Below are 72,089 nucleotides of genomic sequence, written 5' to 3' on the forward strand. Positions count from 1 at the left end.
TCTAACGTGAGCACACCATGTTCAGCATTACTAGTATCCGGGTAGTGAATATTTTAGACGATCGGACCTTCTGTCATCTAGTGAAGTACAATGCAGTCCAATCCAAGCAGTCGCATGGTCATAGCAGTCGAGGGGCAGTAGCTAGCTAGAGATGGCTACATGGTTTCATAGGTTCTGATCTTCTGCACTCCCTCGGCTGTGTTTGAAGCTGCCGCTTCAAGAATCCAACTACTCCTACCGTACTACTCATGCAAGCCACAAATGGTGCAGCTCCTATTTGTAGCACAGCTGATTAGGCAAAAGTTTTACTCATAGCTGAGTATAAGAGTTACATGTCTGGCCCATTCAAATTTATGTTGCTCGGACTATTAGGTGAACATACAGTTTACAAGAAATAGGTAAACATCATTTTGTCTAATATCATAGAGGGACATGGTCGGGGGGAAAGTTGTGATCGTTTGTTGTAGAGTAAACATCCATGGTATGGTAAATAGTTGCCATCTATACGCATGATTTCATTTAGAATAAATGTCAATCGAGATCATCAAACCAGCATGGAACGCAATAATAAGTTCATACAAATAATATGGTTTGATATGAAGCACATTACCTTTATTCAGATCCTCAAACCAGCATCAAACATAGTTGGGAAAATGCAAATGGGTGAGGGGGGAGCTAGAAGGTAGGTGATTGATGCAAATGCTATCAGATGAGGGAAGGGGGGGACACTCCTTTCATATAGACCTTGCACGGCTGATGAGAGTGAAGCGAATGCGGCAGGAAAGCTGGACACAAGAAGTGAATCCAAAGAAAGAGCTTTTGACCACCATGACACGCTTGACACCTGAATGCCTGGTGCTGTTGTGATCAATCTTTTATATACTTATTTCACTCCAAACAAAGCAGTCATGGCAGTCGAAGGGCAGACTGATTACTACTCCATATGACACTTTATTCTGTCCTATAAGATCAAATACTCAGCGGGTGGATTTTCTTGCATTCGTAGTAAAAGTCAACAGCTATGGCTCCTCCATTCTGCATTAGATCGAGGCGAGACTTGTTCAGATGAACTCCTCACTGCATGGTTCTTTCAAGGTCAACAAAATTTATCAAAGACAAGAGTTGGCTTCAACAGTGATTGAAGGCACTCATTAATGCTTAGCATATTATTGATCAGATCAAAGACAACTAGAAAGAAATCTGTAGCAAAAAGCAACCAATAGGGGCTAGAAACTAGCTACAAAATGACCAAAGGACCTGAGCTACACCACTCTCAATAGAATTTAACCCACCTAATACAAAGTTCAACAAAAGTTAACACCAACATGCAAATAAGAGTTCACATATTAGCAAGGGCGTCCCACAGATCAAACCTATTCATGACTACTAATACTACTAATATGTCCCACAAATCAAGGGTCGAGGTTAGCATGTAGGATCAGCTCCACGTCCACCTTTGATAAGATGGCGTTGGCGGCCGACATGAAACTCTCGATCAGATCGGTGATGTCATCATCCGTCGAACCTAGCCAAAAACCATGCTCCGCCACCCGAACGTTCATCGCTACGCCAATCTAAAGCTGGGCAGCAGCCAGCGCTGTGGCAACCCCCTGATGAATGGATTCAGTCACCTTGGCTCAAAGGCAGGCCGACAGAGCTCAGAGGCACTCCTCTATGGTGACCGGATTGTTCGCTATTTCCACAAGGAAGGCCGTGTCATAGGTGGCTTGCACGCACAACTATAGGGCATGGACCCACGTCCTCAGTTCCACAACCAGGGATGGCGCCATCATGCAGTGATAGGATGACTCTCCAACAACATTGGGTGGAAGCCCCACGACAAGGGATGGCGCCATCATGGAGAAAGCGCTGCACAATGCAAGCCAAGTTCAAGCCCATATAGGACAAGGGGAAGAGTGATCAGATTGAGAATGTAAATGACTTACTGAACTGACTGACACAAAATGGCATGGAATCGCAGATGGCTGTCCCCATCAGGTGGCTGTCCCCATTGGGCCAACGAGGCTCAGGACACCATCACACCCATGTTCACCTATTGAGAAAGTAGGAAAATTCCAAATACTAGTTAAATTAAACATCATGAACACATACTAGCTAGTGTGAGCATTGCTCGCATATTCAGTTAAATGAAGATAAACAACATGAATAGTGGTACGGTGATGATCCACCTTCGAAGGGGGAACTAGTGGTGGGTGAGAGATCACACCGATGAGAGGTCCATCTGTTAGAGGAGGATTGCCGGCGTGGAAGGCATCCGGGGCCTCCCCATTGCCATGATCTGGCATGGACACTCCAATAGCTATCATCATCATATCGTCTACTACATCCACACGGATGGGGACGCTTGACTCGATTATAGCATCCCTCGTTCCCTAGATCTCCCACCAGGGTAGCCCCTCATCTTCAAGGGGAGTACCCAATGGCTGAAGAAGGTACAGATCACCCTTGGCAATGTTAGTCCCTGGTCCTTCAGTTCCTTGATCGCATCAAGCAATAAGCACAAATGTTGTGGTTCCGACACGGTTGGCATCCTTAACCATGATTTCGGCATGTCAGGACGTAGCCGGTCATGAGAAAAAGTTGGTAGCGGCTGCCACTCATTGTTGGGCACATAGAACCACTTATGCTCCCAATCTAGGTCTATGGCATAGTGGCGGTCAAGGCTTAGGTAGTGCTCCTCCAATCTGGGACGAACTTCGATCAAGGCGCCCCCAGCGAACAACGACGGTGCCAAGAGCACACTGACAGAACCACACATAAATGAATCCTCCATAGATCATAATGGGCAGGTATTCCCAAGAAGCCCTCGCACAGCATGATGAAGACCAAGAGGTGGAGGATCCCCTCTAAGGCTAAGTCATGGAGGCAGAGCCTATAGTAGTAGAGCAACCACCTAAGTAAGGGGTGCGCTAGCAGCCCGAACTCAGGAAGGTGGAAAGGGATGAAAGAGATGACCTCATTTTCCTTTGGCCTTGGCTCCACTTCGCTTCTTGCCAGGACTCTCCACCCAAGCTCCTCGATGACCTTCGGCATCACCCCCTCTCTTGCAACTGGTTGAACTCAGCCCGATCGACAGACGACATCATCCACTCCTCCATGGTCCTAGCAGGAGGCATCGATGGCATAGTAGGGTGGAAGGCAAAAGCTTTGGGATGGAATCAGGAGCTCTGGAGAGAGAAGGCAGCAGGTATAACCTTCCCTCTCACCCCTTGTCTTTGCTGCTATAGTTTGGGGACCGTCGACCACCCCACGACCTAGACATTTGCATGGGTGGGTGGTGGGGCTTTGCCCCATCACGTTAATGCAACATGCCTAGAGGTGATGTCCCCTGCTAGAACAGGCTGCTGACACCACCCACGCACGCGCACCTACGCAGGAATGCAGGAGCATGTCGTTCATCAATTACACTATCCGGGTAGTCAAGATTTTAGACTACCAAACCTTGTGTGATCCTATGAAGTATAGACAGTACGGTCTAATCCAAGCAGTCATGATAGTCGAGGGGTAGACTGAGGACTTGTTTCAATTTCTCTTGGTTTGTAGAAGCACACATCAGATTATAAAAACCGAATTCTGAATAAAATTATCTTTGATGCATGGTTCTTGCAAGTTCAACAAATCTTATCAAATACATGAAAATAAGATGAGTTGGGTTCAACACAGATCAAAACCACTCATGATTACTACTACTATTGATACAAATGTTGTGACCGAGTGCACTCCGTTGGAAATAGTTTTACTCACAGCTCTGTACTGTATAGTGTCCGCCGAGATCAAATGTGCCGCATCCGGACTTTCTTGCAAGGGCAGTAAAATATGGATAGCTATCTGGCTGTTCCATTTTGGTGTCTCGTTTCTCGACGCGTATTTCTTAGAAGCTGTGCTCCTTAGAGATAGTGGAGATGTGGCCTTGCCTTACCTCCCGCTATAGCCCAGCATCTGCTGGAACTCCATTAGCTGTGCGCGTCCCCTACTATAAAAATAGAGGAAAAATAGGGGAGTCAGTATAGTTGCCTTGTAACCATGTGAACTCACCTTTCTTGCTCAGCGCCTCCTCCCTAGGACCTCATTCTTCAAGCTTGAACCATGGCGGCGGAGAAGCGTCCAAGGGAGGAGATGATGGTGCGCATCCTAGACGTGACTAGGTAGGCTCTCCGCATGGAGAACCAAGAGGCGGAGTGACTGCAGTCGTGCCTCTCCGCTGTGGAGATGGCACTCGCCATAGTCAATAGGGAGACGGCTGAGACTGAAGCCGCAGCGGGTTAAGCACAGGCATAGCTCGCTAGTAAGGCATTGTCATTACCGTATCTTCTTGTTTTGTGTGGTACCACATCTTATTAATTGGTAGGGTTTTCTTTGTTCTTGCTCTTTCAGCCATCATAGAGCAGCTAAACATCGTGTTCGTGCAGCCGACGGGGCCAAACTTCCTTGAGCATGTCCGTGCTCTGCCTTTGTGGATCTGGGAGGTAGTGATGCATGGTGTTCGCCATGGGACTTGCGTGCGGTGGAGCCGGGGTTCCCACCAAAGCTGCCAGTCCAAAGAGCTTCATAGGATTCTTTCCTATAGGATTTGGATCCATCAAAATTCTAGTTTCTCCTCCATTCCAAAGGAGCTAGCTTTTGAGTTTCTTTTGTCCATTTCTCAGGATTCCATTTTGTAGTGTTGGTGGGCCCTAAACAGATGGGGAGATCTGCCCGCACAAAAATTTGATTTTCGGTGAAACTTTCGCACCGCGTCGAGCAGTGCCGCCAACACGCACCGAAAATTAGATGTCTCTCTTTTTGCCCTCTGCTTAGAAATTAGGTTTACCATGCCATCGATTTTAGACAAGGGCATTTGTGATACTATGATGGCCACTTAAAAGCGCAAGGAGTCACCGCCTCCACCTCCATCTCCATCCTCTAGCCGCCACCATCTCTCCTCTCGCTCCAAATCCTAGCCCCATGGCCTTCCTCTCTACTCTCTAGCTGCCCCCTCTGCCACCCCTCTCTGCACCCTAGGCACCATCGGCATAGCAGCTCGACTCATCAATCTCCACTCTCTAGCTGCATCCTATCTCATAGTTTTTCGAACCCTAGCTGGGGCTAGATCCCCTTCAATTCATCAATAGCAAGTCAGTTGACGGTGGAAGGACCGCCTCGATGATGGTATAGGCCAAATCTAGATCCCCCTACTTCAGCACCTATTATGACCAGCCGGATCCAAACCCTAGCTAGAGCCAGATCTGGTACCCCTTCAACAACACCGGCCGCACTAGTTCTATGACCACGATGATAAGACGGTTGTGCCGACGATGAAACATAGCCAGGGTACGCGGAGGAATAGGTACCCAAATTCCTTTTATGATGTGTGCTATATTGTAGTGGTTCAACCTGGGATATGTAGATAGTGATGGGGTTGCATATTTCCTATTGTTGAGTGTAGCTGACATGTGCTTTATTGGATTAATGACATCCGTATAAGTTGTAGTTACTAATTAGGTGCTTATTTGCATACTCTTGCTCTCTGTTATGTTGACATTTGCTAGAAGCTTTAGTTAATAAATACCTTTGTAATCTAGATGAACAACCACTAACTGCTTTTAAACGAGAGCGGGAGACACAAGTCACAAAGAATCATAGGAAGATGGAAGAACTAGGGGTGGTTGTTGAGGGATTTGGTGATACAGATGAAACATATTTAGATTTACAAGATGAGCCAGTGGGCCTTGCAGTTGAGGTGCTTGTTTTACCTTGTATTGAGTTTGGGCGAGAGGGCCACAGGGGGAGGGGGTGGGTGCAGATAGCAATGCAATGCTTTGCTGTCTAGATAGCAATGCAATTTGTACATGCTTCCTGCTTAAATTTGTTTCTCTAATTTTAGCGTTCGATTCGAAGAAGTCATAGAGGAGGCTCCATCAGTAGGACAAAAGGCAGCGCTAATATCAGTCCTAGAGGAAGGCAATCCAAGAGAGTGAAGTCAACATGACCTAAAGAGTTGACTCATGGATCTGAGAAGAACAAGCAAAATCGTGCAAAAGTGAAGTACCACCAGGCTACAGGATCTCGCTCCTATGCTATACAGCTACAATCATTTGTAAGTGATGGTTGTGTTTTATTGTCACTCTAGCCTTTGTATAAATAGAAACTCATGTGCACTGTTAATAGAAGCAATAGTGGCAGGAGCCTAAGGCCCCCTTTGGAACGTAGGATCAGAAAAAAAAATATAGGAATATGATTGGAATGCATGTGAAAAATAGAGGAATGAAAAATAGAGGAATTTTGTTAGAAGGGGTGTTTGGTTGTGTAGGAAAAACATAGGAAACCAATATAATGAGGTTTCACTGGATGTTTTTTTTCTTTGTTTTTCCTATGAAAGTTGAAGGATAGGAAACCTTCCTATGGTTTTTCTTCCCCCATTTCTTCCTGTGAACCCAAGGCCTCTACGGTGCTGATTCCTTAGGATTACTGATTCCTATAGTTTTTATTTGGAAATCCTATGAACCAAAGGGGCCCTAAATTTGGCATCATCATTTAATTTTAAAGTTACAATACCTATGCATTGTGCTCATGTAATCCATATCTGTAACCTATTGTTTACTACTTGAATTTTGTAGTATGTACTCCATATTAGTACATGTGCGTTGTACTTATGTAATCCATATCAATATGAAACCTGCGTTACTTGTTATGAACTAATCTCTTTCAATTAAAGTCGTCTTCCACTATCTGTAACCTAATGTTTACTGCTTGAATTTCACAGGAAGCTATGGAAAGTATGCGAGCAGAACCTGTTGCTGATGGACACGAACCAATGACAAGTGTTGATGTTGTTCCCACGGTCCTTTGTCTCTCCCATGGCTAGGTCCACTCCTAGGTCAGTGGTAACACCCTTTTTTTGAAGAGTGCTGGTATACCGACAAGCTTCGCCAGAACAGAGACATCGGTGGAGAGAATGCTTCGGGAATAGCTTGTTGCTGAATAGGAAAGTTCTGCTAACCTCGTCGAACAAGTGGATGAACTAAAGAGGAAGATAGAAAAGATTGAAAGGAAGTTTGAAGAGTTCAAGATATAGCAATAGGAGTACAATAAGCTATGTGAGGATATGATGCGCTTTAGCTCTTCTTCTAGTAACTCTCAATCATCAACTCTGTTGGCTTGATGTAGTGAACATTTGTGGTTTGATATATATACTCGTGTGCTGGTTTGATGTGGTGAAAGTGAAACTGTCAGCAGGTTGCTACTGATGTGTAAACAGTAATTTGTTGTCTTTGATTATCATGCTGAATAATTATGTAGACATCGTAGAATAATTATGTAGTCAAATTGTGCAGTAGTGATGATCTTGAATTTACTTTTATGATGAATTGATTGTTAGGCACGTGATAGAACCTAGGTAGGCCACGTGATCAAATAAAAATGTGACACATGAATGAACCAGTGCATGACACGTAAATAGCCATGGCATGATACGTGGGCTAATAAAAATCCAACACGTGGAAGGAAGTCGTCAAGCCACATGGCCGAATAAAAAAACAAAACATGGACGGATAGCACCGTGACATATGGTCGCATGAGAAACGACCACGTGGACCAATAAAAATGTGACACATGGTCCAATGAAGGAATGACACGTGACCCAACTGCAACACAACACGTGTACCAATAGAAAACTAACATGTGGAACAATAAGGGCCCGACATGTGGTCCATTAAGAACCTGCAACGTGCAAGAACCAAGGATGGCCGCGTTGTCCAATAAAAAGGTAACACATACCCAAACCATCTCCAATGCAACCGGCTATAGCAGGTACACATGGAAAGCATCTCCAATGGAAGCAACTGCCAGTGTGGATGCCCCCTTGCCACGCATGCCATAGCAGTTCTATGACAGTCAGTTTTCGTCATAGATCTATCCACATCTATGATGAATTTCTAGAATCATCATAGAAGTTAAGGAATGACGCGACTTCTATGACGAACCGTTTTTCATCATAAACTCATCATAAAACTAAAATTATGACGAATTTGGCTCCTTCAGTGACGAAAGCTATTCGTCATAGAAGTGGATATTTCTAATAGTGTTTTTTCATCATAAATAGGGAGGGTTGAGGATCGTCACCACTAATCTATGACGAAACTAAAATTTTCATCATAAAAAGCGATCTTCTATGACGATTTGGGATTCGTCATTAAGATTTTTGTCATAGAAGTGGATATTTCTAGTAGTGCCCATGCACACTTGTTGATGATGGTTTAGGGTATGCTTCATGCTCGGTCTATGAGAGTGATGCTTCTTCAAGCTCTCCATCACCACATTGCTTCATGTCACAAGGTGACACAAAGGTATAAAATGATAATGTGGTTGATCATGTTGATTCATATGATGAGCTTATTAGTAGACTTGCTAGCATGACCATGTCTTTAGAAAATGAGAAACCTAAAACATTGAAATTAGAAAAATAAAACTCATTTCTAAAGAATTCATGTGAAGAACATAAGCACTTACTTGATGTTCTTAAAGCTTCACATGATGAGCTAAAATTGACTCATGAGGGACTTCTTGTGCCTCAAGAAGATTTACTTGAACAATATGCTTCTCTCATTAAAGTGTTTTCTAAGAAACTTAAAAATAATGAGAGCTCATCACATGAGTCAAATGATCAAACACAACATGTGACTAACTCTTGTGATATAGGAAAGAAGCATATATCCACCTCTTGTGATGATTTATTAGATATGCCATGTTCTTCATAAATAGATGCTTGTTCTACTTCTATGTCTTGTGATACTAACATTTTGAAGGAGAACAATGAGTTCAAAAGAGAAGTGAAGAAATTAAGAAACAAGTTAGAGAGGTGCAACAACTCAAAAGTCACCTTTGAGCACATGTTGAAGAATTAAAGAAGCTATGGTGACAAGTGTGACCTTGGTTTTAACAAGAGCATGACTAAAAGGGAAAGGAAAAGAGATAGAAAGATGAAGAAGCAAGAACAAAAGAGGCTATCTCATTTCATGTGCTTCAAATGCCATGAAGTGGGACATCTTGCAAATGGTTGCCCCAACGAAGAAAAGCTCAAGTTGAAGAAGGAAGAAGAGAGGCTAAAGTATGTGAAGTGCTTCAACTGCCGCACATGGGGTCATCTCACCTCTATGTGCCCAACCAAGCAAGTGGTGAAGTAGCAAGAAGAGCCTCAACCAAAGCAACAAGTTGAGCAAGAAGTGAAGCCCCAACTTCAAGACAAGATCAACCATGAAGATGGTGATGACTTGATCATGAAAAAGAAGAAGACAAGAAGGGGTGGAATAGCATGGCATCCAATACTTATCCAAGATGCCAAGATGATGAGCAAGAATGAAGAAGAGAAGAAAGTTTATGCTCACATCAAGTGCTTCAAGTGTGGAGATATAGGACACTTTGCCTCGAGGTGTCCTGCCAAGCTTGAGAAGAAGGCTTAAAGCAACTCATGAGAGGCAAGGCAATGAGAAGCAATACAAGAGCAAGGAAGAGAAGGTTCTAACCAAAAGAAATTGCTACTCATGCCGGGAAAGAGGACACATGGCTAATTCATGTCCCCTAGGTAACAATTCTAAGCCGATTTCAATTAATGATAATATTGCGCTTAGAAAAGATGGTAATGGTACCTCTATAGTAGCTATTGCAAAACATCCCGCTACTCATACTAAGGCTATGCCAAAGTATGTTGCTCCTAACTTGAGAGGACCCAAACTAGTTTGAGTACCATCAAAAAGTGGATGATTAATTGTAGGTACCATTAGCATTGGAGGCTTGATTCAATTGATTTCTTATTGATCATCATATGTTGAGTAAAGTATTGAAGCTTAATGCAATTCCAACCCAATGCTAAGTCAAAATGAGTGAAGTCCAAGTGCTACAATATACAAGTGTCATATTCAAGTTGTGGGTGATTCATTGGATTATTTGGTGGCTTACAAATGATTGAGTTGAAGGTTGCTAATAGGATGATCATGAGCTAACCAAGGTATATTCTTTGTTGATCTAATTCATTTGGGTGCATATGAGTTGATTGAATTGAATATATATGCATATGTTGCTTGCTAAGAGATGATTGAATGGATTAATTGATTAGTAATCAAGTTTGTATTGATTTGAGTTGGATAAATTCATAAGATAACTTTTAGTAAGTGGATTGAATGGATTTATGTCTTGTGAAAGTATTCAAACAAGTTGATTTCAAGTTTGATTCACTTTTGACAAAGAATAGCTCAAGTATTGAAATCTGTCCTTTATTGAAAATCTGAGTGAGTTGGATTCAAGTCTGAGTTTGAGTGATCAAATTATATTGAATTAGCTTGAAATTTGGTATGCATGCTCTACACTTATGGTACTAGTTTCTGTACAAATTTTATGAGAAATTGGATAAGAAATGCTTAGGTTTGGGAGTAGATCTTATCAACTATAGTGCAGCAGTTTTCAGCATGTAGCAGTATGGAAAGATGTGAAATCTAGTAGCAATCTAGAAGTCAAATGAAACCTAAATTTTTACAGCTGCTAGTTAACTTAGTGAAGCACATCTTCACCAAATTTCGTGGTATTTGGATCTATTCGTTGGGAGTTGTGGATTTATCTTTGAAGGGTACAGAATTTGCCAGAAAAGTGACAACTATTGGATTGATCAAGAGTCACTTTAATTGAAAGGTCCTCAAGTTGGAACCATGTTTATAAGTGATTGAGGAACATAAGTTTGGTTTTAAATTGATCTAGAGGCATGACAAGTGATGTGTACAAGGCCATTTGATTATGGAGTGTACTTGGCACATATTTGGTACTCAAATTTAAAGATCAAGATTAAACTCAAGATGATGATGAAGTTTAAGTTCTAGTGACAATTGAAGATCATTTGGTAGAAAGAAAAGAACTTAAACAAGTAGAAAAAAAAGGACTTAAAGAAGGATTCAAGGTTACTTATCAAATTAAGTCCATCGCTTGGGTCAATCAATCAAGTTATTTCAAGTGAGTGTCAAGAATGGCTCTTTGAAGAGAGGTCACTTCTACCTAGTGTAGGGACTTGCCGCTTTTTGTAGGTAAACTGAGCGTGGGGCTTGGAAGGCTAAAATGGAAGTGGTGATCTAAGGAACATTTGAGATGCTTAGTTGAAGCAATTAAAAAGATTGATCTAGAGAGCAAGCAACACCCAAAAGAAAGCTAGTCATGGAATTTCAAGTGGTATTCTCACATTTGGTTCTCTCAAGCAAGCCATGAAAAATAATGAAGCAAGCTAACCACAATAAGAAAGTGCACTTGATCATATTAGTGGTTCTCAATTCATATGGGTGAAGAATGGATTTCAATATTGATGATTGGTCTTCACCAAGCTACAATTAGACTTCACATTGCTATTGGAGAAATGTATTGGAATCTATATAACTATCCTCTTCTTCAACATAACAAAGGTATCATTGTAATGTGCATGATCAGTTCATCCCTTACTAGTTTGTGGTTAGTGCATATAGTACATACCTATTAGGATCATGCATTATAAATGAAATTTAGAATTCATAGGCTACCACTATTGCTTAAATGGTTATTTGATCAAGTGGTAGTACATGAGTTTGTTTATGAGCTAGTGAACCCAAGTACTTAATTTATTTTAGATTGCCAATAAGTGACAAGTACAACCTTGATAAGATAACCTCAAAATGAGTGTGAAGAAGCTTAGAAAGGGTTCAAACTAGACTTGGAAGCTTAGGCAAATCAATTTAGTTCAAGTCACATTAGAAGCTCATGACAAAGATAAGAGTACAAGAAAAAGACAACAATACAAATGGATATCCAGTTTGTTTATTTCAAGTGTATCTAGACTCAATTGATCTCTTCAAGTGGTATTTACAAGTGGTGTCTAGATCAACTTACAAGCGATATCCTACAAGTGGTACACATCAAGATAGCAAGTGTTCAAGAAATGGTTATAATTGACAAATCCTACAAGTGGTTCCATGCTAGTTCTTACATGTGGTATATCTAGATTATCACATTGTTACAAGTGGTATCTAGTACATCAAATGTTGGTTCCACAAGTGATCCTCAACTTTAAGTGATCATCAAGTGAAGAAAGTTCCCTCACTGATAAAAGCTCAAGTTTATCCAATGGATGACCCATGCTGACATAAGGGGAGGTGCCCCACCGATTGGTATCAAGGTCAAAGATCCTACATAAGGTATCTCAAGGGCTACAAGTGGTATCATTCCAACATATTTGGTAGTGTCCATAAAAAATACAAGATTCAAGTGTCAACCATCTACCCCGATGTAATCCTTTGTATCAATAAGAAGCACACCTTTTATGGAAATTGATGACAAAAGGGGAGAAGTTGGAACAAAGATATGCAAATGCATCATGGGAAGAAGTAGAAGATGGACATGGACAAAGAGGGAGCAACATTGAAGAATGGAGAAGGATCAAAATTCTTGGACAAAGAGAAGCACACAAGTAGGGGGAGCAAGCTCATGAATTTGGTTGTTTGCATTTGTTTTGTGCATATTCATGTGCTTGCTTGCATTGCATAAGTTTTAAATTTGATATGCATGCTTGTGTGGTGTATGTTAGTTGTAGAATTTGATTGATGAAATAAAAACTAGCATGCATAGGATGATAGCTAGACACTTGGTATGTTTTCAAGTAATATTAGTACCTTGCATCTAATGTTGACCTCACGGGGTATCTAGTGTTTTTGTTTCCAAGTGATAACTAGTTAACCATGGTGCTAAGGATGAACTTAAAGGTGCAACTCTGATTGGTATCACACTTCAAAGGTTCATTCTATACACCTTAGCATCATTTGGTAGTAATTACTCTCCCACAATTCCAATCTATGCATATGTGCAAGCTTTAAACCAAACACGCCAGCACATATGTAGGGGGAGCTAATACTACCAATTCAGGTTTGTGGTACTTGTCCAAAATTATTTACACATGATAAAATTGCTTGGGCAAGCAACATGAATCCATTTGAGCTTAATTTCCATATATTTATAGAATTGTCATCAATTACTAAAAATGGAGAGATTGAAAGGTCCCTAGTTTGGTTTTGGTAATTGAGTGACAATCTAGATGGACCAATGTGTTTAATTGTGAGACACATAGGTGATTAGTCCACAGGTATACTTGTGTGAGAAACTCATGTCATGACGGTGAAGATGGCTTGGATTTGTTGCAAAGCTCACAATGTGATGAAGGAGCTCATTGCATATGAGACATGACATGGAGTCATGTGACTAAGGTGGAGAAGATCAAGACAAGACTTAGCTTGATGGATCGATTACAAGTGTGAAGGGCAAGTTGAGTGATGACTTGGCGCTGATGGACCGAAGCAACGGTGAAGAGCAAGTGAGGTCAAGATTGATGAACCAATATGATCACGTGATGATATGAAGTGGATCATATCATTTGTGATATGGTTGGTGCATGTGTTGCATCAATACCGGAGGAGATGAAATGGATTGAGCAAGGCAAAGGTATATTTGTAGGGTATTTCATTTCACCGGTCATAGGTGTGTAGAGAAGTTTATGACCGGGTTTAAAATAGATGGTCGTACTATCAAAAGGGGCAAACTTGTTTGCATATCGGTCATTAGTGCCACTTGAGCGATCTAACTTTGCATACGTGTTAGGATCGAGTGACATGGTGAATTGAGTGACTAATTCTTTGAAAAAAATGTTTGTGAAATGCTAATACACAAGCACATGGTGAACACTTGGTGGTGTTAGCATATTTGCAAAGGTGATGATAATAGAGAAGAAAACTGTGCTAAAGTGAATGAAGGAGAACACACTTGCATTGCAAAAGAGAGAGGGAGCCTTGTGTGCACTCGGCTTCTCTTTCATTGCATGCACTTTGAGAAGGGTAAAAATAGACGAGCATTGCATGCACTCTAAGCCAAAGAGAGAGAGTGTGTGTGGTTGCATGCTTGCTTTGTTGACCAAGTGAAAGGACGCACCGCGTGAAGTGAAAGAAATGAGTGGTCGTGGTGACCGGACGCTGGGTCCGGGGTGACCAGACACGTCCGGTCAAGTGACCTGAGGCGAAGGCAACTAGCTGGGTGCTACCAGACGCGTGCCTAACACTGTTCATGGGACGACACAGAGGTGGCGTTGTGATCGGATGCAGGGGTGAGTCCTGTCACCAAGGACCAGATGTGTCTGATCGTGAAAAAGAGGCTCTGGGAGCTCTCTGGACTCGACTGGACGCTGTGGCATCGTGAGTCCAATCATGACTTGTATACGTGTTCAATCATGTGTGTGAGCGTGCCAACGGCTACATTCAAACGGTCGTGACACATGGCAGCGTCGGAGCGACCAGACACGTCTGGTCTCTACGCATGTGCGTCCGGTTGATGCGCAGAAAAAGTATAACGGCTATTTTTGGCCTTTGGGCTATAAATAAAAGGGGGTCTCGGCCTTGGCTGAGGTTAAGCACCTTGGGGACTTAGTGTCCATGCTTGAGAGTGCTTGGGAGCCTTCTAACTCACTTGTGCTTGGAAGAGTATGGATCGGTTGCGAGTGAGTGATTCTAGTGAGATTGCATTGAGTGGCACTAGGTGTTCGAATTGCAAGCCGGTGGTGCTCGTTACTCTTGGAGGTTGCCGCCTCCTAGACGGCTTGGTGGCAAGTTCTCTATCGTGAAGCACACAAAAAGATTGTGCGGTACTCCGAAGAAGGATTTGTGGGGGGGGGGGTACAATGCTCACCCCACGGGAGCCGCGAAGAGAAACACTAGTAGAGCATGTCATTGAGCTACTCTCACTATGTGTAGGTTCTTGCGGCGCCCAACGTGTGGGCTAGGCTTGTGAACGCCTATTAGCCGTCGAACCACCAAGTGTGCAGTCGACACAATGGGGACAAGCTTGGTGGCAACCAAGTGAACCTCAAGATAAAAACCACCGTGTCATCATCTTCCCGTTGGTTTGCAATCTCCATACACAAACTTGTATTTACTTTCATATATATTGTGTTTGTATAGTTGCTCTTGTAATTCGTCAGCTTGTGTAGCTTGCTAGTTACCTTCTTGCTTGTGTAGCATAGAAGTAGCTCCTTGTATGACCAATTGGCTTGAGTAGCCTTGTTAGTCGTATTGCTTAGTTTGTGTAGCTAAGTAATTTGAGCTCTATAATTTGGCTTTGTGTAACATTGTTATTGAGAATTACTAGTGAGCTTATGAGCTTTGTACTTTTGCTTATTAGTTTGTGTAGGAACTCCTCCGATGCTTGAAATACTAGTTGCATAGGTTTGTGTGACTGTACTCCTAGAATTATTTAAGTGAGCTCTAGCTAGCCCGACACCTTAGTTGCTTAATTAAGATCCTTTTAAGGTACTTGAGAACTTAGATAGAGGGGTGTAGTCTTCGCTAGACTGATAGATTAAATTCCCCATTTGTTTCGGTTAACCAGCACGATTAATTTTAGAAATGACTATTCACCCCCTCTAGTCCGCTATCTCGACCCTACAGCAGTCACAATATGAAAATATTGACTCCGAGAGGTAATAATCTAGTTAATGGTGGATGAACTTATTAACCTAGTTGACGGTCATTTGGGATCAATAACTAATTAGATCACTGTTCTGGTCTGTGGATGGGAACCGAATCCTCCAAATACCGCTTGCTCCTGGGCGGGAGGATCTGATCGCATGATAGTTTGTTTTCAGTAAAATCTGCCAATCACTGTCAGTGGAGTCATAGCTTTGGGAATTATATCCAGCAACCGGGGGCAAGTGGAATGGGGGCGGCGTCAGTATGGAGACAGCTTTGGAGTCTATCGCTACCGAGCAAAATCAAAATCTTTGGATGGCGTGTGCTTCACCGTTGCATTCCGTGCTTTGTTACTTTGGTTAACAAGCATATTATGACTTCAGGAACTTGCCCGATGTGCCAATCAGAAGTTGAGGACGTGAGACATGCGATGTTTGCCTGTTCTCATGCTAAACAGGTTTGGAGGGCACTTGGGATTGAGCAGGAGATCGAATCGCTCCTGGCAGTAGACAGATCGGGCTCTGTCGTGATTCAAGAAGCCATCGGTCGGGGTCGACGAGCTATGCGTTGGAACAATATTGGTCTAGCGGAACTTATTTTGACAGGGTAACGAAGACAAACTGTCCATGGAGAGGACATCCAGTCACCACCACGGTCATCTGTGTCCATTGCCGCGATCACAGCGAATTATAAACTGACTTCAAAGAAAACCACTGAGATAAACAAGGGGTGGAGGCAACCCTCTGAAGGTATATTGATGATTAATGTCGACGCAGGTTTTGATGAAACTAAAGGAGCGGGTAGCAGGAGCTGTCGTTAGAGACTCCACGGGTGGATTTATTGCTGCTTCACATATTTATATCCCGCATGTGGTGGACGCAGCCATGGCTGAAGCAGCATCTCTAAAAGATGGATTATTAGTGGCACAACAAATTGGTTGTAACCGTGTGGAATTTCAATCAGATTATATGGAAGTCGTCATAACAATGGAAGGTGAAGGTTTTTCGGCCACGGCAGCTGGAGCAATCTATGATGAATGCTATCAATATTGGAAAGCTTTTCATTCTATTTCCATTGCCATTGTAGTAGGGATTGTAATGTCGTGCCTTATGAGCTAGCTAGGCAAGCTTTGATGATAGACAAAAATTCTTTTGTTTGGATAGATGAACCCCTACGTCTATTCGGCAACTGCTTGTATATGACGTAACTATTTTGAATGAATAAAGCTTGCTCCGAGAATTAAAAAAAAAAAGCATTCCCAGGGGGCACCGTGTTGCTCGCAAATGAGATAATTAACTTTTTACCGTTATAACGGATGGTGCATCCTCAAATAGCAGCTTTAGATTTGGTGCTACGCTTTTAACAGTAGAGAGAGAAACACGATACATATTTACCACTTGTGCTTGCGTGGCACGCCAGCTCCGCTGTCCAGCTCGGATCTGAGTCAGCAGGCTCAGGTAAAATGACCTCCCCCTGCCCCTGGCTTCTCCCTCCCCCATTACAAACACATGGGCCCCACAAAGTCATATTCTTCATCAACCTCTAGCTATCACCACACAACGAGGAAGGGGAGGAGCTCGTGCAGTCCATGGGCAGCTAGCCAGTCAGGCACGAAATCGAAGCGATCCAATTCAAATCCCCTTCTTGGCTAGCTGGTCTTCGAAATCGTTTTCGCTGCAAAATCAAAAGGATTTATTTACTACGCCTTTCTAGATTTCCTGAGCTGAGTTCTTGATGACGAGGTCAGAGGCATGGTGGCGGAGCCGCTGGTGCACAAGGTGCTCTTCATGGCGACAACGTTGCCAAGGGCGGCGCCGAGGCGGCGGCCGCGGGCGACGGCAAGGTGGGCATACTGTCCTTCGAGGTGGCCAATGCCATGTCGCGTGCGGCGAACCTCTACCGCTCCCTCTCCGACGAGAAGGCGGCGTGCCTTCTCGGCTCCCACGCCGTGCGCGCGCTCGTGCCCGGCGACGATGCGCGTCTCCTCGCGCTCGCGCTCGCGCTCGCCGAGAAGCTCGACGCGCTCAACCGCGTCATGGCCGTGGCCTCATGCCTCGGCCGCCGGTGTGCTGCCCCGGCACTCATGGGCTTTGACCACGTCTACGCCGACCTCCTTGCCGGCTGCTCCGACGCGGGTGCGTTCGCCTTCGCCTCTGACGTCGCGTAGCTCGTGCGCAGGCTCGACCGCCTGCTGCCGCCACCGCTGCGCTCTACGCCGAGCTCGAGGCGCTCACATGCGCCAGCTGCGCGCCAACTGGAACCCCGCCATGGCCGCGCTCTCCTGGGTCGCCGACGTGGCGCGCTGGATGGAGGACACCTGCTAGCGGGCGGTGGTCAGGGAGCAGAGCACGTGAAGCTGCGCAGGCACAGCATGCAGAAAGCCAGCTCTTGAGCCATGACATCATGATGATGTCATATACGTTCTTTTTTCCTTTGCAAAATAAAAAATAAATATCTTAAAAATAAAAGTATACGTATCTCTGTTTGCGGCTATCTAAGCCGTCCATCCTTTAATCTATGACAACGAGGAGAGGGCATGACTGACTTTTCGCATGGGGCTGCTAACTCGGATCCGAGCTGGACAGCGGAGCTAGTGTGCCATGCGAGCACAAGTGATAAATATGTATCGTTTTTCTCTCTCTATTGCTAAAAGCGTACACCAAACCTAAAGCTGCTATTTGAGGAGGCGTCATCTTTGTAATGGTAGAAAGTTAGTTGTCCCCTCGCAAATGGAGCTAGAAGGAGGAAGTTCTCATCTCTTTCCTTGAATGGTGGCTGAAATAGTGAAATGGTACCCGAAATAGAGAAACGAGTGGAGGAAGCGGGCAACGCCAATCTCCCGTGCATGCAGCGAACGGTTCGTCGTCATCATTCATCAGTTTCAATTCGAGGAAAAGAAAAAAAAAATTAATGGCAAACCAAGAGATTTGGAATGTGTCCGCCTAATCCCGATCTCATTCTCTCCATTGCAACTTGACGGCCTTATCATCCGATGACAGCGACGACCCATCCCAGTTGGATCGATTGAATCCAGTTGAAGCTAAGCCTCCATTCACACGTTGATCTGAGGCCAGCCGAGCAGCGGGCGGCGGCGGCGACATGGCGCGGTCGAGCGCGGACGACATGGAGCTGAAGCGCGGGTGCGAGGCCGGGATCCTCGCCAAGGGGGACCGGGACAAGGTGGTGATGTGCATGCGCGTCGCCAAGAGCCGCGGCGGCGGCGGCGGCTGGGCCAAGGGCAAGCTCACCTCCCGCCACAATATGGCCAAGCCCCGCGTCCTCGCCGTCACCGGTCAGTATGCATCCCCCCTCCCCGCTTCTAATACATGTATGCACGTTCCGAACCATGATGATGATGACATGCTCATCCACTCGTGCGTGGCGCAGCCAAGGTCAAAGGGCACAAGACCAAGTCGTTCCTGCGGGTGCTCAAGTACTCCAATGGCGGCGTCCTTGAGGTGCGTGTGATCTTCCTCCAGCTGTCTCTTTTTTTGTTTGTTTGTTGTTCTTCCCCAGATTGATTGTTTCGCCAGAATGGAAAATTATTGTAAAGATGGATGATTGATCACATTCTGATTGCCCATGCATGTATCAGCCGGCAAAAGTGTACAAGATCAAGCATCTGCACAAGATAGAGGTCGCCCAAAACGATCCCAGCGGCTGTACCTTCGTCTTGGTATGCATGCCACTTCCCCGTTCTCCGATCCAGAATAAATACCAGAAGATCAATGGATCCAGAGAATTTGACGGTGGCCCAGATTTCAACCAACTGGTTAAAATTAAATTGCATTTGGTTTCTAAGGGAAGCAGCGCGCGCATACACACATATATATAACTATCATGTAGCCACTTTGAGTTACGATAATTACTATGTTAATTTATGAGATTATAGTAACTCCTTACTAAGTTGTTTACTATAACGTTATGGTAAATATCCCCATATGTTATTAGTAACACAACTATCGTAAATATGTATTGACATTATCGTAAATTAGTATATAAATTTATCGTAAATGAAGGTGGCTACAGAATAACTTATTTTGTAGCTGACTACTGAATATTCCATTACATATATTCTTTCCTTGTCATGACAAATCGACTGTTGTGCTTTCTCGAAATTAACTGTTGTTCAGGGGTTTGACAACCTGAGAAGCCAGAGTGTCGCACCTCCACAATGGACCATGCGCAACAAAGAGGACAGGTGACCGACGCATCAGCATCACGATTCCTAGCCCATCCTACTCCTGCATGTGACCTCAGTTCAAGGTTGTACGCCTTGTTTATCTGTTGCAGGAACCGCCTGCTGATGTGCATCCTCAACATGTGCAAAGAGCACTTGGGAAGCATCCCCAAAGTCGTCGGCATGGACGTCGTCGAGATGGCTATCTGGGCAAAGGTATCATGTCTCTTGCTTAATTAGGCGTTGCCGATACATGTCTTTCTTTTGGTTTACAATGACCAAGCTGGTTCTGAATGTGTGCAATGGTTCGTAGTCTATATTTGGTCACTGTCTCACTGATAAGGTATCATATACTTCAATGACGGTAAAAGCTTGGCAAGGTGATTGCATAATAATCAATTATTCCCAAAGCAATATAATGGCAAAAATGTATCAAATATTATTCTCACATGATATTATGGTTGTCGCACTCACACTCTCATTCTCCTGTGTGGAACACGAGTGATGATGGAAAACCATACACCATTGCTCAACCTATCTTCTGTGGTTATGCTCTGCCCGTAATTTTAATTATAGCTTAGATGAGATAACACTAATTCATTCCCACATGTGAAAATTAGTTTAAGTTTTACTCTAATCCATAGATGCTCGAGCACCCCCACATCACCTTTGGCTGAAGGTAAAAGAAGAGATTGGGCACGGAGCCATTTGCCAAACGCCACCAAAGTCCTCCCCGTAGCTCCGCTATAGAATGCCATGGCACCCTCCACCACGCACCCTCGCGCGTCCGTGAGTGCCGGGTTACGGCACATCTTCCTGGCCGCCAGCACCCTCCCCTCCGACGCGAACAGTGTGGCGGCGATGGTGGAGTGGCACCTAAGTGGGACCGCGCGGTGGCGGTCGTGATTGTTCTGGGAGTGAGCGCGCCGTAGCCATGGTGGAGCAGGGAAAGGGAAACGTAGACGGTGGCGTCAGTCGTGTTGTGCGTGTGCCAGCGGAGCTTCAGCTGCCTGGGGCTGTCATTGTGGCCGCGGCTTGGGTCGCGGGGCCGCCAGTGACCTCGATATTGGAGGCAGCATTCCTGTAGTGCAATGCCATGGCGGCTGGAGCCCTTGCTGAGAGATGAATGGGCGCTTTGTTGCATAATGAGGTTGAGGATACGTTTTCTCTAAAAAAAAGGAGATGAATGAGCCTTGCTGCATCATTGCTCACCAGCAATCGACACAGGTTTCTGCCTAGAAGGTGTTTGATGAAATGCTTCATACAAAGAATTTTTGTATTGGGCCAGTCAAAGTCTGTCGTCCTTGTCATAGTGGCACTTTCAACTGTGGTGTGCAAAACATTGCCAGCAGATTTGCAATTAGTCGTCCTTTTTCCTTGTCACATTTTCTGCAGCTGTAATGCATAAAGACATGTACTAGATTGTCCACTTGAGGTTAAAATTACTAGACTGTGATCTACATGTTTGAGTACCTTATGTGTGTCTCTGTATATATGTACTTTTGCTTTTGACTGTTGATTCTACAAGCACTGACAAAAGGATTGTTAGCATTCTATAATTTAGGAGAACACTCCAGCAAAGGGTTGTAGCATTTGTATATAAGATTGTACTATGTTTTGCTGTAACAATGAATTGAATTTCAGAACACTCAAGCAAAGGTTACACAAGTGAGCAGTAAAGATGGGCCTGTGGAATCACTAGTATTAGAGGCTGAATCGCATGTTATCGTTGAGAAGGACCTGGTTTCTCAGGCAGAAGAGGAGGAGATTGAGACTCTTCTTGGCAAGTAAGTTACCTGAATCCGATCTAAACAACTTCAGATATCTCCTTGGCAGTTGGCATGCCACCTTCTGTGCTTGCAGATCCTGATTATTCAGTTTATCTATCTTGTGCCAAACTGCCAATTGATTGGATATGCTGGACTCCTGGACTAATACCTTAACATGCTCCACGTCTCATACCAGAAATTGCAGTGAAAATGTCATAATTGCCATTGTGTGCCTCTAACGTTTTGGCATGAGTGCAAATGGATTCTTTATGTGTCTATGGTATACCTTTGCTTGACAATATAACTGATGCAGCTAACTCTTTTTTTCCAGTTATGTTATGGCCATTGGTGAAGCAGAGGCTTTTTCAGAAAGGATGAAGCGCGAACTTGTAGCTCTAGAATCTGCAAATGTTTATGCCCTGATGGAAACTGAATCTGTTGTCGAAGAGGTATGCGCTCTTCTTAACATTTTTAGACTAAGGAATATAAAATTTCGGCCTTCAACATCCACGAATGAATGTGTCCAATCATTCAATACAGACACATAGTACTTAGACCACACTTTACCACAAAGTAAAGTTTAAGACACAAGACTAAGATACTAGACTTAAGCCTTGATCCTATTCTGATTTCACCAGCCCATTTGTTGAGCAATTCCAGCATCGAAGTCTTCAATAATCAACCGCAGTCTGCCTCTAGAGACGCACAGTGCATCTGAACAAACTCAACACTCAACTAGGAAGAGCTTTGGCAGGCCCCTTATCCTCATCCAAACTATTCCTCCTTCCAGCGTCCAAAAAATGAGAGCCTCACACCGATCTGTTAACACCACCTAGCGGGTCAGGAGATAAGCAGGAAGGACGCAAGTGCTTGCGATGAAGGCCCTTAAATCCGTGAATCGGCACCTCACCCAGATTATCTCACCCATTGGGGGTCGGTCACCGTTGAGCTAAGAAGAAGGCCCTTAAGTCCCTGAATAGGCGCCTTACCCAACTTATCTTGCCCATTGGTGGTCGGTCACCGGTGAGCTACGGCTACTGTTGTCGCCCATACGCCCTCGACCCTCCATCTCTACTTTCGTGTCTTCAGCGTGGGATCCCCTGGGCAGTGCCTCAAGGAGGGATACAACGCCGAGCGCCGCCACCCACCTATGCTCTAGGTGGAGTTTCCCCTAGAGATTTACCGCGGTTTGAGAATGGCCGCCCCAACGATGGTTCCAATGAAGATAGTCGCACCGTAAGGTGTCACCATAGTTGGCTCCAACCGGAGCTAGCTAAGGCTTTCGCCCAGGTCAACCCACCCCAACCCCACAAAAGACACCACAAATGGACTAATGGATGGTGCGGCAGTGCTGGTGGCTAGGTCCCTTTGCTGCTTGAGCGGGCGATGAGGGATCACCCCCTGCACAAGATGCTGGAGCCGTGCCCCATCATCCGGAGGCCACCGCCGAAGCAGGCAACACGGATTAGCACCCCTTTAGCCGCCTCACGCCACCGTTGCCAAGGCAAGCCACGTTCAGATTAATGAGCAAGGTGAAAACTCCTGTTACATTCACAGGGTTCCGAGCGGGTGCGTTTCCCGACCGTCGCCGCTGTCAAACGGCACCACAGGCCTGGATCTGACCTCCAACCGCTAGCCCAACACAGGGTTTGTGCGCATTGCCAGATCCACCCGCATGTCACGAGCACCTCGCCGTCGTGCCCGCAACACGGAGAAGAGGCCTGTTAGGTTTCAACACTGCAGGATTATGATTTACCTTATATGTTGAAATATATTGAAAAAATGAATTCATTACCAACCATATGCCAAAACTATTTCGTTTCGGTAGGTTCTATTGAGTGCCTGTTATCTCATCCTTAAATATTTGACTGGTTATATACAACTATTTTATTCTCAATGGTAATTCCAATAAATTTAAAAAATCCGTATTCTTTTCCTGCAGGTATTGCAGGGTCTAGAAATAGCCAGTATATGTGTTGAAGATATGGATGAATGGCTAGGGATTTTCAATATAAAGCTCAGGCATATGAGGGAGGATATACAATCTGTATGCTTACTTTCACCTTTACTAATGTATATGCGCAAATTATATTTCCTTAGGGTTGTTGTGATTAAAATTATTTTCCCCTTTAATGCCTGATACATTTGAAACCGAACTCTAGGGTTGTCTGAGGGAAAGAAGCCCAATAAGAGCTTAATGAAACAAATTTAAATTGCTTGTCACAGGCTTACAGCTTATAGTGCATCTTGGCTGTTCAAATTTACACTTAGTGTTGTCTCTACTGAAGACATTAGGGAAATCTCCTACCATATTCATATTAATTGTTTAAAAAATGAACATATGTACAAGATGAAGTTGCAGGATCATTGATAAATATTCATTTATGACCTGCGATGGATGTTACCCTTCACATTTATATCAAGTAATTAGAAACTTATAATTCCAGTTTATAGTGAACTTCAAGGTTGTAGAAGATGATAATGCAACACACAAGTCCAATTGTAATGTGGCCTTTGTAATCTGTGCAGCAGTGTTATCTTTTTTTTTTTTTGGTAATAATGCAGTAACGGGGCTAAAAGAATTTCCCACCTCCTTGCCTTTGTGCTGGATGGGGAACAGTAGCAGGCTTACGATTGGCTGGATCGTGTTTGTCGTTTGTCATCGGCGATCTGTGCAACCTTTTGTAAACTAAACTGAACTGTTTTTGTTTTCCTGTAATGTGTGTTTGTAAGGGTTGTCGCCTTCTTAATGCAAAGAAATGCAGCTCTTCTGCGTTTTCGAGAAAAAAAAGGAAGCAAGGTCAAGAAACCTGCAAGAGAGTTGGTAGAGGTGTTTGTAGGCAACATTTGTTCTGTCGTTGTGTAATTTTGGATCTTCTTTCTCTGTGAGGGCATTCGTTCTATGTTATCTTATAGGTAAATAATATGCACCATCTGTCAGAAACTGAATTCAAAATACCATAAACTGTTTCACTAACCAGATCTATCTACATGTCTGATCATGCCGAAGCTCCCCAAAACTATTCCATTAAAATGTACGAGTTCATGCATGAACTGACAGTAGACATATATACCTTATGGTTTTGCAGATAGAATGGCGTAATAACAGACTGGAGTTGCAATCTGATAGTAATGTGGCTTTGATTGATGAGGTTGACAAATTGCTTGTGCTGCTGCAGATTCCACCTGAGGTGTGCATTCTATTGACCTATTAATTCCTTTTTCCTGTATTAATATTTATGCTACAATATTACCGAAATTCCTGATGCTATTGATCATACTGCAGTATGAGGCATCATTAACTGGAGGATCATTTGATGAAGGAAATATGGTTAAGAACATTGAAGCCTGTGACTGGTTAACCAGTGCTATAAAGAACCTAGAAGCATCCAACATAGACCCAATCTATGTAAAATTGCGTGCTGTAGGTCCTCTCCCTTGGTACAATTAGCATTTCTTTTCCTATTGAAGGTTTACATGCCTGAGATTTTCGTTTAGTATTGCAAATCAGTGGATATTAACTTAATCCTTATTATATATGTATTAGTATGTTGCTCCTGTAGCATTTGAAGGACTTTTGGGGATATTGAAAGATAAATATATTGATCAGAGAAAAGAAGAAAAATAGACAATTAAATTTATTTCATATGGAAGGTTAGAATAATTTCCGTTTAATTAAATACATCTTGAAAAAGGATGCCAGCTAAAGTTGTTTTACTTAAATAATGTTGAACTTTGATTCAAGCCGAATCCAGAAGTCAAATGTCTATTGCCTTCTTTTCTTTCTATTCTTCTTGAAATTTGGGTTCCCACTCATGATGATACGGTATTGAAATGGAAATCTGGATTATGGCTATAATGTTATGGATAATGCACAGCTTTTACGTAATTCTTTTGTGTTATTTTAAACAAAAATGTGGCTTAACTAATTTGCATCTGATTTGCAAAAATATACAGGTTAGGGAAAAACGTGCAGAATTTGTACTTCTTAAGTGCACCTTCGTTCGGAGGGCATCAGAATTTTTAAGGAATTACTTTCCTAGTTTGATTGATTCTATGCTAAATGACAAAGGAAACTTCTCTCAGGTAAATCTGGCTTCATAGCTGTAATATTGAAGTGTTGAATTACTTTCCTAGTTTGATTGATTCTATGCTAAATGACAAAGGAAACTTCTCTCAGGTAAATCTGGCTTCAACAGCTGTAATATTGAAGTGTAGGATAAAATCAGGATCTTTGTAATCACACTCCTAAACACTTGCAGCGAGGTCAGCTGCAGAGGCCTGATCACGCTGATATGAGGTACAAATGCAGGACTTATGCACGGCTTCTACAACACATCAAGGTTTTTTGCATAATAACTCGATGTGAAAGTTTTTCCTACTGATAAGTGATAACTAGGAACAAGTGGCTTTTAGCTAGTAAAATTTGGTGCATTCTAATGCCCTCTTTATACTCTGTTTTCAAGAGTTTGGACAAGAGTTGTATGATGCCTTTGCGGAAAGCTTACTGCCATTCACTGAACGTGCTAATTCGACGTGAGGTGGGGTTCTATGAGTACTTTTTTTTTTTTAATTTTCTCTTCAATACTGAAAGTTAATCAAAATTATTGACTTCTGCTTAGTATACATCATTAAATTTTCTAAGAAATTCTAGGACTCTAACTTTAAAAATTGCATAACAAAAACAATGGTCTGACATAATAATCTCACATTTGTTTTGTAGTCACGTGACTTTTCTAATGAACTCCGTAATAGTTCAAAAGCGTCAAAGAGCAGCACACCATTGTTTGAGGGTCCTGCAGGTGCAAACCAGCCTGCAAGTATTACAGATAGTCCTGCAGATGCATACTCCAAGATGATTACTGTTTTCATTCCACTTCTTGTAGATGAGGTTGTTCTGTATTTCATTGCATTATTTTTGTTAAGACTTAATAATATTAGTATCCTAATGACACTATTCATGAATATCTGCAACTAGAGCTCATTCCTTGCACATTTTATGTGCTTCGAAGTTTCCGCACTTTCTCAATCTGATGCTTCAAGTAGCAATCCTAATGCTGAATCAACTAGTACTTCGTCGGTTGCATTAGAAGCTTCTGCAAGCATTGGCAAAACAAGTAATATAAACCACCACCTCCCAAGTTAAACAGTATTTTTTGGAGTGAATGTATTGATTTTCTTCCTTTCAGAAAAGTGTAAAAGTTAATATTTTTCCAGGTAACAATCCAGCCGAGCTGGGAGCGCTAAATGAATGCCTTCAGGAGTTGCTTGATGGTATTCAGGTTGACCTTATTAGTTTTCCTCACATATTGCATATAAATGCCGATGAGCCAAAAGCTGAATTAACAACATTTTGGACTGTACTGTTGAAACATCACTTGTTTTATATGGTTCCTTCTCAGGAGGACTTTTATGCTTTGGTTGACTGGGCATTCAAGCTAGATCCACTGAGTTGCATATCTATGCACGGAATAACAGATCGGTATCTTTCTGGTCAGAAAGCAGAGGTCTCTGGATATGTACAAGTGTTGCTTGATGACTTGGAGACAAGAATAACAATTTTATTTAGCAGGGTTTGACTCTACTATTAGGCTAGCCTTTTTTCTACTTTGGAGAGTTCTTCCATATGTTCCTTACTCTTTCATATTCTTGGTCAGTGCAGTTTGTTGATGATGCCTGCTACCAGATTGAGAAGTATGAGCGCAATGTGCGGCAAGTTGGAGTTGTTCCCTATATTCCCAGGTCTGTATTATGTTTAAAATTGATATTTGTAAATTCTGAAAAATTCTGCCATAGGTTCTATGGGTATACATAACTATGTTTATCTGAATTTGTTCATATTCCTTTCTATTATATAGATTCTCACAACTTGCAGCACGTATGGAGCAATATATCAATGGATCCAGGGATCTAGTTGACCAGGCATATACTAAAATCGTATGAACTTACTGACCCCTCACCATCCAATGTTAAAAATAATTTAACAAATTATGCGCCAACTACTGATGCATTTGCAACCAATGTTGGCCATTTCATACCACTCCGATTTATATTTGTGTCCTCAACCACACCTCTAGTTAACCATATGTGACTGAAACAGGTCAGTATTATGTTTGTTATACTGGAGAAAATTGCTCAAGTGGAACCTAAATATGTTGATATTGTACTTTTGGAAAACTATGCAGCTTTTCAGCACAGGTTTAGTTCTTTTTTCTCCTGGTGCTCTTCTGTGTGCATTTGTATGACTGTGCCACTGTTTTATGGCATTTACAGCTCTATAATGATGCTTACGTCCTTCATTCATAACTTATTTTATGGAAACTACAGCAAATAGGTTCCAACCTCCAACTAATGGCTAAAGCTTTGTGCAACCTTGATTGGTGCAACTGGGATATTGCCATTCCTTTATCTAAATTTTAGGAACTAATTGGAAAATCCACACACCCTTCAGCTGCCTCATCAACTATAACAAAAAAGGAATAAAATACCTAAGTAGTAAATATTAACACAGCATAGTAACTGTTGTACATAGGAAAGCCATAGAGCTTGAGTGCATGACCTTAAGAGGCTTAAGATGTGAGAAAGAGATAAGCTCCCTCTTCACATTTGCCTTATCTCCTCATATACCCGCTTCACAAATTCACTGCCTGGGCACCTTGCCATTTGATCTCACAAGTAAGTATGTGCTGGACCGTTTCATCTTTCTGATCACACAACACACAATTATGAGGGTGTGAAAGACCTCTTCTTGCTAATCTATCTGCAGTCCAACATTTATTTTTAATTGCGAGCCAATTTAGCCAAATAAACACTTTGCATTTAGACAAGGCCCAACCTTTGGGAAGCAAGTGCCAAACAGTTGGGCCTAACCCTAATATACTAGATCCCTGAGTCTTGGGGGCCAATCTTGGAGAAGCAATTGCCAAACAGTGCTTGTTCAGCATTCCCCTCTCACTCACCAGTTTCTTTATTGAGGCGTGCATCCTATACAAATGAGCTGATGGCAGCAATTATGCAACCCACTCCTTCAACTTTGTATTGAACCTGTCCTGTCCATATGTCCCACTAAATAGCATTTAGTTATTTTTATGATCTTCCATATAATCTGTCACTTGCAATCTGCTCAACAACTATTGACTCCAAGTGACAAAAAAAATCAACACTTTCATGTAAGAATTAAGAAAAAAAATAATGAAAATGAGATGTGAACATCTCATGTCCAATGCAAACATGGAACTTTTCTTTAGCAAAAAAGGTTTGAAAACAGCAACACCAAGTTTTTGTGTTTGCGGAATGAAGGTACATATAATGTCATAAACTGCACCAAGTAATGCTGGAAATTTACCCGTAACAGTTGTGAATACCTAGCATTTTGTAGAACCAATTAACGATATAATTAATTGGATATGCAGCTTGTATGATTTGGCAAATGTTGTGCCAACACTTGCTAAATATTATCATCAAGCTAGTGAAGCCTATGAACAAGCTTGTTCACGCCATATCAATTTGGTCATATATATTGTAAGTTGTCTGTAACTCCGTTCGGTTCCATTCCCATTTCCCAATGGGACGATACACTAAGGCATTGTTTGAATGTTATCGGATTCACCTCAATCCACATGTGTCGGTGTGGATTGGGGTGTAATTTAGTTCAAGTTCCACTTCAATCCACCCTAACACATGTGGATTGATTCGAATCGGACAACATCCAAACAAGGCCTAAGGCATTTATATTTACTGCTTGTGTCACGGAACTTATGCCTGTTTGCGTTTTTCAGCACTTCGAAAAGCTATTCCAATTCGCTCGGAAAATTGAGGAATTAATGTACAACATGAGCCCTGAGGAGGTGAGTCACGTGATTTGGTTCTGCGTTGTCTTCCTGAAAGTTTATGCCATGTAGTGACCTAATCTCAGAGCTGGACTATTTTCTCTGGTAAATTTGTCAGCATTGTTTTAGCTTGGACTTGTGTGGTATTAAAATATATTCATCAGTGTTTTCAGATAATGATCCCTGTCTTGATCACGTGCCTTCTATTTCTTGAGAAACAAAATTAATTAGTTACCACATCCAATAGTAACATGTTATTCAGTTAAGATGTATTTCCATAGACATAATGATATGGAAATACCCTTAATGCTTTTACTAATGAACTCTTCACTGTTCTAGATCCATGCTTTGCTATGCTACGTAGTCTATCTTCTACAGTCCATGACCGAAAACTGTTTCCTGTCTAATGCATTTTTTGCTCACAAAGTTATTTCAAATGTCTAACTCTCTAGGCTTAGTGCCCAGTATTGTTCTATTGGTAGAAGTATAAAGTGTATATTGTTGGATACTTCTAACTGCCACAGATACCCTTCCAAGTTGGAATGTCAAAGGTAGATTTTCGCAAGATGTTGAAGTCTAGCTTAACTGGAGTAAGTTGAGAGTAAATTCGTCTTTAACATCTATGAACTTTCATGAACTTAGTCATAAAGCAATATCCCTTACTCTCATTTTATCTGGTTGACAGCTTGACAAGACAATCAATGCAATGTATAGAAAACTACAGAAGAATATGACTGCCGAGGAATTGCTGCCTTCACTATGGGAAAAATGCAAGGTATGTTCTCTTCATAATGGTAAACAGTGAAATGAAGAGGGGAGCTATTGTAATCTCTTTAGTGAGACACAGAAGATGCTGTACCTCTCACAGTGTTTGATCTTTGTTCTCCTTAGCCAAATTTGTCTTATAAAAGAAATGCCATATCAGTTTGATTGAAGTAGGGGATGTTAGAACCAAATCACAGGTTTGGGGCTAGGTTTCTGATTTCATTAACTTTACCACAAACTATGGCAGGTTGGGGATACATATAGGGCTGCATACTTGGTCCTTAAGAAAGGATTACAGCATATTCTAGAGATGCTAAAGCAAGATAAGATAAAGATAAGGTGCTGACATATGCACCAACTAGTCCTAAGATAAGCATCCTAGATAGATAACAACAAGACTTATGCTTTCATTCTCCCCCTAAGTCTTGTGTGGCACCTTCCGGGGAATTTGAACCATCCCAATCCTGGCGCGAAGCTCCTGAAACTTGACCCACCCAAGGGACTTGGTGAGAAGGTCGGCGAGCTGGTCCTGGGTGTTGATGTAGCCATCCTTGATGCTCCCCTTATTCAAGTAGCTTCAAATGAAGTGGTACTTGATGCGGATGTGCTTGCTGCGCTCATGGAAGACGGGATTCTTCGCCAAGGCCAAGGCGGACTTGCTGTCCACCCTGAGCTCCACTGCTTCTGCGTCTCTGCCCAGGAGATCTCCCAGCAGCCGAGGCAACCAGAGAGCTTGAGTCGAAGCGGTAGTGGCAGCGATGTACTCTGCCTCGCAACTAGAAAGGGCCACCACCTGCTGCTTGACCGACTGCCAGCTGATTAGACACTTGCCAAGGAAGAATAGTGTCCCGCTAGTGCTCTTGCTTGTGTCGATGTGGCCGGCGAGGTCGCTGTCGCTGTACCCGATGAAGTGTTCCACGCCGGGGCACCTCGATAGTGCAAGCCGTAGTCGGAGGTGCCCTCGACGTAGCGGAGGATCCTCTTGACAGCCTGCTGATGCTCCGTCGTCGGGCGTTGCATGAACCGACTGACGTAGCCAACGGCGAACGCTAGGTCCGGCCGCGTGTGGACGAGGTAGCGAAGACTGCCCACAATGTGCCGGTACTGCGTGGCGTCGACCACCTTCGCCGTGCTGTCGCGGCTCAACACCTGGCTCGTCACCTCCGGCGAGTCCTCCACCGCCTACACCAGCGAGTCCTCCACCAGCTCCACCACCGGCTACGCCCCAATCTCCTGCATCGGCGCCCACACCTCCGAGATCGGCACCAGCAGCTTTGGTCTGTGACAAGCAGCGCACGATGGAGTTCACCACTCCGCTGTCCAACGATGAGGATCACGTCGATGCCTACCACGACGACGAGCCTCTGCGCTATCGTACCTTGGACAACATCTTCGGTGATCAGCCCGTCCCTAGACTAGTGATGCATGACTTCGAGGCTGAAAGGGATCGTGACGCCTAAGAGGGGGGTGAATTAGGCAACTTAAAACTCTAACTCTAAACTATGGCCTCTTTTTCTAACCTTAGCAAAACCTATGCAAAAAGGTAAACTATCTAAATGTGCAACTATGGTTTTGCTAGTATGTTGCTATCTCTACCGCAAAAAGAGTTATGCAACCTAGGTTCCAAACCTATCAACTAGCCTATCACTAAGCTAGGAAAATAAAGCACACACCAAGACTAACATGGGAAAGGGAATTTGGGTCCATAGTATTCACTAACCCACTTAGCAATTTTCTTGTCCATAATGATGCACCCCATGAAATGCACCCATACTTAGCCAAGTCTCTAAATTCCCCGAAGTCCATTGGACTTCTCACTTCTCTTTCGGGATATAAACCTTCTTGGTGCTCTTCATGTTAGAAATGATCTCCTTTGTCACCCAAATGCGTTTGGCCCCATTGTTGGCTTGCTTGTTCACCTTGATGGCCACCACCTTGTCATTTTTCTTCTTCAAGAGATAAGGTGTGGAGGCCTTTTTGTCCACCTTATTGCTGTAGGTGTTGGAGAGCTTGCTTGTTTTATTTTTGTTTTTCTCTTTCTTCTTAGCTCCTCCCCCATTCCTCACCTTGCACTCTTAGGACTTGTGGCCTTCCTTATGGCACACGTAGCAAACCACGGTTTGCCCTTCATCAAGCTTTTTCACTCCCTTAACGGTGTTATCTTGATAATGTTGGGCTTGCTCCATTTTGCCTTTTACTTGAGTCAAGTCCTTCGTAAGCCGAGCCACTTCTTGCTTGAGTTGCTCATTCTCCATTGCAACCTCTTGTGTGCATATATCTACAACAACTTTCTCAACACAAATTTGGTTGCACAAGGGTGAGTCTAAACATAAATTATTGCAAGAAGTAGAGGCATCCTTTTTAGGCATGTGAAAGATAGAACTTTTCTTTTTAGGTGCATTGGTGAGAGTTGTACTGACGGCTTCAAGATTAGCAACTTTATTAGTTAGCTCATCACAATGTTTGCACATGATTTTCAATTTAGCAAGCAAATTTTTATAAGCATCTTGTGAGCTAGTTAACTTTTCTTTTAATTTTTTGCTCATCATTGATTGTGCATGCATTTGTTGTTGCACTAGCCTCAAGTTGCTCAATTTTAGTAGATAGTTCAATATTGAGATTAGCAAATGTCTCATATTGTTAAAGCAAGGTTTTATATGCTTCTTGTGAACTATCTAGCTTTTCTTGCAATATTTTTAGCTTCTTTTGTTGGCTAGTGCAAGACTTAGCATATTTAAGATTTTCTTGCACAAGTTCATTAAGAGAAGGCATTTCATCATCACTATCACTCTCACTAGAGGATGAGCTTTCGTTACCTCGTGCCATAACGCACACACGAGAAGAGCTTGATGATTAGTGCTTATGGCTTCGCCTCTTGTAATGGTCTTCTTCTTCACTTGAAGAATCATCTCATGACCTTATTGATGTGAGGGCTTTGTCCTTGTACGTCTTCTTCTTTGTCTTGGGTGTAGGTTTGTTTGGACAAACTTCCACAAAGTGTCTCAACTCACCGTATCCATATTATTCTTTCTTTCTTTGCTCATTTTTTTATTGGTGAAGATGAAATCTTGAATTTGGATGAGCACACCCTTGACATTGAGTCTTTGGGTCATCTTCTCCACCTTGTTGATAAGTTTGATTGATTCTTTATCAAGGTCGGAGGTGGAGGAGGAAGATTGATCATTATCACTTGAATCTACATCATCATCATCATCTTCACTTGAGGAGCTTAAGCTTGAGCTTGTCTCAACTTGCTTGTCCTTCGTCTTCTTTTTCTCACTATATGTGAGAGCTTTGCCTTTGCTTGATGATGAGGCTTCTTCTTGATCTATCTTCCGTGACATTTCAAATGCTACTATCTTGCCAATGATTATGGCCAGGGTCATGATGCTCAAGTCCTCTATGTTGTGAAAAATGGTGATGATGCTTGCATATTTCTTTTGTGGTAGCACGGAGATGATCTTTCTCACGATGTCCGCATGATCTAGCTTTGTTAATCCTATTGAATGGAGCTCATTAATAATTAGATTCAAACGAGAATACATATCATAAACAAGCTCATCATTATTCATTTTAAAGGAATAATAATTTTGTTTAGCTAGACAATGTTGTTGCTCACGAATATTAGTTGTGCCGTTATAGAGCTCTTGGTGTTTTAACCAAATTTCATGTGCCGTATTTAAAGTGAACACTTGGTTAAACACATCCATGCTAAAAGATTCAAACAAGCAATTTTTAGCTCTAGCATTGAAATGAATTTTTTTTCTTCACTCTTTGTGGGTTTATCAGGATTCTTAATGAGTTTCATCCCGTCACGAGTGACTCTTCAAACACCCAAATCTACCACCTCAAGGTGACAAGCTATTCTAGTTTTATAGTAGGAGAAGTTAGTGTCATCAAAGTGCGGAGGTCTAGAGATATCCATCTCAACCACTCTAAATAGCGTCGGCTCAACGGCGGTGAAGCCAAATATTCAAATTGCGCCAACCAACCTCTGATACCAATTGAAAGGGACCGTGACGCCTAAGAGGGGAGTGAATTAGACAACTTAAAACTCTAACTCTAAACTATAGCCTCTTTTTCTAACCTTAGGAAAACCTATGCAAAAAGATAAACTATTTAAATGTACAACTATGATTTTGCTAGTATGTTGCTATCTCTACCGCAAAAGGAGTTATACAACCTAGGTTCCAAACCTATCAACTAGCCTATCACTAAGCTAGGAAAGTAAAGCACACACCAAGACTGCAATGTAAATGCGGAAGCTAACGAGTAAGGTAGAGATATGCAAACTCTCGTCGACGACTTCGGTATTTTTACCGAGGTATCGAGAAGCGCGCAAGCTTCCCCCTAGTCCTCGTTGGAGCCCCTCACAAGGAATCCCTCGCAAGGGCCAAGTTCTCGATCGGGTAACTCCGTGGATAGCCTCGGGCCTTCTCCACGGGCAAGTGGGTCTCCGACATGCCTTTCGGCAAGCCTCTCTCGGATGCTCCCCGTCGTCTTCACTATTAAGCTTCCGGTCGAAACGTTGCAGGCCTTGTTCCCTTTGGTACATGGTGGCGGCCACACCACAAACACGGTTGGTGTGATGTCGCAAGACTACAAACCCCTCCGATGTACAACAATAGTGCACGCAAGCACCGAGTGATAAGAGGTATGCAAACCTCACTAAACACTAGGCCTAAACCTAGAGCAATTGCATAAGCGGTGGTCTAATCAACTAAGCACTTTGCAATGCACCTACGCTAATTACCTAATGAATCACTAAGCACTATGCAAGTGGAGATCACTAAAATGGTTTATCAACACCCTTGGTATGTTTCCTCAACTCTCCATATCTTAAATGGTCGGTTGGGGGTTCTATTTATAAGCCCCATGAAGAAAGTAGCCGTTGGGGGCGAAACTCAGCTTTTTGCTATTGACCGGACGTTGATGTCGTCCTGACCGGATGCGTCCAGACCGTTGAGCACGCGCGTAGAGATCGAACGCACTGCCGAGTCCGGTCATCATCGACCGGACGCATCCGGTCGCATTTGCGCCGCTCTGGAACCTCTCTGGACATGATCGGATGCTACACTTTGTGCGTCCGGTCATCCAGTGCCGCTGCGTTCGGTCCTCACTGAGTTGTTACCGCGACGATGAACAGTGAAGTCCGTGCGTCCGGTCACTGCTTCGCTCAGTGTCTGGTTGCTGCTGCTGACGCCCGTTGTTGCCGAGCAACTGATCGGACGCGTCCGGTCCTCCTAGGGCCGCGTCCGGTCACCTCTGTCGAGCTCGTTTCTTTGCGATCTTGTGTCTAGCTTGGTTCCCATCTTCGTGCTTGGACTATGCTTGATATATTGGGTCTTCTCTTGTGCTTCTAAGGTCTTGCTTAAGGTGTTGATCATCTGATCATTATGTTGCCTTCGTCCAAGACACGTCTTGCACCCTATTGAACTACAAAACAATGACTTACAAATTCATTAGTCCAATTTGGTTGTGTTGGTCATCAAACACCAAAATTCAAAGTAAATGGGCCTAGGGTCCATTTTCCTTACAGAGGCAGAGCTACACCTGGTGCACGAGGACAGCGAGCCTTGCTCCGTCGCTGAGGTGGAGGGAGACGTGGCATGGCGCGCCGCGATGCAGCAGGAGATGGACGCGGTCGAGCGGAACTAGACGTGGGAGCTGGCGAATCTTCCTGCCGGCCACCGTGCCATCACCCTTAACTGGATCTACTAGCTCAAGAAGGATGAGGCCGGGGCGGTGATCAAGCACAAGGCATGTCTGGTGGCGCGCGGTTCGTTCAGCAGGAGGGAGTCGACTTCGATGATGCCTTCGCGCCCATCGCGCGAATGGAGTCCGTTCGTCTCCTTGCGCTGGCGTCCTAGGAGGGTTGGCATGTGCACCACATGGACGTCAAGTTCGCCTTCCTCAACGGTGACCTTAAGGAGAAAGTCTACGTCCACCAATCACCGGGATTCGTCATCCCCAGCAAGGAGAACAAGGTTCTCCCCCTGTGTAAGGCCCTCTACGGCTTGCGGCAGGCGCCACGAGCTTGGAACGCGAGAGCGGGGCGTAGCCAGTGGTGGAGCTGTTGGAGGACTCACTGGTGTAGGCGGTGGAGGACTTGCCGGAGGTGGCGAGCTAGGTGCTGAGGTAGACGAGCTCGGTGAAGATGAGCTGCTAGCTCCCCTGGCTCCCTCGAAGTGGACGTAGTCGACGACGAAGTCTCTAAGGGTCGAAGTCGAGCCGTCGTCCACCGCCTTGTCCTAGGCCCAGCATCGCCTTTCGTTGATCACAACGTCCCAGGAGATGCGAACACGCTGTGTTGCAGGGTCGAGGATGCGGTAGGCCTTGACGCCCTCCGCGTAGCCGATGAAGACCCCCAGTATGCTCCAGTCGTTGAGCTTGCCTACGTGGTTGAGCTCCTTGGCGACGGTGAGACAGCTGAAGACGTGAGGTGGCTCACCACTGGCTTGCGCCCGTGCCAGGCCTCGTATGGTGTCTTGCCGTCGAGGGCCATGGTGGGTGAGCGGTTGAGCAGGTGAACGGCGGTCATCACCGCCTCACCCTAGTAGATTGCCAGCATCCCTCTTTGTTTGAGGAGGGTGTGGGCGATGGCCACCACCGTCTGGTTGCGGCGCTCAACGACGCCGTTCTGTTGCGGGGTGTACGACGCAGAGAAGTGGCGCTGAATCCCCTTGTCGGCGCAGTACGCTGTGAACTCACCACCGTTGTCAGTGCGTAGCACTCGACGCTTGAGGCCGTACTCCTTCTCCGCAGCAGCTTGATGGCGTCCGCAGCTGCCGCCTTGGTGTCGAGCAGGACCGCCCACATGTAGCCAGACATGTCGTCGACGAGGAGCAGGAAGAAGCGTCGGCCTCTAGGTGTGGCCGGTGTCACGGGGCCGCAGAGGTCGCCATGCACGAGCTCCAGCTTCTCCTTGGCGCGGAAGCTCGCCTAGCTAGGAAAGGGAAGCCGTCGCTACTTGGTGAGGTCGCAGGTGTCGCAGAACTGCTCCACGTGCTCGACTCGCGGCATGCCCTGCACCATCTCCTTGTTGCCGAGCTGCTTCAGGGCCTCGAAGTTGAGGTGCCCAAAGCGCTCGTGCCACCGCTAGGCGTCGTCGTCGCGGTGGGCTGCAAGACACGGGCTACACCACCTGCATGTGGAGGATGTAGAGGCGGTTGGTGCCTCTATTCACCTTGGCGAGAAGGTGACGATGGCGATCCCAGATGCGTAGGACCCCGTGCTCGTTCTCCACGTGCGAGATGTTCTCATCCAGCTATCCCAAGCTGATGATGGAGTTCCTCAGCGTAGGGATGTAGTAGACATCAGTGAGCAGTCGGTGCTCACCGATCTTAGCAGTGAAGACGACGGAGCCGACGCCCTTGATCTCCACGGTGGAGGCGTCCCCAAACTTAACGGAGCCTCGAACGCCAGAGTCAAGCTCGGAGAAGAACTCCCACTGCCCGGTCATGTGGTGGGTGGCGCTGGTGTCCAGGTACCACCCATCGATCTTGTCGCCGCCAAACCCGTTGCCGAGGAAGACGTGGACTTACGGCTCATCGAGGTGGAGGAGCGCAGCGGCGGCCGGTGCGGGAGAGGAGTGCGGCTCGATGCTCCCGTGTACGAAGAACAGAGCCGGCTCATCACCCTCTTGCGTTTGCGCGACGTGTGCCTGACCACCGCGCTTCGCCTACTGGCTGTCCTTGTCCCAGTGGCCGATCCTTCCGTAGTTCTTGCAGGTGTCGTCGCGGGTTGCCTTGCGCTTGCCGTCGGCGCCATCAGGAGCGCCACCACGCGCCTTGTCCCGCTTGCGCGACCGACGCTTGTGGCTGCTTGATGAACCCGAAGCCGAAGAACCCGAGGCCTCCCCCTTCTTTCGCTCTCGCTGGCGAGCGAGCCACTGCTCCTCGATGAAGAGAAGCTTGCCACCGATGGTGACCAGCTCTGAGGGAGGTTGCTGCTCGCGGTTGTCGATGGCCTTGAGGCGACCCATCACCTCCAAGATTGATAGCTCGAAGAAGTCCAGCAACATCGCGATCGTGATGGCGACCTGCGAGTACTTCTTGGGGATGATGTGGAGGAACTTCTCGATGGCTCTCTCCTCGTCGATGTCGTCGTCGCCGTACCGCGCCAACTGTTGCATCAGGGTGTTGAGGCGGAGAGCGAAGTCGTCGACGTCGTCGCCTGGCTTGAAGGCCAGGTTCTCCCACTCCTGTCGTAGCTTCAGCAACATGGATCTGCGAGCATGGTCGCTGCCGATGCGTGCCGCGGCGATGGCGTCCTTGGCGGTCTTCTTGTTCACGAGGGAGGACTGCATCTTCGTCGGAACAGCAGCAAGAAACGCCTCCAGTGCCCGTCGATCCTCCTCAAAGTCGGCGTCATCGTACCAGACCGCGTCCCACATGTGCCGCGCCTGCCTCTTCACCTTCATCACCATGGACCGCTCGGCGTAGTTGGTCTTGGTGAGCATGGGCCAGCCGCCGCTGCTGGTGGCATCCTTGAAGACGGTCTGGACGACGAAAGGGGAGCCAAGTCAACCACGGCGACGGTACGTGGAAGGGGAGGCGCGCCGCCTGCGAGGGCTCCGTGCGCCAGCATCCCATCCGCCCTGCTCCCGGTCGAAGTCCAGCTGCGCCGCCTGCTCCCGCGGTCGTTGGGCCTTTAGTGCGCGGTCGATTCCCGGATCCCGCCAGGCCCGTGCACTAGCGTCCGCGTCGGCTCGCATGCCTGTGTCCTGCCCATCGCGACCACGTCCGCCCTGGTTCCGTGCCTAGTGCGCCTCCCACGCGGCCCGTAGGTCCAGGTCGAGGCCGTCGTCGTCGGAGTCGTATCTGCCCAGTCCATTGACGTCGACCGCATTGGGTCGGACCCGCTCGGCCGCAGCTCCTATGCGGCCCGCGCGCACCCGCAGCCGTACCCGCTCGGCGTCGCGTCCTGCATCGAAGCCTTCGCGTCCGCCCACGCCCGCGCGCGCTAACTCCATGTCCGTGTCCGCGTCGTGAGCCCAGGCGCGTTTGTCGCAGTGCCGGCCCGCGCTGACCTCCCGTAGGGCAGTCGCCTCCGCTGTCGCGGCCTGAGCAGCTGCAGCCATGACCGCGTCCCGCGCTGCTGCGAGCTCGGCGGCCGCAAGTCGCTGCTGAGCAGCCGCCGCCGCCCGCTTGCGTGTCTCCGCCGTGACCAGCTCAGCGGTTTGCTTGTGCCGTGCGCTGGAGGTGGTCGAGCGATTGGAGGAGTGGACGGATATGATGGATTGGGATGGGTAAGAACACAGGGAAGATAACTAGACTCTAGATACCATTTGTTAGAACCAAATCACAGGTTTGGGGTTAGGTTTCTGATTTCATTAGTCTTACCACAAACTATGGTAGGTTGGGGATACATATAGGGCTGCATACTTGGTCGTTAAGAAAGGATTATAGCATATTCTAGAGATGCTAAAGCAAGATAAGATAAAGATAAGGTGCAGACATATGCACCAACTACTCCCAACAACAAGACTTATGCTTTCAAGGGAAACAACTTGCTAATTTTTCTTGCTTGATGTGTCGTTTGTTGCAGAAAGAGTTTCTTGATAAATATACAACATTCCTTAAGTTGATTTCGAAAATATATCCTGATGAAAAGGTGACATCTGTGAACGAAATGAGGGATATTCTAGCTTCACTGTAGCTGTTTCATTAGAAGGTAACTTTCTGCTCTCTGACTTCTACTACTTTGCCCTTCCATTTGTTTTATTGCATTGTTCATTGTTTGTGCCAGGTTAGCATATTTTTGTTGGTTTGCTTGCGCATAAGTTGACCTGATTCGCATCATCTCAGGTTCTTGATCCTTACTGAACCAGCTCCGAAATGTGATCCTCTGCCAGTTATCTGATTCATGTTCTATTGTGGAACTGTTAAATAAACTCTGGTTGACATTGATGTTAAACTATTTGTTTATTTGTGTTTTTACTGCCAATAATGTGCATTAGTCAAGGTTAGATACAATGATTGTGGACACTTAACATAGGAAAAAGACAACATATACTGTTCCCCATGTCGCTCCTCTCTGGGGTGACATGGGCACCAAAACCACCGCACCTCGCACTTAACTAGCATCGCCGCGGTCAGAGCACACGAGTGGAAGCCCGTGCCGGTGCGAAGACGGTGGCGGGGACGCTCCTCTCTTTTCCCCCCTGCATGTGCTTGGGCTGTTGTTGGCGCTTCTGCGGGTACTGATACGGCGACCCATGGCTAGATTTGTTGGGACCTAGCCCCTAGGCCGGATCTTGCTTGCCCTTCCCCCTGGTCTGCTTCTAGGGTGGCCTAGGCAGCAGACGCGGAGGTGGCGACGGTACGGCTGCTACACCCGTGCGCCCGTGCGTGGCTTCACGTGGGATGGTCCGGCATTGCGCGTGGGATGGCTGAGGTGAGGTTGGTGGACTTGGTGGTGGCGGGGCCTTTTGCTGCGGGTGGTTCGGCTTCCGTTTTCACTGGCGCAGCCTCTGGTTCCAGCCAACTGATGGGCTGCTCTGGCGTCCTAGCGACTGGACCCATCACCACATGGGTAGATCTGTTGTAGTGGTGGTGGTGTCAAGGTACAACCGGGCACGACTGTGCAAACAACAGTTTGGTTTTCTCAGTGTTCGTGGGTGGAGCGAGTTGGTAGCCGTAGGCGAGGCCGTGCGTGGAGGACAGTGGTGGTCTGGTAGGGCTCGCGCAACGGGCAGCACGTGTTGGTGTTCATGATGCAATGGTGAGTCCAGTGGGTGTTGGGGCTCTCTAGCGGCCGAGCTGAGAGACTGGGCTTTGGTGGAGGCTGGAGGCAGACTTGATGAGAGCATCTACATTGGATTGGAGACCTTATCAGTTGTAGTCATTGGCAACGACAGGGCGTGCTATGCGCTGGAGGTGTCCACAAAGTTGGCAAGAGGCCAATGCGGCACAAAGTGGCCATTTGCGCACGCACCTTTAGTTTGGTTGCTAGAAGCGCCTCCTTGGAGATGTGCTTTTGGCAAGGCAGCTAGGTTGATTGGAGCTATATAGTTAGTGACTAGAGGCAAGATGTGATAGGTATTCTTGCATAACAGTGGTTAGTCCGGTGCAGGACAACGTTGGCAAATGTCGCAAGGGGCAACAATGCCGCAACAACTACACAGCTTGCAGCGGCCTACAGCGACTTGCCTTGCATGACAATGGCTTGCTTGGTGTGGGACGTCGCCTTTAACGACGGTGCAAGCAACTTGGTAATTTTATCATCCGATGATAGTGTTGGGATGGTTGCGGAGTGACGTTGCTTTGTGCCTTCTTTTGCTAAGGGGAAAGTGGTATGGTTTGGTGGTTTATCCTGCTTGTGCGGGTGTGTTGATGTCTCAATGCAACCGCCAACCACCTGGTGTAGTCTTTGTTGTTTTTAGTTATTAGTTTATACTAGCTACTTTTATCCAATCTGGATTTTTCTTTTTTATATAATAAACAACTCTCCTGCCCGCTTCTTTTTTTAAAAAAAAAAGATGAATGTGGACACTTGTATTGAGAGAGATTATTTAAAATTAAGGCATACTCTCTATGTCCCAAAATAACTGCACATATTGCTTTTTGAGGAGTCAAAGTTTTCATAAAAATATGTAAGAAAAAGTACTATTATTTATTATGCGTAATAAGTATCAGTAGATCAATCATGGCATATATTTCTATAATAAACTTATTTGGTGATACAAATGTTTTAAACTTTAAAAAGTTTGACTTTTCGAGAAACGTGATGTGTACTAAGGACGGTATACGTGAGAACCAAAAAATGGTCTTGCGTACAGGTTCTTTGGAGAATAGTTGTCAGTTAGCGAAGAAATGGAGATCCCCTTGCCAGGTTGGGTTGCCTAGGACAGACACTGTATTTGGCTGCTGGAAAAGAGAACAATGCACATCTGACCCAAGGATCGTTGGTAACTGAAGAAGCTTAGGACTGTTGTCTGGTGACATGGTGGCGTTAGCTTATATCAGGACACTAGTAGGTTTGTTTTAGCTATTGATGTTAATACTTTCCGTAGCTATTTATCTTTAGCCCAATTTCCATGTTTTATTGTATATGTATTTAATTTAGTAATTGGTATTTGCACACAAATGGAATAAACTGCAGGCACGCCAAATTTATCATATATGGACATGCTACGTGTGACAAGAAACGCAGCCACGCAAGCATACCTTGATATGTCAGTCCAGCGCAGGATGTATGTTCCAACTGATTAAGAACATATTTTGTCTATCCAGTGTTGTCTGTTATTACAAATAAAGTTATGCAGCGACATGTTTGGCTTTTCTATATGCATTGGTTTTGCTATGCACTTAGATGTACACTATATCTAGATACATAGTAAAAGTAATCTATCTAGCACAACCAAAAACATCTTATAATTTACAACGGAGAGAGTACCTATACATCAATATTTATGGTGCATAATAGTATATTGTTTGATGTTGGAAATATTGGTACATTTTATAAAATTGGTTAAACTTAAAAAGTATGACTTAGGTGTAACTTAAAACTCCTTAGATTCGACTTTAGAATAGAAGGGAGCATCTAAGTATATAGTTATAGTATTTAATTACTCCAATTCAAAGAAATTACTAACAGAACCGGTAGCTTGGCATAAAACTATGAGCCTGAGAGCACCAATAGAGTAGTAATTCAAAGGAGTTTATATAGTGATAGTGTTGTCGAGAGGAAGGCAGTTGGTGTGCATATCCCTGATTTCTTGTGAGCAAAGGATAGCTGAGGTCAACATGGCATGGCCGGATAGGATTGTCGTTAATTAAGAACAAATCATCTATCGATTCAAGAAAGCGGCACTTTAAACCAATGTTTCGTCCAACAATTTGGTACTTCATCCAAAAGCGTGATTTCCCAAAAGAACCTTGCAACCACCATATTTATCAGCTGCATCACTAGGCGACTAGAAACATGCGTTCAGAATTATACTCAGTCTTTACCCAGTTTCAGTCCTATGATTCTAGTGCACAGTACTTCTCAGCAACACTAAGGGCAACATTGGATCTAAGCATGGTAACACCCTATTCAACAGACATATACAAAGGGAGAGATCCGAGCATCAAACTGCCTGGATAACATTATTAGAGTTGCACGTGCATGACTATAATTACTCACAGGAGCTAGTGCTCGGCAGGGCAGATATCTTCCAAGCTGCAAGGTGAAGATCGAGCACATCAAAACGAAGAACTTCAGTACAGATTGTTAAAGATATGGTGCAGGCACACAGACCTTTTACCCAAGAACTCAATGATATCAGAGGTGACAGTTGATCTCTTGTTCTTTTCAAAAGCATATGATGCAGCTTTCCTGAGTAGAAGAGAGCCAGCTATGCACCCAAGGGTCATAGGATTAACTCTGCATTGGAACAAAACCAAATTGAACCCTTGGGATTCCATTCTGAAAGGAAGGTATCCAGCATTACCTTTTTTCTGTAGGCTGTTCATTTGTCAAGACAAAATGTCGTGCCCATGATGCAAATACCGCCACACTGCCACCAACAAATAGTGATAGAAAACAACCAAAGATACTGTTAACTGTAAGGTGTTTGCTGTTTATGGGAAATGAGAAGTACATGTTTGGACTTTGGAGTACAAAGAAGAGCTGTGTATGATTTTGATCCTTAAAATTATTTTCACTAAAAAAACTTTAATCTGTTTATGCTAAAACATATGCTACAACACAACACATTTTAATCACATATACACTTTTAGAACTGGTATATTGAGATTAATATCTTACAGAAATCACAGAAATAAAGAAAAAATAGGTTGGAATTTAAAATAGCCAGGCCTATTCACAACACAATCATGGGTACACAAGCAATACATTCTAGTTCCCTAGGAGAATTTTTTTCAAATTTGGGTGAAAGCTAGCAAAATAAGAAATTAATCTATATTTCCAATTAACTAATTTGAGTGAATGCTACGAAAACAACAAAATATGGGAAAGTGCTCACAGAAAGCTGCAGATAAATAATCTGCAATCAATCAGCACCGATGCCTACTGTCATGTGCATTCGAGGGGGGGAGGGGGTAATCGGCACCAAGAAGGTACAATCAGCACCGAGAAGGTAACACCATAACAGACCTTCCAGAAAGGATGTCACCTTGACCACCACATCGTCTTGGGGAACCAAAAGTACTCACTTGCGTAACTTCAGAAACATGAAAGCAACATATCTATTAGCTCAAAATCAAAAATAAATAGTCAGGAAATAAGCCAAAATTATAACAAAGGTGAAGCTGAGGCATCTGAGCAGAGCCTTTTTAGAAATTTTAAAAGATATGCTCTCTAATATACCTGTTTTACCATCACTGATAACATCAGCTTTTCCTTTCTGCATTATTGTTACATCACCAATTCTAAACAAAAAATAATCAGAAAACATTAGTTACATCAAAAATGATGAAAAAAGCATTCTAAAAAGTAACAATAATGTTATGTTCATACTTTTGGCAAAGTGTGATTAGCTGCTCAGAAGCAGTTTCCTCATCTACGTCACAGTTAAGAACCTCCTGAACAAGACGCTTGTACTCATAGACATTTGGTGTTAAAATGGCAAGAGGGTTTCCTTCAACAAGAGTAAGGTTATTGGTTACAAGAAACAGACCATCCTGAAAATCAAACATACCGAATTTAAATGACTCATAACTCAAGCTAAGGGAAAAAAAGAACAGATAAATAACTCCAAGTAGTACCCCATCCACAACAGTTGGAATATTAGCCTGCCGTGCATGCCTCATGATATTACTCACACAATCCTACAAATAAGATATGTTGAGGAGATATCAGAAAGTATGGATCCTAATATTACTTTTGTATCAAGACAGCTCCTACACAATCTAAACGAACAGAAAGTTACAAAAATAACACTTACAGGGGGAATTGAGGAAAGAATCCAAAATGAAACTTTTGGCCTGTTCCGATTGCAACTGGAGGTTGCCACGTCTAGCCTTAGCCAGCTATAGTTTTAGTAGTCGTTCTAGTTTTTGCCACAACTTAGCCAGCCTAACTTATTCATATGTATTTAGAGCCAAAAGAATACTTCTCTCACAGGGTTCTCACATCTAGTTAAGGTATATTCCTAGATTCTATACAAATATAGGAAATATTATCAAATTAGTTGATCTTTTTTTTCTCTTTCCTATCCTTTTGCCAGGAGTCAATCTTGCTTATTGACTTCAACAAAAAGTTAAAAACTGAAGTATAGCACAACTAAACCATGAACTGCACTGAAGAAGTGAAGAACTAAACTGGACAGACAAAATTACATAGATTTTAAACAAAAGCAGAAAAGGTTGTGAATACAAAAAAAAAAAAGGATCAATCCAGAATAAAGTAAATGTTTCTAAATTGCTGTGCTGGAAGCAACCAATAACACTCAGTAGGACTGAGGTACATATTATTGTTCTTTAAAACAGCAAACTAACCAGAAGAAATGAGTCCCTTCCAAGGCCAGGACCAACAACAATGCAATCAAAGCGCTCCATCCACTTTGCAACTTCAGTAAGAATTTTAGAAGAAACAGATGCTCGTTCATCATCCCTGCCAAAACGTTTTACAGAATGAGATTCTTATAAAGATTAGAATGCTGCACCATAAGATTGCATACATAAATGAAACTTCAGTTAACATTTCGAAAAAAAAAAGAAACTTCAGTTACCTTACACTGTAAGATTCTTCTAATATTGGATGTACAATAAGTTCAGGGCTATAGCTCTTAATTACTGTAGCAGCATCTTTTGTGCAGAAAACATGTGAAAGATCTGCACCCTGAAAGACATAATGTGAAATATTGGCAATGATAGTTTGAACTTTGAAGTCATGAAACTTTTTAGATGATACTGACAACTTTCAAGGCAGAGATAGCAGCAAAATAAGGAGCACCAGTGTACTCACGACATCCTCCGATTACTGCTACCTTCCCTGAGAACATAATCATACATAACATAAGGAACATTTAATAATAACTAAAATTTCATTTGACACACACCAGAGTTAAGATTCAAAAATTGACTGAAAATAATAAGCTGCATATCCAAAAAAGACAAACAAAATGTAAATTCGTTTAATATTCTCATGTTTTGTACAATAATAGCTCTAGCTTAAAATTACTTCTGTATGCGACAACTCTATACCCAGTAACAAGCTGCCACAGGTTTCCCGACCCTGAGCCTGTGCATTGTGACTTCTCTACCGCTGATTACATCACAACCAATGTTTTTAAGGCGTCGCTTTGGCGTCGCCTAATCGGCAAGGCGCTACAGGCGGGACGACTTGGCGGACGACTCGCCTCAGATTGGTATGGCACAGGAGAAATCAGAGAGCAGAGAGAGGAGCGCTCGCAGGGAAGACGGACCTACCTGCTCGCCCGCGCGAACGCGTTCGCCCGCGCCGCCGGTAGAAGCTGCTGCCGCCGAGGCTCCGCCTCCCCCTCCCCTGTTCCCCATCCATGCGAGGAGCATGCTGATGCCCCATCGATTCCGCCGTCTCCTCATCGATTCTGATGCGGGTCCTCTCTGTTCCGCCGTCTCCTCGTCGATTCCGCTCGATTGCGCCGTCTCCTCGCCGTCGCCTGCTCGATTCCGCCTTCTCCTCGCCGTCAGCTGCTCGATCTAGAAGGGGATGGCGGCGACTGTAGATCTGGAAGGGGAGCAGCGAGGGAGGGGAGCAGAGCATCGCATCCGGAGAGAGGGGAGGAGCCACGGACGGAAGTGGAGCCGGAGCCACGGACGGAGGCGGAGAGACGAGCGGAGGCGGAGAGACGAGCGGTGGAGAACGAGGAGCAGCGCTAGAGGGGATTATAAGCCACGCCAGGAGGGGGAGGAGCACATGGGCCGCCTGGTGGGCTGGGCCAGCCCACTTCTTACTCCTCCTCTCTTTTTCTTTTTTCCTTTTCTTTTTTCTTCATCATCTACTACTCTAAGCTGTTGTTTTAAGTTTTTCTTAAATCCGTAAGGCGTCGCCTCGCCTCACGCTTTAGTCGCCTAAGCGTAAGGCGGTAGTCACTCGCCACGCCTCGCCTTACCGCCTTAAAAACATTGATCACAACAAGTCAACAAGCAAGGCCCACCCTGGAACCTTAATGGCTGGTGAACACTGCGGTTAAACCGAACCTACTTTAATATCCATCAGGAACTTCCGTCACATTCCCACATACCGAACAAGGACTTCAATTTCAACACTAACCAATGCTCCTGAATTTATTTCAGTGGCAGAGAGAATGATATGCTTAGCTCCAGAGAAGGGTTCTGAGACTTGGGCCTACTGAACAGAATTGTCAACCATCCAAACCAAAACATTGTACATCGAATTCGGATGAGCACACCCCTATTGACGCGATTTTTACTACGCATGTCCCCAATTTACAGCATGGGAGAACAATGAACCACTGTCCTCGAAACAAAACACCAACAGCCTGTTAACTGAACCCAGCATGGCGCATCCCAGAGCGCTGCACTCAGCACAAGGAAATTCCATCAAACACCCCGCGCGCATCAGCAGCCTCACCGCAAGAAACACACTGCCACACAGAGCAGAGCTTGTGAGGAGACAAAGATGGGCGGGGGCGGTACTGAGTACTGACCTGCCTGGCCCTTGTGCCTGGCGCGGTCGAGCGGCGGCGTGATCCGGCGCACGACGGCCTCCGCGTCCGCCTCGTACACCGTCCCCGCGGACGCCGCCATCGCGTGGTTCGCCCGGACCCGGAGGAAGCTGGAGCACGAGGGGAAGGATGGGGGGAAGCCGGCGACGGAGGAGGGGGCAGGAGGAGAAGGGAGGAGGGAGCGGAGCAGGACGAGCTGCCTGCGGAATGCCGGGGAGGCGGCCCACATGCGCCCCCGGTGCGGCTGCTGCTGGTGTCGCCGCGCGTGAGTAAAGACGCGTGAGGGCACGCGCCCGTTGGTCGGCTCATGAGGCTGCCCTGCCGTGGGAATCGAAGGCAGTGGATTCTAGAAACTGCTGGCGCGGTGGACAACGGAGAGTGATCAGTTTCTCTTTTTTTTTGTTTTTTTTATATTTTTGGAGCTCCGCTGGGGACAGTATTTGGAAAATGGCTTTTTTGCATTGCTACCGTTATTATTTTTAAAATTTAGAGAAACATCATTACTATTTATCTATTCTGAACCTGAAGATTACAATTTTTGTTATGTTTGAAATATACCACTGTATACGTCCGGAGAGGCCTTGGGCCAACTGCAAGTGAACACGACGTCTTCGTATTTTCGTATGGACAAAACTACCCCTTCCACCTTACTGGTCATCTTCTTCCTACTTCCCTGTCTTTTCCATGACAGCTTCTTCCCCCCACACCCATGGCGACCAAGTGGCCACCAGCCGCCGTCGTGCCCCTCGGCCATGGTGGGGCGGAGCTCCCGCACGGCCATGGCGGGCTGAAGCTCCTCTGCCTCAAGCTCCCACGCGGCCATGGTGGGCGGAGCTCCCGCGTGGCCATGGTAGGTCGAAGCTCCCGCGCCTCGAGCTCCGTCGACGCCAACGGGAATGGGCAAGCAAGCAGTAGCAGTAGCAGATCCGTACGAGAATGACGAGGACAACGCCATGTCCAGCACCACCGGGACTGGGCGGGGCTTCTTCTCGCGGCGGCCGGAGCCGGAGGTGGGCCTATCGTCGTCCTCATCCGCGGAGCCGGCGCTCCGGAGCTCCGGCGGCCCATGGGAGGGGTGCCATAGGGTGCAGCGCGTGTGCTTGAACCGTAGCCAGCCACACGGACCCGGCGAAGCTCACCTGCAGCTTGGGGATCTCCGGCACGCCACTAGTGAGGTGCCTACTGAGCGCGGCGACCACGGCCCTATACGTGGGGGTGGCGAGGATGGTGAGGCTAGTCCCGGAGTCCGGAATCGCGTCGCCATTCCGATCGACGTCCCACACGTCCGCGAGGATGTCGAGCGCCTCGCCGGTGAAAGCTCTAGTTTGGTTTTGGTGAATTGATGAAACCCTAAGTGCTAACCTAGTTTATCAAGTGATCATGACATAGGTAGCACATTCCAAGTGGTGAAGCAAATGAAGATCATGACATGATGATGGTGATGTCATGGTGATGATCAAGTGCTTAGACTTGAAAAGAAGAAAGAGAAAAACAAAAGGCTCAAGGCAAAGGTATAAATGGTAGGTGCTATTTTGTTTGGTGATCAAGACACTTAGAGAGTGTGATCACATTTAGGTTTGATAGCCGTACTATTAAGAGGGGTGAAACTCGTATCGAAATGCGGTTATCAAAGTGCCACTAGATGCTCTAAATCATTGCATATGCATTTAGGATCTAGTGGAGTGCTAACACCCTTGAAAATGTTTATGAAAATATGCTAACACATGTGCACAAGGTGATACACTTGGTGGTTGGCACATTTGAGCAAGGGGTAGGAACTTCACCGGCGGAGTGTTTGCCCGTAGAGTGCGGACAGTCCGACGGTGCCACCGGTGTCCTAGACAGAAAAGACGGAGGAGGTCACTGTAAGTGACCGGACGCTGGTCTCGGTTGGACCGGCGCGTCCGGTCAGTGGTAGCAGAGGGCGTGCGTTTTGGTCTCTTGACCGGACGCTGGGTCGCTCAGCAACCGGACACTGGTCTCGGTTGGACCGGCGCGTCCGGTCAGTGGTAGCAGAGGGCGTGCGTTTCAGTCTCTTGACCGGATGTTGGGTCGCTCAGCGATCGGATGCTGGAAGGCTGCATCCGGTCATGCTGATGTGGCAGCACAGAGGAAGACACCATGTGACCGGACGCTTCCGGTCAGGAAAAATCATTTCTGGAAGCTTACTGGAAATGACCGGACGTTGGGAGGTTCAGCGTCTGGTCACTGTTAGCTGCTGCATCCGGTCGACTATTGACCGTTGAGATCGGGCGAACAGTATTCAAAGAGAGGGGACACGTGGCATGTATCACGTGACCGGATGCTGAGGGCCAGCGTCCGGTCGATCCGACCGGAGCGTCCGGTCACCCTGAGTTGTGCCCAGTGAAGAGGTACAACGTCTCTATTTCGTGGGGGCTTCTATTTAAGCCCCATGGTCGGCTCAAGCTCACCCTCTTGGCCATTTGCATTGACATAGCAACCTTGTGAGCTTAGCCAAAGCCCTCCCACTCATCTTCATCATTGATTCATTATCTTTGTGAGATTGGGCGAGAATCCAAGTGCATTGCTCGAGTGTTTTCATCTAGAGGCACTTGGTGTTCGTGTTTCGCTGCGGGATTCGCTTGTTACTCTTGGTGGTTGCCGCCACCTAGACGGCTTGGAGCAGCGAGGATCGTCGAGCGGAGGGTGGTGATTGTCTCCAGCTCCGATCGTGGTGATTGTGAGGGGTTCTTGACCTTTCCCCAGCAGAGAGCCAAAAGATACTCTAGTGGATTGCTCGTGGCTTGTGTGATCCTTATCTTGTGTTGGTTGTGCGGCACCCTATTGAGGGTTTGGCGTGTGATGCCAATTAGCACGTGAACCTCCAAGTGAGTGAATCGCCACAACAAGAAGTAGCTTGCCGGCTAGCAAGTGAACCTCGGTAAAAAATCATTGTGTTCATCATTTGATTCCGAGGTGATTGGTCTTCATTGATATTTATTCTTTTGATTGATTGGCTCCTTCCTCGACATGGCAGTATAAACAAATTATTCACTCTCTTTACATTACCGTAAACTAGTTGTCAAGCTCTTTAGTGTAGCTAGTTGTGAGAGCTTGTTAGTTTGGTTAGTGTGACTCTTTAGTTAGCCTTTGAGAGCACGCTAACTTAGTGTAGTGACATAGTTATTGTGTGGATAGAAACTACATAAACTAGAATTGTGGTAGGTGGCTTGTATTTTTAGTAGGCTAGCGCAACACTAGCTTCGCCTCATAATTGTCTAACCGGTTTGTTAAGTGTTGTTGTAGAAATTTTTAAATAGGCATTCACCCCCCTAGCCATTAGGACCTTTCAGCCGGCCACATACACGGCGTCGACCGTCACAGCATAGAATGGGCTTATCTGGTGATCGAGCGGCGGCGGCATCTGTGCGGCGGGCGCCTCGGCGGAGTTGGAGGACGCGACGTCCTCAGGCCCCGACCCGAAGGTGAGGTAGCTGGTGGCGTTGCACGGCGCCAGGTGGTCCATGAGGCAGTAGGAGAAGCGGCCCCCGAAGCACGCAGTGGCGTAGGACGCGAAGGAGATGTTGTTGCCTAGGCTCAGCACGCCATCCGAGGATTGGAAGCTCTAGTCATGATGACATGGTCGCCATGGGAGTTGGGGTAGAAGCTCTCATGGAGAAGACAAGGAAGCAAGGAGGAAGAAGATGACTAGTAGTGGGGTCCACATGTCAGTGACATAGAGAGAGTAAGGTGGAAGGGGTAGTTTTGTCCATATAAAAAATACGATGACGTCGTGTATGTCTACTGTGGGGCCCAATGCCTCTCTAGACGTATACCGTGGCATATTTCAAGCATATGAAGAATTGTAATGGTGAGGTTCAGTATAGGTGAATAGTAATGGTGTTGGGTTCATAAACCCAGGGTCCCTCATCAACCGGCTTCCCAGTAAAGGCTCGGCCTAGCAGACGATGTTGCGAACGACGCGCAACTCCTGGGCTAGCCCAAAACTACCTAAACAACAGTCTAGAAGAGCGATCTGCCTTTTCGACCGGAAGGCCTCGACTCTGGCCAGCCTCGCTTCCGACTCCAGCCCGCCTCTCCAACCGGAAGGCCTGGCCAAACGCCGCTTTCGACTCCAACCCGCATCTCCGACCGGGGATACACCGAACCTCTGCTTACAGCTCTTCTCTGACTGGCACAGTCGGAGCCGACTATGACCAACCGCTCGGGGATGCCCGCTCGGTGAGGACCAGGAAAACGGACAGAGCAAGTAAGGCAGGGCACTCAAGTTAAACCGTAATACCGAGGACCGTACCCTACACACCTACAGGACTGATAGGACATGATAGAAGGGTGCCCTACAACCTTCTAGGCAAGCTAGAACCCAAGCAATGTTGTGGGCGCCGACGTTTTACCACAACAGTGTTATGGACGCCATCAATTCCCACACCAGGCAAACACGGTAAAACCCCCCACATGGCTCTGGGCATCAACAGTGTTGTTGGCCCCGTCATTTGCCATATACAGTGAGTACGGTAAAACCTCCCACATGCGTTTGATATGAATAGTGTTATGGGCACCTATAATCATCTTGTACCTGACGACATGGGTAACAAGGCTTAGTAGCATACGTACTCTCTCTCTCACTTGTAAGGCCGTCCCCTTCATCTATAAAAGGGGATGTGCTCTCTCTCAACGGAAGAGGATTCATCGATTCAACATACAACAACAGAACCACCAGGTTCAAACCTCGAGCACACGCTCAAACACTTAGAATATAGCGGAGCTCCTGTCACTCTGGTCCCTCATACTAGAGTCCGACCGGGCCTCTTGCACCCCCATCTTACTCCCTTCCATTTGTAATCCCACAACAAACTTCGAGCACCTGGCCTCAGGAATAAAGTCACCGACCGACTCAAACTAGACGTAGGGCACGTTGCCTGAACCAGTATAAACTCTGTGTCATTGAGTGCTAGGCCACATCCGATCATAATGTATGGCAAAACTACAAATATTTACGTGTTGGTCACTTTCTGCATCGACAGTTGGCGCCGTCCGTGGGGAAGACGTTGTACGTTCACACTTTTTGGTCATCGGATGGCCTACTTTTTCGCCATCTTTGCCATGGAGGGCTCAAGCGATATGACTCTCTTCGGCTCACTAGAGTTCCCCGCACTCCCACCTGTTGGGATGTGGGGGCCTCCCGTCTTTGAGCCGTCCTAGGCCTTCCTCTTCGGAAGCCTGGACTTCATCGCCGATCGCCTCGGCGTACTACACCTCCGCAAAGAGGCACTTGTCCCGGCACCCGTTGGAGGGGCGCTGTAAGGTCGAGATGGTGGACTAGAGGGGGGGGTGAATAGTTCTTTCTAAAATTAATCACATCGGCTAACCGAAATAAGTGTGAAATTAAAACTATCAGTCTAGTCAAGACTACACCACTCTATCTATGTTCTCTAGCACCTTCGAAACATACTAATTAAGCAACAAAGATGCCGAGCTAGCTAGAGCTCACCTAACCAATTCTAGAAGTAAGGTCATATAAACCTATGCCACTAGTACTTCAAGCAACAAGGGAGCTCCTACACATGCTAGTAAGCAAAAGCACAAAGCCACCTAATGCTCACTAACAATGCTCAATAACAAGGCAACCAATGCCAAATTAGAGAGCGCAAATACTTAGCTACACAAACTAAGCAATATGACTAACAAGGTTACACAAACCAAATTAGCCATGCAAGGGAGCTACTTCTATGCTACACAAGCAAGAAGGTAACTAGTGAGCTACATAAGCTAACTAATTACAAGAGCAACTACACAAGCACAATGTATATAAAAGTAATCACAAGCTTGTGTAAAGGGATTGCAAACCAACGGGAAGAACAAGGTTGACACGGTGATTTTCTCCCGAGGTTCATGTACTTGCCAACACGCTATGTCCCCATTGTGTTGATCGCTCACTTGGTGGTTCAACGGCTAATTGGCATCACCCGCCAAGCCCGCACATCGGGCACCACAAGAACCTACCCCGAAAAGTGAGGATAGCTCAATGACACGCTCAACTAGAGTAGCTCTTTGCGGCTCTCGCACGGTGAGCACAATGCCCCTTACAAAGCTCTTCTCCAGAGCACCGCATAAGCTTCTTGCGGGCTTCGACGGAGACCACCACCAAGCCATCTAGGAGGTGGCAACCTCCAAGAGTAACAAGCACCACCGGCTTGCAACTCAATCACCTAGTGCTACTTGATGCAACCTCACAATACAATCGCACTAGAATCGCTCTCTCACACAATCGGATGATCACTATCAAGCATATGTGAGATGGATGACTCCTAAGCACTCTCAAGCATGGACACAAAGTCCCCCGAGGTGCTCAACTCCAGCCATGGCTGAGACCACCTTCTATTTATAGCCACATGGGCTAAACTAGCCGTTACCCCTTCACTGGGCAAAACTCAGGACGACCAGATGCTCCTGTCAGATTGACCGGACGCACCCTGCCAGCGTCCGGTCGCTCTACGCTGTCCATGTGTCGCTCTGCGTTCAACCAGAGCCACCCAATCTCAACGGTTAAGTTGTGATCGAACACTACACATTCAATGACTGAACGTTGCTGCACCTGAGTCTGGTCGTTTCCAGAGAGCTCCTCGAGCCATTGTTTTGCGACCGGATGCGTCCGGTCCACCATGACCGGATGCAGACCAGCATCCGATCAGTTCTGTGCCCGCGCGCCTAACTCTAACGCCGCCTACATCAGCACTAACCAGACATAGACCCTGAGCGTTCAGTCATGAGACCGAGACCACGCGCTCACTGCTACCACTAATTGAACGAGTCGGTCCTGTCGAGGCCAGCGTTCGATCAGTTCTATGAAACCCTGTCTTTTCTGTATAGGGCACCGGTGGCACCATCGGACTTCATCTCCTTTATAAATGTGCCAATACCACCAAGTGGAGTTTTGAACCTTTCTCGCCTCTATTCCATTGCCGAGTTGAACCACATCAACTCCAACTTCATCTCCTTTATAAATGTGCCAACACCACCAAGTGTACACCACCATGTGTATGTGTGTTAGCATTTTCATAATCATTTCCCAAAGGATTAGCCACTCAACTTGCTACATCACTCAATCCTAGCGATGATGTAAAGTTAGATCACTCGAGTGGCACTAGATGACCGATATGCAAATAAGTTTGCCCCTCTTGATAGTATGGCCATCTATCCTAAACCTGGTCATAAACTTCTCTACACACCTATAACTGGTGAAATGAAATGCCCTAGGTTATACCTTTGCCTTGCGCATTCCATTCTATCTCCTCTAATGTCGATGCAACACATGCACCAACACGATCAACAATGATATGATCCACTTCATATCATCACATGATCATATTGGTTCATCGATCTTGACTTCACTTGCTTTTCACCGTTGCCTTTGTCCATCGGTGCCAAGTCTTGCTCAAGCTTCACCGCCACGCGGTCCATCGCTCCAAAGCCTCCGACTTGCCCTTCACGCTTTCAATCGGTCCATCAAGCCAAGTATTGTCTTGATCTTCTCCACCTTGATCACATGACTCAATGTCATGTCTCATATGCAATAAGCTCCTTCATCATAACATGTGTGAGCTTTGCAACATCTCCGTGACATTTCCACCTCCATGGCATATGTTGCTCACACATATGTACCTGTGGACTAATCACCTATGTATCTCACATAAACACAATTAGTCCACCTAGGTTGTCACTCAATTACCAAAACCATACAAGGACCTTTTAGGCACCCTCCGTTGGCTCCGGGACTCCCGACAACTTCAACGATGAGGCGCCTATGCTTCGTTCTGAGCATACGCTCTGCTTAAACCTCGATGTGAGTAACATACGTACTATTATTTACTCGTTGTTTACTATCTTTCGACAATTATCCGGAGGGACCCCATTGTCCGTCCCGCGACCGCCATGCGACCGGTTCCCCTATGGCCTCGCATCCCCCGAGGACGGGTACGCTCGAGGGCTCCAAAGGACGCTGGCGCCGCCCCCTCTCACATCCAAGTTCATGGGAATGGCGAGCTATGCTCCCACCAGTTTCCACGAGCTCCTAGATGACGAGATTGAGAGCGATGGCTCTAGCATCGGCGATGTGGCACCTAGCCACCATCTGTCCCTAGAGTGCGCTATGGCAGACGCTCTAGGACAGCCGCTGGTGGTAGCAGAGTCCATACAGAGTCACACCCCTCTAGATCCTCACATGGGGGCCCTTGTGCTCGCATGAGAGCACGTCGAGCAGCTACGACAATGGCGACAGAACCAACCGCCACCTACGCCGGCGCACTCGACGCAGCACGTTGCGCCACGCGCGCATAATCTGGCAAGCAGCGCTTGGGGTCACGCCCGCTAGGTCCAGCTCAACATCATGGATGCAGGGAACGATCCCCCATAGTTCGCTTGGGCCGAAAAGAGCATCGCCGTTGCGGTGACGCTTTTGCACAGCGTCCCCGAGCTTGTCGACCCCTAAGACCAGCAGGTCCACCGGAACCTCCGAGCGCTTGTGGAGACTGCCACCGTTCAACAGGCAGAGAGCTCCGCATCGCGACACCGACTCATGGCCTCACTCCCCACTAGTGGAGTGGGAACACACCGGATGAATCACTCCATCCGCTCACCACTACAGCCACCAAGCGTTGCACAGGAGGCCGCAGCCGCACCACGGCCTGACCTGGCACCCGCTCCACACTGACCCCCTATGCGCGAATGGCTCGGACCAAACCAAGACGCTCGCAACGTCATTAGCAACCGGCGTCGGGCCTGACATGATGATGACGTCCATCGAGCGACAGTAAGGGCGGTTGACATGGACCCCGGCCGGACCATCAAGGGGAGCGACAAAATACACCCCAAGCATGGTCGCCAGCCGGACGACCAGATTCCTAGCCCGGATGGCCCAGGACCATGGGCCTTTGGGTGACGCATCCAGAGAGTGACGTTCCCACAGCGCTTCTGACCGCCCACCAACATCGCCAAGTACACCGGGGAGACGAACCCTGGTATATGGCTCAAAGATTTTTGGCTCACCTACCAAGCCGGAGGAGTGGATGACGACCACTTCATCATTCAGTACCTCCCCATTTACGTGGGGGAACATGTTCGAGCATGGCTCGAATTCCTACCATACGACAGCATCTGCGACTAGGCGGACCTCAAGAGGGTCTTTGTCGGGAACTTCTACGGGACGTATGTCTACCTTGGGAACTCTTGGGACCTCAAGAGCTGCCAGTAGGAGCCTAGTGAGCCCCTATGGGATTACATCCATTGGTTCTCCAAAAGATGCAACTTCCTCCCTGATGTCATCGACATGGACATCATTAGTGCATTCCTCTCTAGGACAACCTGCATGTCCCTAATCCACAGGCTTGGCTGCCTAAAGCCCCATACCACACGCAACCTGCTCGACGTCGCCACGAACCATGCCTCCAGCGAGGAGGCGGTTGGAGCGGTCTTCAATGGAGGCCAGGACAAAGGCAAGGTCAAGCGCAAGGATCAAGACGAGGGCCCCTCCACACAGAGGGGCAAAAAGAACAAGAAGGATCGGCGCCAACCGGCCAACTCCGCGTTTGTCACCGCGGCTGATCGCACGGGCAAGTAGCCCCAGCAGGGCCTGCCAGACCACTTTGATGAACTCATGGAGAGCCAGAGCACTAACCACGCCTACCCCATCAATCACCTCTACAAGGACTGCGAACTCCTCAAGCGCTTTCTACGATAGGCCGGCAGGCCGAAGGAAGGAAAGGGCAAAGAGGTAGCGGCCAAGAAAGGGGGCATGGCGGGCAAGGATCCGGACAACTAAAGGTCCCTATATGGCGACCGAGGTGATCCAATCGGGCACCTACCGACCGAAGGATGACAACGGCAATGTTCTCACCAACACTTGGAACATTGAACAGCTATGTCATTTTTCCCCTAAATTCGGTCTTACCACTTTTTACCAACGCTTGCTCCTATAAAGCGCCCTAGCCTGAACACTTTTAGCTTGGGTCGCTCGGGAGCTCCATGAGGGTACAATACCACCTCTCTTTTTTATCACATGGTAAAAAAAATCGCTCAAACGAAAGGGCATTTCATTCCTTTGATTATCCTACGTAACTTTGTTTTTACTCCCGACCAAGCGCACCCCGCCATGACCTACGGTTATGAGCAGCCAAGACTCGCGGGCTACGCCTGGGTTCTTAAAGTTGCACCCTACGGAACAAACGGGCAGGTGCAAAAAAGAAAGGATAAAAACAAAGCTATGCTAGGATAAAAAAAACAAGGAACAGATAGTGATTCTATCACAAAACAGAACTAATGTATTCATTGATACAAAAATTGTTCACACAGGGGCTCCCCCATGAACTTAACGATTACATTTGTTGACTACTTCTACTCCAAATGCTACTGTGGCCGCTCGGCGGTTTCGGCTGATGCCAAAGGTGAGGCCATGGCACATACCGCTAGACATAACCACCACCGCATGGGCCCCACCCGATTCTGCTCCCTCGACTTTGGCGAGCGCAACGGGTACCTCAAGGATGTCACACCCATAGATGCTCAATAGAAAAGCATGGAGCTCTGGACCTTTTCATGCAGTCGAGGCAGCTCCTGGACAGGGACGCTACCCGCCGAAGTACAACCACCATGGCTAGAGGATGTCTCATCAAACTTTATGAACCGGCCAACCTGAGCGACTACAAGGGGGAAACCCCCCACCAGTGTAGTCCTAGGCAGCTCCCCCTCCAACAAGGCTCGCCCGGAGAAGATTCGCTGAAAGGAATCCACGTGCGGCTCCAAAGCGACGAAGGCCTCACAGACAGTGACAAAGCCGGTGACGTGCAGCACCCTCCAGTGCGCCACCTCCTTCGGCGGAAGCAGCCCCTTCTCAGCGAAGGCGGCCAGCACCATCTCATCTACGTTGGGTGACCTCCAACTCGACATTACGCTCTAGAATCATGATCAAGTATGTGAGTCTCCTTTCCCTCTCCTTCCCCTATTTAAAGAGGAGGTGCAACAGATTCAGGAAAGGCAAAAGGATTGGGGCGAGAAACCCTCTCCCTTCCCCTATTCAATGCGGACGGGAATGCGACAAGTCATGACCGATGGGGTGCACCCTGCCCGACGAAACATCGCTCGATTGGATGAAATGTGGCCTGGGCATGGCCCACCACTACCGCATGACCGGGCGCGGGAAACAAAGCGTCGCCGCACACAGGCGGCCCTCCGCCTTCCTAGGCAAGCCTTGGAAGAGCCCAACGATGAGATCTCCATCCAGGAGAGACCAACGGGCTTCCTAAGTCGATCGGACGGCTCATGCAAACACTAAGAGATAGGTAAGGAGCAGAGGAATGCCCCTTGTGGGCCATGCTGACTCCGTCACGATTGACAAGCACGGGTCTTGATCAGACATATCCGATAAAGACTCCTCAAAACCTGTCACTCGAGTCATCAAGGTAACTTTACCAAAACCTTCTATTTCATTTATTTGCATCCACATATTCATCCATACACGCATTCATTCATTTATCCCATACATCCAGAGCATTGCATATGCAGTTAAATGCATCACAACACTCCGTGTTGCATCACGAAGTGACAGTTGCCTCATTCAACATGAGCAATGACCGATCGAGGTTCGAAGGCCAGCCCACGAAGGGCTCAAGGCCGCCTCGCGTCAAACAGAGCCAGGGGAGAAAACACAGATAAACCCCGAGTGACCCTCGCCTAGTCCGCCTTGAAACATGTAGGGTCATCTCAACCTTCTCGTTCGATCCTAACCTCGAGCCATGCCCATAGAATCTCCATTGAGGGGAGGCCAGCAGGCCACTCGGGTCGGTCTCTGGAATGACCCAGGCATCTGCTGGGATGTGGGTTAAGGAGCAGTGGAGTGCCACATGAGGGCTATGCTAACCCCGTCACAAACATACGGACCCGGACTTCACTCGAACATGCCCGTTAGCGAGCTCACCGAGCACCTCACTCGAGCCATCGAGGCAAGCGACATTAGCTTAGCCCCTCCGGTTGTGGAAACCATGGACGGGGTAACGCATGAAACTCGACCTGACCCCTACCAAATCCAACGGGGCTCGGGGGCTCAAGACGCCAAAACGCCTCGGTTGCGCCTAGGATCCATGACTCCGACTTGCCTGATCCCTAAAACTGCCTCGGTGCGCCCAACGCCTACATCCACGAGTCCATCTCACCCGATCCCTAAAACAGCCTTGGCTGCGCTCGACGCTAGGATCCACGAGTCTGTCTTGCTCGATCCCTAAACTACCTCGGCAGCGCCCGACGCCAAGATCCACGAGCTCATCTCATGTGATCCCTAAAAATGCCTCGGTTGCGCCCGACACTAGGATCCACGAGTCAGTCTCACCCAATCCCTCGGCTACACCTGATGCCTGGGTCCGTGAGCTCATCTCGCCCAATCCCTAAAACTACCTCGGCTGCTGCACGACGGGTCCATGAGTCCGTCTCACCCGATCCCTCGGCTGCTCCCGATGCTAGGAACCGTGAGTCCGTCTCCCGTGATCCCTAACACTGCCTCAGCTACGCCCGATGCCTAGGTCTATGAGCTCGTCTTGCCCGATCCCTAAAACTACATCGGTTGAGCGCGACGGGTCCATGAGTCTGTCTCGCCCGATCCCTCGACTGCGCCCGACGCCAGGATCCGCGAGTCCGTCACCCATGATCCCTAAAACTGCCTCGGCTATGCGTGATGGGTCCGTGAGTCTGTCTTGCCCAATCCCTCGACTGCGCCCGACACCTGGGTCCACAAGCTCATCTCGCCTGATCCCTAAAACTGCCTTGGCTAAGCACAATGGGTCCATGAGTCTGTCTTGCCCGATCCCTCGGCTGTGCCCGACGCCTGGATCTGCGAGCTCATCTCTCCCGATCCCTAAAACTACCTCAGCTATGCACGATGGGTCCAAGAGTCCATCTCGCCTGATCCCTCAGCTACGCCTGATGCCTGGGTCCGCAAGCTCGTCTTGCCCAATCCCTAAAGCTGCCTCGGCTACGCACGACAGCTCCACAAGTCCATCTCGCCCGATCCCTCAGCTACGCCCGATGCCTGGGTCCGCAAGCTCATCTCGCCTGATCCCTAAAACTGCCTCGGCTGCGCACGACGGGTCCGCTACTCTGTCTCGCCTGATCCCTTGGCTGCCCCCGATGCCTAGGTCCACGAGCTCGTCTCGCCCAATCCCTAAAACTATCTCAGCTACGCATGATGGGTCCGCAAGTCCGTCTCACCTGATCCCTCGGCTGCGCCCGATGCCACCTTGGTTGACGACTCTATCTCAACCAAAGGTACACACGCACACACCCGCTGACAAAAACCACCCAGGCGATTCTACCTAAATCGCCCGGGGGCTACACCCGCAGGTGCACTCGCGCGCACCCGCTGTCAAACAAACAAAAAATTCCACCACTGACAAAATGAAATATCCCCCAGATGATTCTACCCAAATCGCTCGGGGGCTCGGGGGCTACACCCACGGGTGCGCTCACGCACACCCGTCGTCAAGACAAAAATCCCCTAGATGATTCTATCCGAATCGCCCAGAGCTTGGGGGCTCCTGTCGGGTTCATAAACTCAGGGTCCCTCATGGACCAGCTTCCCAGCAAAGGCTCGGCCCAGTAGACGATGTTGCGAATGATGCGCAACTCCTGGGCTAGCTGAACGACAGGCCAGAAGAGCGATCCGCCTTTTCGACTAGAAGGCCTCGACTTCGGCCGGCCTCTCTGACTGGAAGGCCTTGCTTCTGACTCCGACCTGCCTCTCCGATGGGAAGGCCTGGCCAAACGCCGCTTTTGACTCCAACCCATGTCTCCGACCGGGGATACACCGAACCTCTGCTTACAGCTCTTCTCTGACTGGGGCAGTCGGAGCCGACTAGGACCAATCAACCGGGGACGGCCGCTCAGTGACGACCAGGAAAATGGACGGAGCAAGTAAGGCAGGGCACTCAAGTCAAACTGTAATACCGAGGACCGTACCCTGCACACCTGCAGGACCAATAGGACATGACCCAAGTAGTGTTGTGGGCGTCGATGTTTTACCACTACAGTGTTATGGGCGCCATCAATTCCCACACCAGGCAGACACGGTAAAACCCCCCACATGGCTCTGGGCATCAACAGTGTTGTAGGCGCCGTCATTTGCCATATACAGTGAGTACGGTAAAACCTCCCACATGCGTCTGACATGAATAGTATTATGGGCGCATATAGTCATCTTGTACCCGACGGCATGGACAACAAGGCTTAGTAGCATACGTACTCTCTCTCACTTATAAGGTCGTCCCCTTCATCTATAAAAGGAGATGTGCTCTCCCCAATAGAAGAGGATCCATCGATTCAACATACAACAACAGAACCACCAAGTTCAAATCTCGAGCATACGCTCGAACACTTAGCACATAGCGGAGCTCCTGTCACTCTCGGTCCCTCAGACTAGAGTCTGACCGGGCCTCTTACACCCTCATCTTACTCCCTTCCGTTTGTAACCCTACAGCAAACTTCGAGCACATGGGCATAGGAATAAAGTCACCGTCCGACTCAAACTAGACGTAGGGCACGTTGCCTGAACCAGTATAAATCCTGTGTCATTGAGTGCTAGGCCACATCCAATCACAACGTACGGCAAAACTACAAATATTTATGTGTTGGTCACTTTCTGCACCGACAAATAGTATTGTTCCAAACTTCAAAAATTGTAATGGCAACAATAAAAAAACCCTTGAAAAGTTTGTTGAACAATGTTCTTTGAAAATTGTTATGCATATCCATAGTAATATGTTTTTTGTTTAGTTTTTTTCTAATGATACGAAGCGGGCGGTCCGTTCGGCCGCTAAAAAAATCTCTCTACTACGCTCCGCCTCCACTACGCCGCCAGCCTTCCATACTCCGCCTCCACTGCACCGCCCACCTTCCCCAATTCGCCTCCACCGTGCCGCCAGCCTACGCTGCGACATCCGCTCGCTGCGTCCACTCCATGCATGCGCCATCGAGCCGGCAAGCCTCGATGATGGATGCTCTAACAAGCAGACGAGGGGAGGAGCTTCGTGTGACACCGCCTTACCCACGCTGATATTGCGAGCTCCATGCACCACCACTGACTTCCGCGCCGGCGTCGAGCTCCGCAACAATGAGACTCTATTCGTCTAAGCAGCAAGGTGACATTACACTGAAAGCACATGTTACAAGAGTAAATTTCAAGTGTTTCAGATGTTTCAGAGGTATGTTGCAAGCATTTTATATTGATATTGCAAAAGTAAGTCAAGATGTTGCACATGTTGTAATGGCTATATACGTATGTTTCAAATGTATGTTCCAAGTATTTCATTTATTTCAGACGTATGTTGCAAGTGTTTCATCTAGGTGTTATAAAAGTAGATCTGGATGTTGCAAATATATGCAAGTGTTTCAGGTGTTTTCATATGTATGTTGCAAGTGTTTCACTTGGATGTTGCATATATTTACAATGGCTACACACGTGTTTTTAAGTTTTTTCTAGTGTTTTGTTTTCAAGTGTTTTAGATGCATGTTACAAGTGTTCAACTGATTTGGACGTATATTTCAAGTGTTTCATCTAAATGTTATAAAAGTAGATCGTGTATCACATATATTGCAATGGGACCCATCTGCTGAGTGTGTGCGTACGCGTGAGAAGCGGAGTGGGCAGAGGCATGGATACGGGCAGTCCCGGGCACGTAAAACGGGAGCTGTTGGGGGCGTCGTGCATGCACCTGGCACTGGAGGCGGAGGGGGATGGAGTGAGGCAGGGGCACACGGCCCCACGTGCATGCGGGCGCAGGAAGCAACGGGGGCGTGGGCATTCGAACATAGAGCCGCGGAGGTTCCCGCGTGCACGCGTGAGCATTTTTTTTCAGTTGTCGAGCTAGCCCCGCTTGGATTTACTTCAGTTCTAAAACTATGGCGCGCACCTACCAGACTTGCTGTCTAGGTCAGGTCAGATTGTGTTCGTTAGGTCGGGTGGTCCATCATCTCTACAGCTCCCATGTATCGCTGGTTGGTCAATGAGCAGAGGGATTTTTGCCGAAAGAAATGCATGCTACAGATTGCCCTACGCACAGTTCAATTTTCCATGTCATCTGAAACAATTGAATACCTTAAGTCTTTCAAAGCAGTTCACTTCTTTTCTTTGTTCATGTTGTCTATTCTTTGCAATTCTTCACAAAGGAGAAAATTGCATATTTAAGACTCTAATCGTCGCGCTTCGCAGTTTTAGGACTTCAATGGTCAACTTCGTAAAAATAACCCTCCAAAGGTTGGACTCTTGATTTTCATGTCATTATGTGTATTTTCTATCTTTTCTTGCACGTATACATGTATTTGGCACCGTACGTACCTGGGAAGGGAAGTCCGAGCCACCCGACATTTCGTAGTCACCCGACGTTAAGAAGCCCTAACCCTTCGTCTGTTCGTATCGCCGTCACCCGACGCCGCGACGTTTCTCCCAACCATGATCCCGACGCCGCGGCAGCAGCCATGGAGGCCCAGCCTCTCATCGCCAAGGGACAGCCTGCCGACGCCGCGGCCATGGAGGGTCAGGCTCCCGACGCCACGGTCATGGAGGACCAGCCTCCCAAAACCATGGCCAGCCCTTCGCTTCCCCTGGCCGTGGCCGCCGAAGGCCAGGCAGCGGCTGCAAAGTGGCTAGCCACGCGTGCCCGAGACGACCTGTCCACAACGGACGCCCGAGGCCTGCCCGCGCCAATCGCTCAAGGGCTGGCAGCGGCCGTTGGCGACGTGGCCGTGCCTGAGGGCTCCATGGATGGCGAAGCTCCACCGCCGGCCACTGCTATGTCCAGAAATTTTAGCAAAAAATCCAGGCGGCGGCGGCGAGCCAGGCAGCCCAGGCAGCAAGGATGGCGGTGGTCAGCCTACGTGCCTGCAAGGGCGGCGGCGGCCAAGAAGCATGCCCAGGCAGCAGTCTCAGCCATCAAGTACGGACGTATGTACGACAGGAACAGAAGGAGCGGTCTCGGCAGATACATGTATAAAGATAAAAAAAGAAAGAAAATACACATAATGTCATGAAAATCAAGAGTCCAACATTTTCGGGGTTATTTTTACGAAGTTAACGATTGGAGTTCTAAAACTGCGAATTGCAACGATTAGAGTCCCAAATATGCAATTTTCTCTTCACAAAGTAACTACTATTTTCGACCGTTAGTGTTTTTGACCTGATGGTATCGTTTCCAATATCTCGACTTTCCATTTTACTGATTGGCGTTTCAGATTTCGGAGTTTTCATGACCGTTTTTATCCCTTGAAGAAGGCAAAGATGAATGAGACAACTTAAGAGGAAGAGCCACAACACGTGGAAGAAATGGAGTAGTGGCCAATAGGTCATTTTTAGTTCCACCACATACCCAAGGATATAGTTGGCCAGAAGGCCCGAGGCCCGACAGCATGGCCCATGGCCCGAGCTTTTGGCCCGGCCTAGGCACAGCATGGCACGTTGACTGTCGGGCCCGTGCTGGCCCGGCCCGGCCATAGGGCCGTGCCTAGGCTGCCCCCTAAGCCCGCCATGCCGGCCTGGCCCGGCCCGATCAGGTGCACATAAAAATATATTAGCCAACACCATAACCCTAGAGTCTATTTCCAACTCCTAGCCGCCGCCACACGCGCTCTTCCTCAACTACCCAACTTTGTTTCCCGTCCCAACACCGCCCCTTCCTTCTACACGCGCTACTCTCCTTCCATCCCGTCCCGACACCGCCCCCTCCCTTCTGCACGCGCTACTCTCCTTCCATCCTCTACTCCGACTCTGGTCCCGTGCTTCCATCCTCTACTCCGCACTTGGCATCGTTTACTAGTGCGCGCACGGAGGTGCAAGGCGGCGGCACGGCCCCGGGTGGCACGCACGGAGGAGGTGAGGCGGTGGCGCGGCTCCCGCTCGTGGTGCGCAGAGGAAGCGAGGCGGCACGACCCCGCCCGATGGCATCTAGCAAGCGGCGATGCGGCCTCAACTCCAGGCCTTCCAGCTTCTCGGGTGCAGCTCGGCCCGAGCAGGCCGTCGGGCCAACCCGGCCCGACTAAACTCTATTAAGGCCGTGCTTGGGCCGTTGGTGCCGCCCATGGGCTAGCACGGCACGGTCCGATGCACTTGACGGGCTATGCTGGCCCATGACCATTGGGCCATGCCGAGCATGGGTCCATGCCGTGCCAAGCACGGGCCCATGCCATGCTGGGCCGGGCAGCCCAAATGGCCATCTTTACCCAACGAACAAGGGACAAACAAAAATTCCGGCCACAAGCGTGTTGAGTGCCTAGCGGGCTGCTTTAGGTTTCTTTTATAGTTCACTAGAAAACCAGGCGCGGCAAAGCCGCGCCCTTGTTGGAGCAACCAGCCTGTGAGAACAACAAAATGGTTGAAATTGACCTCCTTTATAAGGTTTTAAGCGACTTGGAGATCGGGATATGAGGACATGGGCTATAAAGTTTTTGACATATAGGAGCTACAAAGTAAATATCGTGCATGCTGATGTAGCAATGTGATATATTTTTAGCAATTGCAAGAATGACTACTAACAAGCTGAGTGAAGGCATAAACGATCAAATTTAATTGGAGGTTGCACTGACATTGTTTGATCTGTGAACGTTGTTTCAGAAATAATCTTGGTGAAAGGGTGTTCACTTAGATCACTTATTATACAGTTAAATTTGTCTGTCTTCAAGATAGTATAAAGCAAATGATGATAAAATGGGCTTCATGTAATTATAGCTAAAAACTAAATATTTTCTGTAGCTAAATTTATAGTTATGGATAAAGCCAGCTGCGAGCGTATGAAGATAGCGCCAACGATCCCTATCAGAGTGTGAAATTTTTTTATCACTATCTTTAGTTATCAAACATAGAAGTAGCAAAATTTCTATGGGAAGAACATAAAAGATTGAGCAACTAATAAAAAGCTATATTCTAATGTCTTTTTATTACCTTCGTCGTAGTTTTGAAACTTAATGGTATTCAGGTGGTTGCTATATAAGCTTCACTGATGCTTAAGGGCAGATTTAAAGAGTGCAGCCCCTAACTTTATTTAATAATTTCAGAAAAGAACAACACTTACATATATTTTAGTGCAAGGAAAATAAAGTGTTTAGGTGTAAATGTTACCATGCCTTGAGAAGAAGAGAGTACAATAATTTTATGAAAGAGCAACACTTATAACCCCGTTCGCTTGGGCTTGTTTGGCTGATAAGCCATGACTGAAAGTACTGTTGGCTGATTTGGTGTGAGAGAAAAATACTGTTCGTTGGCTGAAAAAGTATGGCTTATAAGCCAAACAAGCTCAAGCGAACAGGATTCTGTTCTTTTCTTATTCTCTTCCCTTGCTGTATTTTTTGCTATGTTAATTATCTTATTATTTTGGAATATGGTTGGATATTTCTCTATTTCAAGAGCAAAAGATACATTATGTATACAGAGTATAACCACATTTAACTGTTCCTTTTAATTTTAAGACACATTAGGTATACAGAGTATTACCAAGTTCAACTGGTTCTTTGAATTTCATAAGAGTTTGTGTGTGTGCGTGTGTTGAAATTTTTCAGTAGGACACACGAGGGGAGTAATAACCCCCTACTAAAACAGAAAGCTGCATTGGTACCAATGTCCAATGAAAAATACAAAAAAATGACCATGAAAATTGATAACGGCTCCGGAACCATAGAGTTCTTGTTTTGTGAATTCATCAATAGTCAAAATAATTTATTAGCACTCAAGATTCCATACATTTAAAAAACCATGTTAACAAAATAACATGTTCCATATTTTAAAAAGTTATCAACGGACGTTTCATTAATCATCGAAGCTTCCAACTTAATTCGTCCCACTGTATACAAAAGGTGAAATGAGATTTGCTCTATTGAGTAAGGTAGCATTCAGAGAGAAGAATAGGAGACATATACCTTTATGCTAGCAGCATGTCCTTGCTGGGTCTATCTTCTTACTACGACGCAAGGTACAGATCAAGGGAGAATTGCCAAACATGAGTTTAAATTATTTTTGTATAACAAGCAATAAGGGATTTGGCATGGCAAGCAGCGGTGTCTTTCTGAATCAAGCAGTAGAGGGGTCCACCCTAGTCATTATTAATCAGTAATTTCTCGTCTGAAGCAGAAACCGGTGGACCTTATATGTCACCAAAATGGTGCTGAGCAATCTCCTCAAGTGTTTCCTTGGTCAGCACCTAATTGTTGCCCAATGCTGGATTGTATGAGATGAAGATATCCATGTGGTTCACCAGATCTTTAGCTGACATCGGCAGTCTAAGCCCATGCACCTTTAATTAACTCCACCGGTGAGAGATATTGCATTATGTTGTGGTACGATTCACATTCCAGCTCCAATAAAAATGAATGGGATTAGAAAGATTAATCAAAATATACTAAGATGTATATTGTGATTATGTGAGTGGCACTGAATGTTTGATTCATCATCAGGAGAGGATTAGAGAATGTATAGGCTAGCAAATTACCTTTATAACATTTAAGATATATTTAATCCGTCCTTGAGAGACGCTGGCTGTGGTACCCTGCTGTTCTGGGGCTCGGAGCGACACGATCCAAGCGAGGGAGGGGGCAGGGAGTAGCTGCGATGGTGACCACCGTGGTTTCGACCGGTATGCCGGAAGATAGAGAAATCAAGGGAGAAGCAGCAAGCAAGCATGTTCGAGGTGAAGCGGCATTTCATCGAGCAGATAGCGCACATCCAGGAGCAGTGGCGAGGGACCCCCACGGAGAGGGCTACGGCCTACGGGGGGTGAAAGGGCGGGTCAGTAGGTGTGATGCTTACCAACGGAAGGAGGTGGCTGCGCATCCGTTGGTTCCTACGCCGATCGTCCAGTGAGCCTGGACGCGACGGTGGAGGTTGCGTGTTTGTGCTGCTGCTGCTGCTGCGCATGATGGAGCACTGCTACTACTAGTGCTACCCGGGGGAAGGGAGGAATGGAGCTCCCTGGCCGCCTCGTCGCTTGGCCGTAGTGGCATTCGCCGTGGGGAATGCCTACGCTGGTGGTCTGCCAACTGCCGTCAGTGCTGGTCCTAGAAATTTAAGGGCCCTCTGGTGATCTCGTCGCAACGGCCCCTCTTGATCATATATAAAATCTTATAATATATAGGCGCTAATTTTACTTACAAAATGAAAGCAAATTCAATAACATATTTTTTATTTAACATGTCCGATAATTATCGAAAAATAATGTAGATTAAGCAATATATTTGTAGATGTATGAAAATTATCGAGGAACAATGTAGATTAAAAAAGTAATATATTCGTTTTCTTTTTTCACCCATGACAAATGCTTCTTAGGTAACATTCTAAAATTCTAACACCTAAATTAGAAGAAAAATATGAGTATATGGATACAAAGTACTAGAAGTCTAGAATACTATACAAATAATTAATTTGAATTAAAAATAAAAAGGAAAAAATACCTTGAGCCTAAACAACTGATCAGTGATCGCAATTCATAAGAAGCCAAGAATCAAGATATCGTCGTCGTGGAGCCATGCATGGTCGCCATCCTCGTGCATGTCCGTGTCTCCGGTAGTCTAGCTCTTCGCGGCGGCGCGGCTCGCCAGCTCCGCGTGTGTAAGGCGCATGTCACAAATTCACGATTAGAGTGTGCTGTGTGCAGCGTGACTCCTCTCCTCCTCTCTACCCGAGGGTCATGGGAAAAAGGAAACTAGAAAAGAAATGCCGATGTTGTCTTTTTGGGTCGTCTGACCAGTTTTATGTCTCTCTTCTCATTAATTTGCTAATGCCTAATGGAATATAGGACCTAGGGTCTGTATACCTGGGCTTGAGCCCCTCCTCCGCTTAGGCCCTCGGCCGTCGCACCTGGTGCCCTACCCCTAGGGCCGGCACTGGCTACCGCCACCGCAGCACCCGCGCTGCCGTCCTCTACCCGAGCGAACAGGTCGAGGCGCAATGACTCCATGAGGCTCGAGAGATTTCAGGTCGGAGTCTTGGCTTGATGGACGAGGGACTCGATCGATCAGCAACTGAACTGGCGTCAGCGTCCGTGTGGCTGGACGTGTTCGCGTCTCCTCGTCGATCGCCGTGCCGCCCTTGCTTCACGCTGCTCATCCGTTTGAGGAGCAGGACGGGCCAACGGGCCATGAAGATTCGCGAGCCATCGGATGGGCAGAGAAGCGGGTAGAGACCCAAACCGCTCCACCATCGGACGGACCACGTTGCTCGTTTGCCTGATCGGACGGCTAATGGACTAACGGGCGACGTGGCCCGATCCGCTACCCGTCTTTTGGAAGCAGGATTCCTTTATAGAGATGGGCCGCATGGGACTTTGCTACTTAGTAAAACATATTGAGATAACTCTTATAAATAGAAAAAAGAATTTAAGATTTGAAGTCATCTTGCACCGGCACAAAATTGATTTAAGGAGACAACTTCTCTGATTAACAGATGAGGACGCATCTAGAGACCACCCCTGTAAATAGTCTGGTGGCCTCTGGCCTGCACGCAAATGCCCATCTCTGAAAATTATTTACAGAGGCAGATGTCTTAAGACCCGTCTCTATTAATCATCGATTTACATAGGTGGCCTGGTCACCTTAGGACGCCCATCTGTAAATTGATTTTCAAAGATAGGCAACTTAAGTTGTCCATCTCTGAAAATCATTACTAATGGAGATGGGCATTCTAAGAATTTGTCTCCCAAAATTGATTAACAGAGGTGAGCATCTTAAAATGTCTATTTTGAAAAACAGTTGCATAAAAAAATAATTCATAAGTTTTTCATATGAACTTAGATGAAGACAAACATTATATAAAATTTATAGCCTCTACAGCTTTATAGTTGAGGAGTTTTTTATTAAAATTGTCTAGAGTTCTAAAATATTATTTTAAATTCATATATTTGAAACCAAAAATTTTAAATTTTCAAACAACCTTGTATGTTGACATGGTCTATACAAAAGTTATAGTTCTCAGTACCATATACAACTTTGTAGTTGAAATATTTTTTATTTGAAATCATTTATAGTCCTAAATATGTGTTTTAAGTTCACATATTTTAAAATTTAAAATTTCTAAACAACCTTAAATGTTTATATAGTTAATACCAAAGTTGCTACATGTCTGCTGTTAATAAGTTTTGAATTTGAAGTTGTTTAGTATGTCAAATATTTGCTTCGAATTCACATATTTTGATATTCAAATTTTTAATTTTTTAAATAATCTCGTATGGAGATTTTATTAAAGTTGTAATGCTTGACAAGATTTGAAACTTTATAGTTGAAACATTTTTCATTTAAGTCTATTTAGTAGCCAAAGTATCCCATTCAAGATTACGAAATGTAAACGAAAAAAAAAGATCGCATCCTATATATAGCGACAAATGAGTATGCGATACAGTAGGAAGGAGTTGCTGTTGCTGAGGAGTAAAATGTTGATGCCAACCGCCTTTGTAAACTGTTATTATTAATAATGATCGTTGGTTAGAGGCATACACTTACATGCCTCTAATAAAAATAAAAAATGTCCGCTCCGAAAATCAGTATGTAGTGTTGCTTTGGTGGTGCTCGTGCTCAGTCGACGCTTGAGTCCAGCAGCCACGTGAGTAAACGTTGGTGGGCAGTAGCCATCACTTTGCGATCTCACCAGCATGGGTACAGTGTACAACTGCAACGGGTCACATGGATGCATGAATCATGTAGCGCATCCATGTGCTGACATACTCCAGGTCAAGCGTAGAAGCTAGCAAGATACGTATATGTAGAAATATACAATAAGATCGAGTATGTAGTTTAGATAACAAGAATTAGGGCCAGACTGGTGGGAGCAAAAGTGTATACTACAGAATTAGGGTATATAATAACGCGTCTGTAATAAGAGCTTATTATAGACGTGCAAAAGCGTGTCTGTAATAAGCGTATACACATACATGTGTTACTAACACGCGACTGTGATATATAAACACGCACGTTCGTGATTATGTTTAACATAGACTGGTGGGTAAAGACGTATCTGTAGTAATTCTTTACCAGAGACGCGCGTTGCAAAGACGCGTCTGTGATAAGATCAAGACACGTCTGTAGTAATTTTTTTCTAACTACATGTGTCAACACGTGTCTGTAGCAGTCTTACAGACACTTGTTACCAACACGGGCCTGGCACCCTCAACATGCTGGTGCCTCCATAATGCTTCCACAATTAGTTAGTTAATCTCCAACTGCATGTATATTATTTATGACTAATCTTTATGTTCTCTTTCTCGTCTCTTTTGTTTCTATTATTATCGTGATATTTTTCTGGCCTAAGATTTAGATTGATAAAATTAGATACCCCATGCTAACTAAAGTTTGTTCCCTTTTTAATATGCACAAGAATTTTTAGCTTTTATGTATATGGCAAAATATACTTTTATTTGGATATATCTATGT

The 72,089-nt window shown here is 46.4% G+C and overlaps 1 protein-coding gene and 1 pseudogene across 8 annotated transcripts; one reads left to right on the plus strand and one right to left on the minus strand.

Moving 5' to 3' along the window:
- Positions 1-18,251: 18,251 nt before the first annotated feature.
- LOC136486789 (exocyst complex component SEC3A-like) lies at positions 18,252-42,268 on the plus strand. Of its 8 annotated transcripts, none has more exons than XM_066483803.1 (27): positions 18,252-18,366; positions 18,509-18,801; positions 18,897-18,967; positions 19,105-19,185; positions 19,643-19,710; positions 19,803-19,905; positions 21,334-21,476; positions 21,790-21,907; positions 23,401-23,505; positions 24,548-24,649; positions 24,745-24,882; positions 25,416-25,544; positions 25,721-25,801; positions 25,925-25,999; positions 26,182-26,349; positions 26,437-26,575; positions 26,676-26,740; positions 26,861-27,031; positions 27,121-27,200; positions 27,317-27,395; positions 27,559-27,656; positions 28,871-28,979; positions 29,237-29,305; positions 29,812-29,877; positions 29,973-30,062; positions 39,602-39,727; positions 39,803-41,116. In XM_066483803.1, exons 2-26 carry the CDS (start codon positions 18,609-18,611, stop codon positions 39,710-39,712), a joined length of 2,652 nt encoding a protein of 883 aa, XP_066339900.1. In that variant the 5' UTR covers positions 18,252-18,366; positions 18,509-18,608; the 3' UTR covers positions 39,713-39,727; positions 39,803-41,116. The 8 variants fall into 8 exon arrangements, 5 of the variants coding, with proteins under 5 accessions (XP_066339900.1, XP_066339904.1, XP_066339903.1 ...); XR_010766949.1 differs by lacking the exon at positions 18,252-18,366 and adding an exon at positions 42,158-42,245 and having other exon boundaries at positions 18,389-18,801; positions 39,803-39,861; XR_010766950.1 differs by lacking the exon at positions 18,252-18,366 and adding an exon at positions 41,835-42,149 and having other exon boundaries at positions 18,389-18,801; positions 39,803-39,861.
- Positions 42,269-42,972: 704 nt separating this feature from the next.
- Positions 42,973-47,981, minus strand: LOC136486790 (ATP-dependent (S)-NAD(P)H-hydrate dehydratase-like; annotated as a pseudogene).
- Between the last annotated feature and the right edge of the window lie 24,108 nt (positions 47,982-72,089).

This window comes from Miscanthus floridulus, chromosome 10 (genome assembly GCF_019320115.1).
Source record: "Miscanthus floridulus cultivar M001 chromosome 10, ASM1932011v1, whole genome shotgun sequence".
In the NCBI taxonomy this organism is placed as follows: domain Eukaryota; kingdom Viridiplantae; phylum Streptophyta; class Magnoliopsida; order Poales; family Poaceae; genus Miscanthus; species Miscanthus floridulus.

Coding starts and splice junctions, on each gene's coding strand:
- LOC136486789 (XM_066483803.1), top strand. CDS start 18,609: ATGGCGCGGTCGAGCGCGGACGACATGGAGCTGAAGCGCGGGTGCGAG. Junction 23,506..24,547: donor TGAGGGAGGATATACAATCT/GTATGCTTACTT, acceptor ATGGTTTTGCAG/ATAGAATGGCGTAATAACAG. Junction 26,000..26,181: donor ACGTGCTAATTCGACGTGAG/GTGGGGTTCTAT, acceptor TTTGTTTTGTAG/TCACGTGACTTTTCTAATGA.